At 39.5% G+C, this 72,089-nt stretch overlaps 5 protein-coding genes, 2 long non-coding RNA genes and 1 pseudogene across 9 annotated transcripts in view; 5 read left to right on the forward strand and 3 right to left on the reverse strand.

Moving 5' to 3' along the window:
* The first annotated feature begins 2,497 nt into the window (after positions 1-2,497).
* Positions 2,498-12,007, forward strand: LOC113568050 (endonuclease domain-containing 1 protein-like). Of its 2 annotated transcripts, XM_035531160.1 has the most exons (5): positions 2,498-2,574; positions 3,256-3,382; positions 4,308-4,596; positions 8,329-8,709; positions 10,461-12,007. In XM_035531160.1, exons 3-5 carry the CDS (start codon positions 4,528-4,530, stop codon positions 11,112-11,114), a joined length of 1,104 nt encoding a protein of 367 aa, XP_035387053.1. In that variant the 5' UTR covers positions 2,498-2,574; positions 3,256-3,382; positions 4,308-4,527; the 3' UTR covers positions 11,115-12,007. The 2 variants fall into 2 exon arrangements, with proteins under 2 accessions (XP_035387053.1, XP_026852020.2); XM_026996219.2 differs by lacking the exons at positions 2,498-2,574; positions 3,256-3,382; positions 4,308-4,596 and adding an exon at positions 7,557-7,989.
* Positions 5,009-6,077, reverse strand: LOC118242180 (annotated as a pseudogene).
* Positions 12,008-14,929: 2,922 nt separating the features above from the next.
* On the forward strand, positions 14,930-20,213 carry LOC113568053. 2 transcript variants are annotated; one of them, XR_004776624.1, is made up of 3 exons: positions 14,930-14,946; positions 19,717-19,782; positions 19,891-20,213. It is a non-coding gene; the product is annotated as an uncharacterized LOC113568053 (long non-coding RNA). The 2 variants fall into 2 exon arrangements; XR_004776625.1 differs by lacking the exon at positions 14,930-14,946 and adding an exon at positions 19,469-19,549.
* Positions 20,214-28,281: 8,068 nt separating this feature from the next.
* Positions 28,282-33,021, forward strand: LOC113568048 (C1q-related factor-like). The gene is made up of 2 exons (XM_035530905.1): positions 28,282-29,378; positions 31,708-33,021. The coding sequence occupies exons 1-2, from the start codon at positions 28,617-28,619 to the stop codon at positions 31,885-31,887; spliced, it is 942 nt and encodes a 313-aa protein (XP_035386798.1). The 5' UTR covers positions 28,282-28,616; the 3' UTR covers positions 31,888-33,021.
* A 7,365-nt stretch (positions 33,022-40,386) lies between these two features.
* On the reverse strand, positions 40,387-47,596 carry dcakd (dephospho-CoA kinase domain containing). The gene is made up of 5 exons (XM_035530813.1): positions 47,505-47,596; positions 46,859-46,971; positions 46,211-46,414; positions 42,516-42,603; positions 40,387-42,133 (listed from the first exon to the last, which is right to left on the reverse strand). The coding sequence occupies exons 2-5, from the start codon at positions 46,968-46,970 to the stop codon at positions 41,848-41,850; spliced, it is 690 nt and encodes a 229-aa protein (XP_035386706.1). The 5' UTR covers position 46,971; positions 47,505-47,596; the 3' UTR covers positions 40,387-41,847.
* Positions 47,117-59,257, forward strand: LOC113583391. The gene is made up of 5 exons (XR_003411279.2): positions 47,117-47,204; positions 47,533-47,649; positions 57,517-57,672; positions 57,930-58,010; positions 59,175-59,257. It is a non-coding gene; the product is annotated as an uncharacterized LOC113583391 (long non-coding RNA).
* On the reverse strand, positions 49,188-61,045 carry LOC113583390 (protein FAM171A2). Its single transcript, XM_027019708.2, has 8 exons — positions 60,827-61,045; positions 59,173-59,400; positions 57,941-58,033; positions 54,732-54,884; positions 54,381-54,560; positions 53,864-53,977; positions 53,307-53,433; positions 49,188-53,168 (listed from the first exon to the last, which is right to left on the reverse strand). The coding sequence occupies exons 1-8, from the start codon at positions 60,921-60,923 to the stop codon at positions 51,611-51,613; spliced, it is 2,550 nt and encodes an 849-aa protein (XP_026875509.1). The 5' UTR covers positions 60,924-61,045; the 3' UTR covers positions 49,188-51,610.
* An 8,205-nt stretch (positions 61,046-69,250) lies between these two features.
* The window catches only part of LOC113583367 (corticotropin-releasing factor receptor 1-like), a gene marked incomplete at its 5' end in the record, with an annotated part of 13,656 nt that continues 10,817 nt past the window's right edge, over positions 69,251-72,089 (forward strand). Inside the window, 3 exons of the mRNA XM_027019671.2 lie at positions 69,251-69,359; positions 69,751-69,795; positions 69,908-70,027. Of these exons, the coding sequence (XP_026875472.2) occupies positions 69,251-69,359; positions 69,751-69,795; positions 69,908-70,027 (274 nt within the window). The remainder of the gene's footprint in view (positions 69,360-69,750; positions 69,796-69,907; positions 70,028-72,089) is intronic.

A 72,089-nucleotide genomic window follows, 5' to 3' on the forward strand; every position in this document is an offset into this window, starting at 1 on the left:
AAAATTACTGAAAACCAGTCATAGATGTGGTCTGCTTATCAACAAATGTTTAAATTCAGTTAAATGCATTTTGATTATAACTAAGATGATTTTATTCCATGCTCAGAGTTACTCCTATTATTTAATTATGTTGTTTTTATTTCAATTAAAATTTCATTTGCAGTTGGGTCTAAAATGAAACCTCACTATGTCTTTTTCAGAAGGAATTCCCTTACACAATGATTCTCTAACTCTGAATGGAAATAACACTGCTATCAAAGGTTAAAGTTAAAATAATCTTAACATGTGGCAGATAGCAAAAAGGTTGTTTGGGGTGTGTGTGGTGGGGGGTAGAAATTGAAATAACATTTTTTGTGCATAGATCTGACTGAGAACAACACAGCTCAACTTCACAGATCTTTTCATTTTAGTCCAAATAAAACAATTGTAGGTAAGCAATTTTAAAATGTTTATGAACGTTTCACTAACTTTTTTTTTCTATTTACCAATGCACTCTCTTTAAGACCAATAGTGTTCAGTTATATTTATGTGCTTTAGTAAAACCTTTGGACAGTATAAAAGCTTTCAGTTCAAGGATATGTATGTCTACATCAGGTAAACTATGTTGCAAATACAGCCAGTGTTATACATTGTCCTTACATTTTATTGGATCAAATGAGCTATCCATTTTATTGGATCCACAGGTGAGCTAAAATAGGGTACCGAGTTAATTCCACATGTGCCATTTACATTTTGACTCTGTTGCTGCTATCTTCAAGCATGAGAACTAAAGAGGTCTTCGAGCACTGAATGTGTCAGAACTGATTGTTTGGTGCCTTGCTAGTAATAAGCATACCCTGTTGAGCTTAGCAAAAACAAACAGCTTTGGTCTTCTGTACCAAAGTAATGGGAAAAGCAGACAGTGTGAATGAAAAAAGGGAACTAATTATGGACTGAAGCAGATGGTGTCATCTGGGGAACATGGCTGCATGTATGTATCCTTGTCTTCCTAGCTATATTGATGAAGTAACAGCCAACAACAGCAGTAAGATGAATCATTCTAAAGTTAAGACTGCTTAGATCCAACCAAATTCTTTTAGACTTATTGGACTCCATATTGTGGTAGAGAAATTTTATCATTCCGCCAAATATTTAAGGTACAAAAGATAGAATGAGAACTAGGGATAGGGGGAGATTAATATGAATTGTTTTTATTAATGGTTTTTTTTTTGTTTGTTTGTTTTTTTTAACCATTTTTCAGAAGAGACTAACCAGAATGTGACTTATGAAGATTAAGGTAGGACTGTGTTTGTGTGTGTGTGTACATTGAGGTTAGTGATAACTTTTAAACAGGCTTTTAAATATTGTTTGCTTGGTTTTAAAGTATAAAATATTTGTGTGTGTAGTGTATGTACATTGAGTTTAGTGATGATGCTGCAAAATGTGTGTATGTGGTTGTACAGATTTATTCTTACTACTACTTGCTATGTAGGTCTTAAACTTTTTTTCTCTCCTAGAGAGTTTCCAGGATCAAGAGCAAAATCATCACTATAAGAGTTGCAATGTATTGCTACTGGTGAAGGCTATCAAGCCATTCTGCTGGAGTAAATTTAATAAGTCCATGGTGGAACTGGGATGGCAGAAGTGGTATATATATATATAATTGTTTTTTGGTTTTTTACTTTTTCCTCCTTCTGGAACCTGCTAGATTAACACTGGAAGTTATACATCAATCAGTGTTTGTCATCATTCTTGTAATTGTTTTCTCTTTTTCTTAGAGTAAATTATAGCTATATAGCTTTAAACCAGCTGGATCTGGATTGATTTGCTACACATGACAAGCGTTTGGAGATTTGTGAAGTTTAATTTTTACTAGTTGTTTACTACATTTTTACTAAAACACTCCAAAAATAGTGAAAATATAAGTGTGCTTTAATGTAAATGAATTATTATAAATAATAGTAGAAATACTTGTGTGACAAGCACTAATTGCTTACATTTTTCCTGTCAAAGGAAAAATTCGTTTGAATTATTCCATTAGATTTGAATCAACTTCCATTTGAATTTATTTAAAAATAACTACAGGCACATTTCCTCTCAAATTGTAATTGTAAAAATAAAAACTTGGTAATGGTAAGTCTAAACTCTACCACTAAAACACATAGCTTTATTCTTTGAGCACTTGCTTTCTTCAGCCTAATGTTTTAAATCCCACAGCAGTTCATTGCCAGTCCCATCGCAAGCCTCGTCATATTCCCGTAAAGGAAGGGCTAAAATTTAAAATGTGTTCCTTATCACTAATTATATTTACTCAGGGAACTAGTGGCCTATTCTGATTTTTGGACAGGAATTTCCATCTTTTTGTAGATAAGAGATATGCTCTGATGGTTTGTGTGTGTGTGTGCGCACATTTCCTCTTCCTCCTTCTGTCTTTCAGTCACTATAATATTCTGACAATGTGTATGGAGAACGGTTGTGGGATAGCAGGCTGCTACTACCCGAACGCCATAGTACAGAAGATGTTTCTAAATGTCCATGAACAATACTTCAGCTCCTGTGCCCTGGAGGAGGAGCCTCTTCGTGATCCCCCACCAGGTGTGCTAGTCACCCTCACCCTGCTGCCTATTAGCGTCATCCCCATTCTGGTCTATGTGGTCATCTGGAAGAGTAGCATTAGAGACTGAGCCACACACAAATAAAATTCAGACATACATAAGAGAACTCTAGATTACTGCCTGTAACATGAACATGTACTTATATGTAAGCTGAAATATACAAAATACTACTAAATCTTGTAAGTCTTGCAAGTAAATACATGACTACTGGATGATTTATTTCATCAATAGACATGTTCTGTATAGATGATGTCAGAAACAAAGTAAGTCACGCTTGTACAAGAATAAAATAAATAAAGAAATAAGATATATATACTGCAACTTATTGAGATCTTATTCAGTTTCAAAAGGAGTTATGTGTCATTTCATTTCACATAATATTTCTAAAAACTACACCACACTACAATTTTTACTACTTCTTCATCTTTAACTATAGTACACTGCAGTTACTTCCTGGAATCTTATATATATATATATTTGAAGACGATTCTATTTTTAAAACTTAAAGTGATTAAGCAATTAAACTTAAAACTTAAAATAAATAGTATAATGGGTAAATGGGTAAATAATGGGTGCCTAAGTCCTTTACACAATACTATATATACAAAACAATTCCTTGTAGTGGGTGATTTTTTTTCCTAACACTTGAGCCTTTTACCAGAGGCCTGGGAGTTTGAGGGAGTGGACTGCCACATCAATTACCACTGCTGCTGCTACATTTGATATTTATCTACCATCTGGATTTCTAGTTGGCTCGCCACTACTTGTTCATCTGTCTGGATTTGGAGGTCAGGATCTTATCCTTGTCGTTCTCGACTATATATTTCCTCCCCTTTAGACTTGGGGGTGTAGAGCTCTTGTATTCTTCAGTTTTATATTTATATATATATATATATATATATATATATATATATATATATATATATATATATATATATATATATATATATACTTTTTCCTCCTTCTGGAACCTGCTAGATTAACACTGAAAGTTATACCTCAGTCAGTGTTTGTCATCATTCTTGTAATTGTTTTCTCTTTTTCTTAGAGTAAATTATAGCTATATAGCTTTAAACCAGCTGGATCTGGATTGATTTGCTACACATGACAAGCGTTTGGAGATTTGTGAAGTTTAATTTTTACTAGTTGTTTACTACATTTTTACTAAAACACTCCAAAAATAGTGAAAATATAAGTGTGCTTTAATGTAAATGAATTATTATAAATAATAGTAGAAATACTTGTGTGACAAGCACTAATTGCTTACATTTTTCCTGTCAAAGGAAAAATTCGTTTGAATTATTCCATTAGATTTGAATCAACTTCCATTTGAATTTATTTAAAAATAACTACAGGCACATTTCCTCTCAAATTGTAATTGTAAAAATAAAAACTTGGTAATGGTAAGTCTAAACTCTACCACTAAAACACATAGCTTTATTCTTTGAGCACTTGCTTTCTTCAGCCTAATGTTTTAAATCCCACAGCAGTTCATTGCCAGTCCCATCGCAAGCCTTGTCACATTCCCGTAAAGAAAGGGCTGAAATTTAAAATGTGTTCCTTATCACTAATTATATTTACTCAGGGAACTAGTGGCCTTTTCTGATTTTTGGACAGGAATTTCTGTCTTTTTGTAGATAAGAGATATGCTCTGATGGTTTGTGTGTGTGTGTGAGTGTGCGTGCGCACATTTCCTCTTCCTCCTTCCTCCAGTGTTCCAAGGTTTGGGAGGTTTGACACTGAATACCCTACCACCACATCAGCACGAGAAGCCTTGTACTTGAAGTCCTGAGTGTGCAAACTGAGGTGTAGGGATAAAGGAGATAGGGTGTACGGATGAAGAGGCTAGGGTGTTGGGGTATTTGTAAACATTTAATTTTGTGAGTCAGTCACAGAATTAAATAATGAACTATATGAAGACAAAACAGTGACAATGACATTCCATGAAACTGGTCAACTGATGCAGCATTCAGCAGGAACATATGGTATTCAGCATAAGAAAGTAAGTGTACATATGGAAATTTAATATATCATAGGCTTTTGTTGTGTATATAAAAATTCATGTATATAACAAAATATACTGTTGCCTCTCGTTGTATTTAAACACCTTCAATAGCAGTTTATTACAGCATTCATTTCAGATAGTCTTTTATGTAGTTCTTATTGTAGGGCACTGTTTATCTTGTTTAACAAACTCTAGCACTTATTGTTTATAGCACTTATCACTGTTTAAGATAGACCTTATGTATTTTGCACTTCTAGGTATCAGCATTCATTCCTGTATTCTACAGTATTCTAGTTCATTGGTATGTTAATTCTAACCTACTGTACTGTACTTGGATATATTCTATGAGTAAATGACAAAGCACTTTTCTAAGTCCCTCTGGATAAGAGCGTCTGCTGAATACCGTAAATGTAAATGTAAATGTAAATGTAGTTCTCATCATTCCAATTTAGATTTTTGTTGCCTGCATAATAAATTGATTATTAATACTAGAGCAGCCATTAGTGTTAGTATTAAAGCCGAGAGAAAGCTTACAACATCCAGAGAGTGGTAAGAGTACCAGGGCATCTTATAGGACTTGGTGTGCAGCCCCTTTATAACTTTATAACTTTATCCTGTTGAGAGGATGCATGGGCCTGTCCTGGTGCAGTCTAGATAGTCTTTGCATATTGTCTCTGTATGATGGCTGCTGTAGGACAATTTGTACTGCTTTCAGGAAGTCCTAGCTTTTCAATTTAACGACATCAAGAACAACAGCAGCTCCTCATACCTGAAGATGTAGTAAGTTCTCAAACTGGTCAAATGGTAATGGGAGACCTAGCACTGGAACACCATGGTAGATAGACTCAAACTCCATTAGTCCCACCATGGCTGACAAACACTCGGGTTCTGGGGTGACCCAGCAAGTCATTCTGGGGAAGCCATTTAATCAGCAGGGTGTTGTTGCCTGGATTATTGGGGCGCTTACCCAGATGTCCCCAGATCACCCTCTGGGGTAACTGAGCAAATGCAGCAGCAATCACGTACCTAATGACATAATGATGATACCGTACTCTCCAGACCCATCCACAAACTCCTGCAGCTCCACTGATAATTGCATTGCAGTTTTGCACTGGAACCCCCAATGTAGATGATATTGGGCATGGTGAGCCAAGGGAATTCAAAGATAAAGTCCAACCTCATCAGCCAGATGCCAACGCCCTGAAGGAAATGATAAAAACTGGTGTCGGGTCCAAAGTAACATGTCATCAGTGCAGCATAGTGAGAACTCACAATGAAGCGGTCAATGCACACGTTCAGAGCATAATGAAATGCGTTCTTCTGCCTTTCACTGAATGTCATGTGTTCTGAGAAGACACAGCCTGACTTTGGGATAATGAGCAACAAAGTGCCCCTCTCCACTGGTGAGCCACTGTACATTAAACACAATCGGTAGTGTAAGATTGGCTCGAACCCAGGTCAGCTAAGTGATGACACCAACAGCCTACTGGGTGAGCAACCACACTCTAACAATGGTGGGCCCATGTGCAAAACAGTTAGCTCTTGGATCAGGTAAAACAAAATGAAAAAAACTAAACACCACACCGAGTGTGGAAAAAGGGAGAACAAAGAATGCCACGGGAAGAAATTGTTTTTCCAAAACAAAACCAGAAAACAGGGAGGAACTTGAATGGCTAAGGGAAGCCTCAGGAGATAGACAGACTCGAGAGGGAAAACTGGAGAGAGGAGGGGACATGTAAAAACACAGACACCCTCACAGACAAGAAGTGAGGTGTAGCACGAAGGCACATAGACCTCAATACCTGAGGCGCTTGACCCAGAACTTTGGCAAAAACCCAGCACTGAATGACTGGGTCACTGGGCTTATATAAGGTCTAGCCCATCCTGTGTTAAGCCTGATTAGTGGCGTGCCTGACTCGATGCCTCCCTCTGGTGGCCGGAGGGGGTCTCGGCCTGGCACCAACCCTTACAGGTAAACCCAGTCTGTGGGCCACGAGCGCCCCCACAGGAATTCCAGGGTCAATCAGAACAACATCATAGTATGCAGATTTTTTCTGCTCCATCAGGGTCTTGTTTTCAAACATCTCCACTACCATTTGACTCGCCTGTCAGTGAATTTCTGACAGTGTGGTTAACATCTGCCAGTAGAATTTCATGAATGCCAGAGGAGAGCCCCCTCCTCACTGAATTTCCAGCATCTTGCTAAGGAAGGAGACAAAAAAGTCTTGGTGCTCGATGATTACGCCCTCGTGAAGGGAAACCGTAATAGACGTAATCCATAGTGCATTCACTTCGATAATTCATTGTTCCAAAACACATCACAACACAACACCCTGAAGTTTGAGTTTTACACACTAGACACACATGACCATGCACTGAAGCATTCTTCCAGGATATGAAAACACCACATTTCATTTCATGCATATTCTTGTTAGCTTTAGTTTATACAACAGACAATTTCACAAATGCAGAAACAGTTTGGAAAGGGTTTATATTCTGTAACTTATATCAGAACAAAGGAAAATAATGTTTTGTTATTTTACCCTGCATCTCAGTCCCACTGTGCTGTGCAGTGAACTATGTGTAGCCCCACCCCTCTGTTTTTTCTCTCTACTGGTAGTTTCCAGAGAGCGGCACAGACCCCAAGTCCTGCAATTACCACGATATTTGGGAGAGAGAGACTGAGAATGGACAAATACGAACTTTTTATAATGGCTGCAAATATATTTGTGTGTGTATGTATTTGTCAGTGTAAGACACAGGAAAAATAAATTCCTTGACCCAACTGAGTTTAGTTCATAGGTAATCTAACAACAACAACAACAATAATAATAATAATGATAATAATAATAATAATAATAATAATAATAATAATAATAATAATAATAATAATAATAATAATAATAATAATACATTTTATTTATAAGCGCCTTTCAGGATACTCAATGACACTTCACAATAGCAAATGAAAACATGATAAGAATTATAAGAAAAAATAACAGGGTAAAACACAAGAATAAAAAAAAATGACAACCCAATAGATAAATGAAAATTAAAATAGAGATTAAGACATGGTAAAAGTTACAGTAATGAGTGACTGGACAAAAACACCACTATGATAAAATAACAAAGCTGTGAGGCAATAGAAATAAAAAGGATTTACAGATCAGGAAAGGCAGTCTGAAAGAGAAAAGTTTTAAATGCTTTTTGAGGGCGGATAGTGTTGAGCAGAGGTGGCGGTGCAAGGGGACGGAGTTCCAGAGCTTTGGGACTGCAACGCTAAAAGGACTATCACCATACGTGTGTAGTTTGGCAGGAGGAACAGCCCACTTGAGCATCGGCAGACCAGAGCCACCGTGAGGGATTGTGTCTGGACAACAGAGCAGAGAGGTCATTTTTGTACATGCAGCCTGCCTGTGCTTCTTATTAATTGCAATGACGATGTTAGAGATTCAAATTGCTTGATAATATAGAGAAAATATCATATACATGAAAATTTTAATTTTATCACTTATCATTGAAGCACATGTCCAAGTTACAATGATCACAAATGTGCCCAGTGATGACAAATGTCGATCACAGAGCTGTTTGTTTTACGTTTAGTTAATATCCCCGATATTACGCTAAAACCAATGACAGCAGTTTCACACTTGACCTACAGTCATGGATCTTTGCGTAATTACCCGTCAACGTCCGAAATGAAAGTAAATATTTGCTTTCCTTTCCCAGTTCGATAATGGAGGAGGAGGCTGCACGGATGAACATTTAACGAGTCAAGGCCGTACAACCGCACTTCTTGTCCGGTACAAGAACTCGTTACTCTCGAGTGTTAAAAAAATGCGCTCTTTTACGTTTATTTTGCCGCTCCTAAGCGAATTATTAAGTATTTGTGGCGGGGATGTTGGCGATTTCTCGCCCTGTTTAAATTATTTCTACCGAGCTTGCCCTCCTCGAGGTATCTCAGGAATTCCGATCTGTCAACGCTATGAGAACCGATATCACTTCGCGACACTGTACAGTCATGAGCGTCGCACGCCATGGTTTTCGGCGTACGTCTACTCGCCGCCAAAGGACAAGAGACCCAAGAGCGTCTGGAAATATGAACCACAGGTGAGTATAACACCTGGACCATCTATTGGGCAGGGATGACACTTATTTGCCGTATTACCGGTTGTTAATAAAGAAAAGTATTACGTGCTAGTAAATTGGACTGGTAGTCCACGTGAAACTAACGACAGAAAAAGCTTAAAAACAACGTCCTACTTTCTATCGCAAATAAAAAATAATGAGTAAACTCAATTACAGGCATGCGCAGCCACGTTAGTTAATATTGTCAGCCCTTTATAGTCAGTAGTGTGACAACACAGCTAAACCATGGATAATATACAATATAACTTTTTAACGTTCTTTATTATACAGTAGATCAGGAGCACAATTGGAGCAGGGAAAGAGAAAATTATAGTACAATTTTTGCAGTTGACATATGTTCAGTCTTTGGGGAGGGGGTGGTATTTTAAAATTTCTGTACCTCAGTAATGTCCCATTTCATTTTCACACGTTTGAAAACAGGATTCATGCTCTAACCAACCACTTAAGCAACAAGTACTTTGAAATGTCTCTTCGGTAAGAAGGAAATGAGCCGAGTCGTACTTGAGAACCGTACCTTTTATCGAACGTTATCATTAGTTTCATTAAAGGCATAATGAGTAGGACTTGTGAATAGGTCTCGGAAAGAAACTGAGCAATACGTTTGTGACTTCTCTCTCTCTCTCTCTCTCTCTCTCTCTCTCTCTCTCTCTCTCTCTCTCTCTCTCTCTCTCTCTCTCTCGCTCTCTCTCATATGTATATATAATATAAAATCTGGTGGATTTCACAAGCTCATGACACCCCTTGAATGGGCATGCCATCCCTGGTGAGATCTCTAGACAGAAACCTTGAAAGTAACCAAGACGGAAAGAGGGGAAACACATTGGATGGAAATCCATCTGAATCTTACCAGAAAGGATGTCACAGCTACTAAGGGGTTGTCCATGGACTATACCTTGTTAATGACATTGAAAGTGATATTAACTGACATTGTATCGGGTTATCTTTGACTGATCAAGCAACCTAACCACACTCATTCATTGTCTTGAAAGTTTTAATGACAGTTGGTGTATCTTTTTTTGGGGGAGAATCTGCTTTGAGATGGGCACATATGGACAAAAGTATCATCATGTGATTAGGCCAAATTACAGGAATGCCTGAAGGCACCAAAGCCATAGTGATCATTCATCTGGAATGCTTATCAACTTCAGATTAGACAATACTGTGAAGGCAACAGTACTGTGGTGACAATTTACAAATGGTATATTTTGCATCCCTTTTGACTTTTTGTGTTGATATTGCAGGGAATACTCCTTTAATAAATGCATACATGCAGACAAATCACCACCACATGTGACAATATTACTCACACAGTTGTGCACCAACACAGACTACATAATAGTCAGCAGTTTTAATGAGATTAAGCAAGCATCAAACGGCACGCAAAATGGAGAAGAAGCAGCTCTGAGAGAGAAGTAGAACTCTGCTGTGGTTTGACACAGAGAGGAATAATGCTGTGTTAATGTACTTGTTCGCTCACTCTCTGTATGGTTCCCATCAGAGACAAGACTTCCTCCATTCCTCCATAACTCAACCAGAATTTGCATACCTGTAGCCCCAGGGTATTCGCTCTCTCTCTCTCTCTCTCTCGCTCTCTCTCTCTTTCTCTCTCTCTCTCTCTCTCTCTCTCTCTCTCTCTCTCGCACATAAAGATTGCTTGCAAAAATATCATAAACAATCCTATAAGGTTATGTCCACCTCTCTTGCCCCTCCAGTTGGCTAACTCTCATTCGGACGGCAACATGGTCCCGTTCCCACCACCGCCGGAAAAAGTGGACCAGAATGTAGTGGAGAGCCAAGCCGTGCAGCAGGACTACATCAACTCCACCTACACACGCGGGCACCTGAGCCCGAGCCTGCACCACAGGGATAGTGAGAGTCGGAATGCCACCTTCACCCTCACCAACATTGTGCCGCAGCGGGCCGGCTCCAACAATGGTCCCTGGGCCAGGCTAGAGGCCAAAGTCAGCAAGAGCCTGGCAGCGCACTGTCTGGGCGACGCCCATGTGGTGACAGGGGTGATCCCATACATGAGCGAGCGTTGGCTGAAGGATGAGAACAGGGTGGCTGTACCTGAGTACCTGTGGTCAGCATACTGCTGCTGGAACTATACGCAGGACCTCCCTAAGAGCCTGGCGAACATGTACCCAGCGTTCGCTGCCATCGGGAGGAATGACCCTGACAGCTCAGAGGAGATCGTGCCGGTTGACCGATGCCGGAAGAAGGCCGAGCTCGGCTATGACGTGCGGACCATGGCCCTGTCCGCCCTGGAAATGTACCTGACGCAGAGGTATGGAGTGCCGGTTGGCGTCTTCCACAAGCAATGCACCAGATCAGAACCTTCTGGCAGAAGCTGGGAACCTGTCTAAAGGACCGATGAGGATCTTTAATATTTCAGGAATGTTTGAAATAGCAATAGCAGGTGTAAACAAGGTGCTATTTTATTGAAAATGAGCCAAAATGATCAATGTTACACTTTAATCAAAGTTCCATCTTAAATCAAATATGCATTTTTAAAATTAACCATTTTTTCTTCCTCCAGCATGGGAATTTTAGAATAGTTTTTAAAATGTTTTACATACAGAGTATCTAGTTAGAGAGAAGACTTGATTTAACTAGAAAATCACTAGGATAGTAAATGTTGATGTTGGGGAAAAAAACTGAAATTGTGATCAAGATCGAAATAACATTTTATAGATAAACTTAACCATGTGATTTAATCTTAAAGCTACAACACTGATCTAATAGGTTACTGTGCAACACCACGCAGAGTTTCATTACAGTACTAGTCAAACGCTGACATAATGTACAAGAATTTTAGGCATTAAATTAACTAGTGAACATAAAATTACATGTTTGTTAGAGGTCTGAGCTAACATTTAAAAGCCTTCTGAAAATACTAAAAAATGAAGTTACTTGTCAAGATTATACGCATATATGTAGAACTGTATTAGCTAAATAATGGTGGTTCTATGGTATCAGCATTAGGTGGCAGTATTTGTTTAAAAAATTAAGCCCAAATTTTATAATAATTATGTTTATGGAAGTATAGCAAGTAGAACAACTTGTCACATTCACGTATAAGTTGTAGCGTCATAAGTTTACATATTGTTGTTCAGGATGAGGCTTTTAATTTTGAATAGTCCAATAGTCCCATACTGTTAACATTCCTATACCTAGTAATTTTGTTTCTCTCCATTTCATTTGTGGTATTGCTTACATGACTCATGACATATATTAATAAACAAACTCCTTGAATTCACTTGACTCTGGAATTTAAATTAATTTAGGACTAATATAGACTAATATAGTCTTTTAGGCAGGACTCATCTCTGGAAGTTTGGATGTTTGGTAATATAGCTTTCTTTGTTTGTTCGTTCATATCCCCATTTATTTTGGATTACTTTGGGCAACATAAAGAAATCAATTACTGGTCTTTTTTTAAATTTCCAGGTCATTGCTAGTGCTGCATATATCAACATAAAGTGATCAAGAAAAGCCAATCATAATCCAGCCTTAAACAGCCTTGAGTACAAAACATGATACGATACCACACAATATACATCAAGCAAGAACCACTGCTACAACGCATATTTGTTTATAAATCACTCATACAAATATTTTTGCCAGTTTAACTGTACTTACGATTTTCTCTTGGGTAAGAGCGAAATGTATCCATGGATGGATTAATGGATTGAATCAGATTAAAAAGCACTTGTTTTTAAATACATTTATTCATAGAAATTATAAATATAGTACATGCGCCTCCAATTTTAACAGTGATACTGTAACCTCAATACAATGTATTGGAAAGAAAAGAGTTCATGACATGTGTTGTCACATCTGTATTTCACTTGAATCGGTCCTATTTTGGTCATACACAGCCTTGCTTAAGATAGATGTCTGCTTTACTTGTTTTGTTTTTTGTCTGTGTCTTCGTCGTGGTGTGGCTCTTATGTTCTAAGACCTACAACACAAGTAACTTTCCCATTCCAGCCTTTTCAACTTTTTCACACAGCTCCCCCTGGTGACTGACCTGAACAGAGATAAAGAGTTGTTACGTGTCAGCAGAGATGCTACAGTCTCTATGTGTATGCTCATCTGACATGTGTGTCTGACAGAGGGGTCACTCAGTGTAGGTGTATGGTGTGTAGCCAGCTTTTAGCATTTCAGCAAGAGTGCTGATTTGTTAAAGTGTGGGTCAAATTAAAGGCAGATTTCCGCATTTGATAGCAACACCAGCATGTCTGTCCTAGTACTGCACATTTCAGAAATAGAGTTCTGAAGGTTTGCACTGTGCAAAATCAACTCTGACAAATCTTTCATCTCTACACATTATTTATACTTCAGAGAAAGCAACCTGCGATTAAGAGCCATAGGTTTTATGAAAAACTACAACCCAGAAGAAGGAGCTTCCTCTTTATTGCCAAAGCATTTTCCTTTGGATATGCCATAACAATAAAAGTACTTTTCTTTTATAAGTACACCAGAAATGTCCCTCTTCCAGTCTAGATGACCCAGCATTCAGGAACAAATGGAAGTCAACTCCAAACAAGTGTTCCCTGGATCTTACACTGAGATACATTCTGAGAATGCAGAGACATACTTTATTATTACCTCTTATTACTCATCGTACCCCTACTATGCAGGAAAATAAGACCTGCCAGCGACCTAAGCAGTATGTTACAGATAACTTGGCTTGTTTGTTATTGCTTAAATGTTGCTTTTTGATAAAAACTTTAGACATTGGACACTCTGGCATGTTCCTCTTTTCCAATGGCAGCAGCATTCAGTTACTAATATATTGTGTTTGCACCTTTTACACAAGCAGAATGTGTGTTATGCATCAGTCCCTGTCCCTTTATTCTGACTTCTTTACAGATTATGTGATTACTTTTGCAATATTGTTGCAATGAAATGTTAGTGGCAGAAAATAATATTAACTCAAGTTGTACTCAGTCATAATTATAAGTCGCTTTGGATAAAAGCATCAGCTAAATGCCATAAATGTACATGTAAATGTAAACTTGTGTTCTGTTACTACAGTTAATGGGGGTGGGGGCGTATTCCTAATCCTGGGCCCCTCATGTCTTTTTCTTCGTTATTTCTTGGTGCTGTCACACTCAATTCAAGCTATCAGCTAATTGGCAGAAATTTTAGCAATGGAATCATATATGAAAACAGACACCGTGCAGTTGGGGGGGTTGTCAACATGTGACTGTTGAGATTGTAGGTCCAAATCATTGTATTTATAAATAAATGTTGGAGAATTTATTAAAATTGATTGTTTAAATAAACCAATCAACAATAATATGGTATTGTTTATATTTTATGAAATAAGACATTGCCACAATAGAAAAAAAAAACAACAACATTCTACTGACATCTTAAACCAACAATAATATAAGAGCCAGAACCTACATTTTACATTCAGTTTATAATCCATATATGTAGGAGGAATTTGTTTTGGTGAAATTGGCATTTACATGATTGTCACGGACGCCGCCTCCTCCCAGGTGTCTCCCCGTGTGTGTGTGCGTGTGTGTGTGTGTGTGTGTGTGTGTGTGTGTGTGTGTTTGTCCATGTTGCCATGCCCCCCATGTGTCACACCTGTTTGTAATTGCGTTTCATTAACGTGTGTATATGAACCCCTATGGGTCTGTTGTCTGTGTTTGACATTACGCTAGCTCAATGGCTACATAATCCTTGGTGTAAATAAACATGTGTTTTTGTTTTCTGTAACTCGTCCCTGCATCTTACTTAGCCCCCTATTGTTACAATAATAAGATAGAGTAAGTGGGTAAACCAATCAAATTTAAAAATACATAAATAAATGGAAATAAAATGCAACAAAAGTCTTTTGGAAACATTTTAGGAATTACATTGGAAAACTCATTGTTGAATTCACATTAATGCTAAAATATGTGTGTGTGTGGGGGGGGGGGGTAGATTGATGTCTGTTTGTTTTTGGCTTTGCACCAAGTATTGGTGGTGTAATTTAATAATTCAATAATGTAAACTGTGGTGCAGGCAAGTAGAGGAGGAGTCAGTTGTTTTGCACCCGTTCCTAAAATGTTTCCCACAGCCTTAGTCTACATTAATGTAAAAATAGTTCACCTTTTTCTTAGGAGAACATATTTGTTCACCAAACATCCAGGACAGAAAAGATCACTGTTAGTGATTTCTGTGATTGCAACAGCAGTAAGACAATATTAAATGTTACTTTTGAAGTTCTGAACCTGTGGTTCTAGCTGTTTCTAGTGAAGAAGCATACATTGTTTCACAGTATAACAACGTCTGTGAACTGTTTTGCCATTGTCACATGCAGTGAATGGTAATAAATTATTGGTGACCACGTTATCAAAAATATTCCATCCCATTACTCTTCCATTGTCTTAGCATTATGTGGTTCTTTTGAAATACCTCTGGTCATCTTAAAATTAGTTTTCCTTGTCCTGCTAATATTAATGCCACTTGACTAATAAAATATAAATTAAAATTAATTCAAAATTGGCAGTAGTCATGCTTCTTAAAGGTGCATGGGCTTAATTCATGGTAGGGATTGTGAGGACAAGCAAAAACTCACAGTGTATATTTTGAAATGTCATTTTTCTCTGGAACTTTTGTATACTTCACTACAATTTTGAATATCTCTATTGTAGTGTGAGGAGCATGGCTTTTTGTCACTGTTTAATTGCAGAATGACTGGTGTGAGGGAGGAGCACGCAGGGCCATGCTGTGGGGGCCCTCAAGGTGAGTGGGCCCCCATGAGACAATCGCAAGCAGCCAATGTGTGAAGCTGAATATGACCCATCACATACAATATATGCTGAGGCCATAGCAATAAGAGGTGAGAATGTCATAGAACAGCTTGCCATGCGCCATTAACAAAGAGTAATAACCAGGATAACATTTGCTTACATGTGAATACCTCCCATCATCTACTGTTGCACATGTCATAAAACCATATTATCTGCTGTTGCATATGTGTGGTAAATCGTTATCATCTGCTATAGAAGCTATTAGGGTGATATGGAACCCTTATGCAACCAAAATCACAAACATGCTATCTGTAACGGTGAGTGGTAAGGAGGCGGACGCATGTGCGCAGAAGAGTGAGATTTATAAGGAGCAAATGCAGTCATAGTCGTTATAACGGTCCAGGGTCATTGAACCAATACGTAGAGTACAGAGATACAAGAGGAACCAAAAACAAAAGTACACGAAGGCAAACAGGGGAAGTAGGCTATTACAAAGAAGCTAGGGGAAAAAACACACGGAAATAAGGAAAAACAAACGGCTAGAATCACAAAACAGGCTAACAAACGAAGGCTTCAAAATACAGACAGGCTTTCAGAAAGTCAAACATTCAACGAACAGCCAAGACAAAAGGCCCAAGACAGGGTTTAAATACATGAACTTAACAAAACTAGAAATGAGGAACACGTGAAAGTAATGACAGGCGTGGAAAACAAACGAGAGGTGGAGAAAACAAAACAAAGGAATGGAACCAAAACACACAAGACAGGGAAACCATGGAAGCAAGGAGGGACCATCCGTGACTCTATCACACGCCGTCAATACCTTACACACTCAAATAAGCAGCCTGTGTGATTAGATTTTAATTTTGACAGTCCACAAGGCAGAGAGCTTCTTTCTTTCTTTGAACATTGCCATTACTGAATTATTTGTTTGGTATTGTGTTTGTTTACATTTTTTGGGGGTTCTTTGTCTTATACAGTATATAAATACTTCATACACAATGAAGTGTTAGGCATAAAATGGCTCAAGACTTTCAAAGTGGGAACTAAGATTGTTCTTGTAATATTTCCTTGAAATCCTCTTTCCTCAAAAAAATCTGAAACCTTTGCTGTCCTCAGAGTATTTGTTTACATATAGGAAGGATGGTGCTGGCGAGGACATCATCTTCTGGGCGTCAGAAGGATATGTGGGAATCAGAGGCTTTTCATGTCTAAGCACAGGTACATGGTTTGTTTGAGGGGGTATTTTTAGACTGAACCTCGACATGTATGGTAGCTATGACTTTATGGACCATGGACTTATCTCCTATGCTCCAGTTGAGCTAGCATAATTCAGTGACTGCTGGAAGTTAGCCATGTGGCTAATGGCGTCACTCAGGGCCTAAGATGAGAATAATTTTGTCCTTTCCACAGGACTGGGAACAGAGTTTCTGACTATTGGCCACATCCATAAAATAACACTGCTACATATTTGGAGAGGCCATCCCTAGTGAATCCACTCTCTGAACCAACCCAAGAGTCACACAACCCACACAAGTAGGGATTTCGTTTACCCAAGAGGGGTTTATCCAGAAGCTCAAGGGAAAAATGGAAAGCTAGGGAGTTCAAGGGTAATGTCATAGTTGTTGACATTAGATTTGGCTAGTGTCCATTATGATCTATAATTTGTGACAGCCTGGATTCGCTGCCACATACCATAGTTCTCATTGCTCTGGTAATGGGTCTCGAATTTCCTTCAGTATGCTATTTTAGCATCTTTTATGGTCCTTGATTTTGTTGGTGATTTCCATTTTGAATCATGGCTTTTGGCCTGGAAACATCTGTAGGCTTTGAGTATGCACACAAATAGAGGTGCTCTGACTCATATGGCAATCATTTCAGTACCATCATGAATGATAGATAGGCTTCTGTCCTGTAGTATAGCCAGTGCTGGCCTCTAGCTTACCTAATTTAATGAATAGTAGCCATTTCTTTTCACTCAAAGTGGCAAAGTAAAAATGTAAAAATATATAATGACATCCATGTTCAAATAACCTTACTGATTTCAAACATAACTAACTGTATGCAATTGGCAATATGACAAAAAATATGAAGCAATATAACAAAAAACCTCATACATCATAATACTTGAAGACATTTTAACAAAGCCCACTCTTGGAGTACTATATTAGGAAATCCTACCTTGTCCCTACTGTCACTTTCTACTGCCTACTAACTTTCACACCTGCTGCTATACATATGACATAGAAAAGTTTGTGTCTGAGAGAAACAGATAATTACCTGCAGTTTTAGAGTAATGATCTTTATAGCCCACAATGCTGCCATTTTCCATGGTTAACTTGTACTCCCCCCTCTGAGACAGTATCTCATTTTTTATAATTACCTTGATGTCAGATTCTAATAATATAACAAGAAGATACAATGCAAACTGTTTGTAAATTATATGGGACAAACAGATCGGCAGATTGCCATATATGTATCTATGATATCTTGGTCATGCTTGCTAGAATATACATTTCTGTATTACTTATTATTTGGGCACAGTATCCAAGGAAAACATTTATATTTTCCATTTCCAAAATAGACAAAGAAGCTTTGTACTTAGCTTTAATAGATATTCACCCTATTACTCACGATTTTAAATGAGACATTACCACTGTGAGGTTCATCTATTTTTATTCCTTTTTAGCTTTTTATGTTAATGCATATTGAAGTTATTTTATCCTTGTATGCTCTATAAGCACATATTCTTGTATGTAAAGCACCTTTAAATACACTGAAATATCAAATGTGCTATACAAATCAATAGAAATAAACTTTCCTTCCCACTAACATGTATTGACAAAATGGCAAAGTATTAGATCTTTCCATCAGTTGTAGTGCTCAAAAATCTATATAGTATTACGTTGAGTGGTGGCTCCTTTCGAAGCAAACAGTTAAACCGGTTAACGCAAAGCTAATTCAAACCGGAGTAATGTGGGAAAAACCTATCCTGTAACTATCAACCGTGCACACGGTTTGAGAGCACATGCTCTTGTTCACTATACGGCGCTGACGTAAGTGGATCACACAAAGTGCCGTCTGCAATAGGAAATAAGATTACAGGGTAGTGTGGAATCTAAGATAAGAAATAAATAAAATACACAGTACAATAGTGTGTAAGTAAAAGAAACAGAACCGAAAAAAATAAGTAATAATGAAAAATGAAATTCAATGAGAAGTTGCAGTAGGTAATAATTACCACAGATTTGAAACTTTTGAAATTATATCATGAAATGTTGGATTTGATAGTAATTTCATTTCATTTCAGAGTTAGCACTGCTTCAGAGAACCTTTCTTTATAGCCAAGCCCATTACAGTACGTCAACAATCAAATCCGTCATGTCACAGTGCTCAGCGGCGGTGCTACACGCGGACTTGTCTTTATGTTGTTCCTGTGCTGATTCTCACTAATTTGTGTTAATCCACGTCAAGTGGTGTGTGTCGTCCATTAGTGGTCAGTCACACCACTTGGAGGTTATTATCCCATTATGTTACGCTTTCTTTAATCTTGATTTGTATTCATGACTGTTGTTGTCAATGTTACGTTTTTTTTGTTTTTTTTTAATTATCATTCATTTTTGCCGTGGTTAGCACGCTTTTATGTTTGGTGTCGTTTTCGTTACTTTCATGAAACATTCTAGTTGGAGACTCGCGTTTGCTTTATTTTGTCTGCACGTTACTTCTGTTGAAGGTAATTCAAAAAGATGCAGTAAATACAAATTCCAAGATTTGTGTGTGAGAGGCGTTAGAGTTGGTCCTTGTTTTAGGCTTTGCACTCAGTATTGGCGGTGTAATTTTGTAATTCAATAATGTAAACCGTGTGCAGGCAAATAGAGGTGGAGTCAGTGGTTTTGCACTCGTTGCCAAATTTCTCCACACCCTTATAAATTAACCACATGCAGAAATAGTTTATATTTATCTTTCACTCGAGAGAACCGATTCCTCCACAACTGAAAAGACCAACTGGGGGAAAAAAATGGATTCCTGTGACTGTAACAGCAGTAAGATGATATCAAATGTTGCATTTGTTTTTTAAATCTCATGTTTATTGTAGTCTCTGATTAGGTATGTTATGGGATAAATCTGTGATTAATCCTATTTCTTTTAATCAAACTGAAATAATGATTCATTAATCATTCTATTAAACATATTTTCCATAACATTTCAGCTGGAACTTGCAGGTGTGGTGTCAACTGCAAATGCAAAAATTGCAAGTGTCCAACTTGCCAGAAAAGTATGTTCAGTTCATCTATATGTGCTCACAATATCTTCATTTGGAGTACAAGCATAAGCCTTGACCATAAGTACCTTCTCACCAATACTGCTGTTTTCTCATTCATAGGCTGCTGCTGTTGCTGTCCACCTGGGTGCAGCAAGTGTGCTTCTGGATGTGTGTGCAAGGATGAGGCCTGTGATTCTAGCTGTTGCAAGTGAACATCCACGTTTGTTTCACACACAGTGCAGCTATGTGTGTGAGAGAACCACTGTCCCATGCAGTGAGGCTTGTCGGGAGTAACAAATGGCTGGCAAACCTTTTGTCAAAACTGTCATTTACTTCTGGTTATCTTCACTCTAGTTTTCCTAGTTCTGTTAAACATAACCTTTGCAATTAATGTTGCATGACTAAACCTGTGTGGAAATGCCAATAAAACATCTGAGTATTTCCAGTGTTGCTGCATTCTGTAGTTTTCGTTTACTTCTTTCAAAAGACCTCTGATCTTAAACTCTACTTCTCCTCATGCTGTTGAATTGATGGAAAGTGTTAATTTAAATGTAAGATTGGTGATGGGCATGCACTTTACAGATGTGTCATCCTGGGGCTTTTTATCAGACCAAGTATTGCCTTAGGGGCCGGAGGCTGAGGAGGGCCAGTGATGATTATTCCATCAGAAACTCCACTGTCCACATCCACCACCTGAGATCTCTCAGACTGAATATCCTAAATCCTGTTACTTGTAGACTTGGTGGGCATAACTGTATTAAAGACAGAGCAGTAGTGTAGGACAAGAAGCTATGTAGATATTCCATTTATGTGAGAAGTCAAGGGACCAATGAACAGCCATAGCCCTGTTGGGGTGATCTAGTCCAGTTGCAAAGAGGCTGAGGGAGTTATTCACACAACAGCTTGCTATTGTTCAGTGCCACTGGTCTGTAGTTACTGATGTACAGGACTGGAATGATTGAATGTCTAATGTAGCATGGTGTCTGGATGTATTCCTGCCAGTTGTACAGTACAAGTTTTATTACTCTTTTGTGCTCCAAGAGATGCTTTGCAGCAGGGAGCCCTGCAACCACCAGAATAGGCTTGCCAGGGAGTTTAAGGGTAAAGTCATATATTTGGCATCAAAAAAGAACTTAATGTGTCGGATGACGGTGGTTGTGATCCTAATATTTGTGGTGGTCTTAATTCCCTGCCATATACTGTGGTTGTCACTGCTCTGGGTTTCAGTTTCCTTTTCTGTGAGGAAGCACAGTGCTGCTCTCTACTGTGACTTGTAACCAACTGTCACTGCCCACTGTTTTGATGTGTGCCAAGGCATGGTTTTTGGTTTGGAAATCCTTGAATGGTTGTGAACGCACTCATAGAGAGGTATATCACCCAATATAGCAACTTATGGTTTCAGTATATTCATAAATGTCAGTGGTGGCTTCCCTGTACAAAACCTCAAAACAGTGCTATAGTTTAGCCAGTGTTGGGCTATGAATGTTCTTTTTAGGGGAAGGAGATATAACAATGATATTTAGGCAACTGTGTCTCTACAGCAATTAAAATCACCAAAATAAATACTTAGCCAGACCTCCCTTATATATGGACAATACTCATCCAAAGATTTTGCACATAGTACCAATCCTGATGAGTCATTTTACAGATAATTGAGGTGGGCCCAGTAGCATCTGTAAACATGTTTAATAAATTGATGCTTTTTTACATATACTGTAATAAAGAGGCTAGATACAGGTGTGACATCTTTTAGTAGGGTTCACAGTTAAGACAAAACCAAAGCACTACACACACAGGAACAAACTGAGCAAAAGAGTTTAGGGAACAAATAGGTTAACATGCCAAACGCAGTCAGTGCTGGCCATCAAACACAGGGAACCAAGGGAGCATAAAAACAGATAAAGGAAATGGGGAAAGATTAAACAGCAAAGGTGTAGTACATAAAACATGGCACATGGATTGGTTTTCCAGTAAAGTAACACCGTTGTGTTTGATTAAAACCCAGGATGCTTGAAATAACCCTGTTCCTTGTTTGCTGTTTTACTGTATTGTTTACCTAAAATTATCAGCTCTGTGGGTGATTCTCAATATCATATAAAGATAGAGGAATATTCACAGGCAAGATGTTTAGTTCCAACCCAGCACACCTGGCTCTGACATTAAGATGCTGCTGAAGGACTTGTTTAACTGGATCAGGTGCATTAGATTACATTGGATTAAGGTTGGATATTTAGTTCCAGCCCTAATCCAAACCTAATCCATCCTAATCTAATGCACCTGATCCAATTATGCATCCTAATGTTAAAGCCAGGTGTACTGGTTTGGACCTAAACATCCAGCCTTTGATTATCGTCTAGCTTTACACGACATGATATTGGGAATCACCCATTATATATATAAATATATATATATATATATATGCACATTTTCTTCATGATTGCATATTTACTCTGCTAGCTTTTGGCTGCACGCTCATCTTCCTAATGAGGTCTTGTCACACAATCATATCCATTTAATTCCACTTCATCTCATTATTGGCTTGCGTATAGCCACATACTGTGAGAAACAAACCATCAAAGAGAGGCTGATATTGAAACAAAATTACTATTATAAAGTACTATTGTAATATGTTTGTACTAGAGGCCTACATTTTTCAAAAACCAATAGATACAATTTAATTTTAGAGTCTCTGCAGTTTTCTTTGATAATATATTTAAAAACAAACAGGGATATCATCAAGATTTACTGTCTTATCCAGTTGTGAACACTTACATGGTCAACCACATGAAAGCAAGTTTGTTTTATGCCAAAACTGGTAGAACTGGCCTACAGCTTCTACTGTCTATGACAAGCTTGTGAATCATCAGACAATGGTAGCACTACTGTTGTCAACCCACAGAACTCGCCAAAGGTTTTTATTGATTCAAACAAATATTAAAATCGAAATTGGTGTGCTAACCTATCAATCTAGTCTTAAAAGTATTTTTATCACTTCACCTATTTTACTAGTACGGTAGTTCAAAGGTGTTTAACCTTCAGGTCTTTAAATCAGAGTGAGCCTGGCAGCAGAGACATGGTGTCCAAATGGAGAAAGTAGGGAATAGTAGTCATTCTTCCCAAGAGTGTCGCCCTCTCAAAATCTCTCGAAGAGCAAGGCAAAAAATAATCTGCGACATGGCAAAGAACTCAAGAACAAGATCTAAAGAACTGCATGCTTCTCTTGCCTCAGCTCAGGGCTGTGTTCATGACTCAACCATCCAAGAAACACTGTGCAAGAATGGGATCCATAGCAGAATAGTATGGCAGAAATCTTTGCTAACCAAGAATATAAATGATCAATCTCAAGTTCCCGAAGAAACAGCTAGGTGATTCTCTTGAACAATGTGTTCTTGAATAATCTGTTAATGACATTTTAGTCTAAAAGGAAGTCTTTTGTCAAACATGGGCCCCATTATATCTGGTGAAATACTGCTTTTCAAATTGAGAGCCTCATACCACCTTTGAAATATGGCGATGGTAATGTGATGGATTGGGGATACTTCATTGCATCTGGACCTGGATGCCTTTCTATCACTGAGAATGCTCTAGGTCAAAGCCTCTTCCTTTCCAATTTGTCCAAAAGTATTGGCGATCAAATTATTGACTAAAAACAATATTGATTACAGCATTAGTTTCACCAAACAGTGTTACACACATGCACTACACTTTATCTGATTACAATGCACAAGCAATGTTTTTGCTGTGCGCATGGTTGTAGCAGATTAAATGGGTAAACAAATAAGGCAATTGAGGAGTCCACATTTTCATCTAAGCATCCTCTATTTGTTGAAATAGCTTGTGAAGCTATTGATAGCCCCTCTTCCCCCTCGATATCTTGGTCTTTGTTATGTGTGAATGCCCGTCATTCAAAGAAAATAGCTCTTTATGGCCCAACAGCAATGATGGACTCTAAATGAGGAGGGTGTTAGGGGTCTATCCAGGAACACTTCTATGTGAGTAACATGCATTTTGTGGATTGTTGTGGAAATTTACCAAAAAAAACACAATGTATTCTGGTGAACGGTTGCATGTAGATGGCTGAAAATTGGTAAGCAGGTACATATATTAACCCTAAGAAATTTTATGTTGATAGTACTGTATTTTAAGAATATTTAATGGTATCAAGTGATTTATTTGAGCATGCCAGATCAGGCCCACCCAAGGCCCGCTAGAGGGCATAGGTGCAGTAACCAGTTTTAAGAGGCAAGGGTTCCCAACTGCCCAGTGCTAGATTTGGAGCAAGAACACAAGTGTAAAAAACAGCAATACTCCAAGATCAATAACGCTGTTATCCATATTCGTTTTTGGCATCCCTCTTGAGTTTGTTGCGATAACCCCTTCCCATTTCATTAAATTTTAACCATAACAAAAGTCTGAAGCAGTTGCTATAATGACACTACCAATCTGCACCTCTCATAGCTAGCTAGCCATCAAGTTCAACACAAACATGCATTTGTTCCTACAAGATACCAAACTTGCTTTCAGTCTAGCACTAGAAACAACTCATGACTGGCCATCTCTAGTTACCTTTGGGTGAGCTTTGTTTTGCAGCCAATTATCAGTTAACTAGCTAATAACTGTATGAATTAAAAAATGAATTATTGAGCAAATTGACACATATGTGTATCCCCAAAAGAAACAAACTTGAGCACTGGTTTGGTCTGACTTTGTGAACAATTGGGCAAAGAAAGTTCAGCTCTATGTCAAAAACCAGTAGGTTGAGCTCATTAGGTTTATTTTCCTATATAGCGGCGCTTTTAACACAATTGGAGGAACATGAAAGCAGCATAAAAATGCTGTTTTAGAGCACTTAAAACAGTGTTGTAGTTTTTTTAGTTTTAAACGGACAAAATATATGTTTATTTTTAATTACGCCATAAAATATGCCACAAAAGCCACCCGAAACGTTCTATTTTATGGCGTAATAAAAAGTATCGTATTTTGCGGCGTAAAACCGTCCGCCGTTTTACAAATAAAACGCCTTTCCTTTGAGGAGAATTTTGACAACTTTGGTTTTCCATATTTATCTCGCTACGACCTCTCGCTCCTTCCCGCAAGCACATGCAAATGGTTAATTACGCAATAGGACAATTCTATAGTAGATGGTTAAATACCATATTAATGTTCATGCCCACCAATCAGCGAATAAAAATGCCTCTTTTAGATCGGCTATTGTCCGTCAAAAAAAGAAAATGAAATTGCATTTGGGAAAATGCAAAAACGGTGACGCCCTCCTGCGTTAGCTTCAAGGAAACTTCGATTTTACTGAACACTGTCTAAACTCTTTTACATCCTGACATCTATCACTAAATAAATTCAGAGAGCTAAATGGGTGATTGCCCTAGGTTCTGTAATCTGCTAAAAATTATATGGTTGTGTTAATCAGTCAGAAACTTCAGAAACATGTTTACGAAGATGAGGTCCTCTTCGCCTGTCCAATTTGTAGGCCGTAAAAGAGTAGGTTAAGACTTAGCTAAGTTATGGAGGGAGGCGTTTTGGGAAAAGGTTTGGAGGGAGGGCACGGGTTACAAAGTACGGGGCGGACGCCTTTGGTGATGAAATCTGGCGAAAGTTAGCAAGAACTGATATCTATTACCGCATCTTAAAGTCATCTCTGCTGTTTTGGAGGGTTTTTTAGGTTTGTTCGCTTGTTTGTAGATGCATAAATGCTTGTGGGTGTTTCTGTGCCGCTTTAGCTAAACTAGGCACAGGGCTTTACTGTTATTTTTGTTGCATGTAGCTTGAAGTTCGCTGTGAAGTGCATAAGCGGCTTAAAGTGCAGTTTGTGCAAAAGTGCGGGAGCGAGAAGCTGGAGCAAGCGTGTCTGTGATGCCTTAAGTGACCGCTCTGGATGTCAGCGCGGTGCTGTGATACTGAGAGGTGAGCACAGCTATTTGTTTTGATGTTACCAGTTATGCTCTGCTGTTCCCCCAGTTCTAGCAAACACACATACACACACTCAACCTCACTGATAACAGGCTATGGCAACTCACTCATGGCACACACTGTCACATGCATTTGATCAGACTCGTTAGTTCTTTCTCCTTTCTGTTACACACACGCAAGAAAACAATCTCCCACTTCTTAGATTACAATCTTGATTAGTCAGTACACTGTGAATGTAGTGGCTATACAGACGAGCATCCATCTTGTCCTCTCCCTGAAAATGCCCTGGGTCTGATCAGTTTATCATGTCTGCCTTCAACTAAAATCAGTACACTGTGAATGTAGTGGCTATACAGACGAGCATCCATCTTATCCTCTCCCTGAAAATGCCCTGGGTCTGATCAGTTTATCATGTCTGCCTTCAACTAAAATCAAGCTGCGTGTTGGTAACTAATTCACACTTCCGGGTTTGTTTCCCAGCGCGCGGAGGTGAGCGGGGTGCGTGTCCTTCTCTGAACTCTCCGACTCCGGCTTGGGGCGCTTGTTCTCTCCTCGTGCAGACGGAGGGGGTAGACGATGGAACAAGAGCAACTATGGGAGGGGCAGAAGAAAATTCCACCGTGCGCGCTGTCACATCTTCAAGGCCCTGGTCAAGGGCAAGGCCGCTTTTGCTTTGAGGTCTAAACCAGCGCTAGTCCCTCAAACTCCTCAGTGTGGCAGGAGCCAGGGATGAACGTTCTCTCTCCGCTAGCAACCAGTGGCTACGCTCGGCAACCGCTATGACCTCTCAGTGTCCTGTCACAAGCCCATGCAAGGGGGGCAAAGAAACAACTACACAACTGGGTAGTGAAATGACCAACAGCAGAGACGGATGCAGACAGTTCTGTACTTCCACACGGAATGACATAATGGTCACGTACAATTAAAATGACAAATCACAACACGTATAATAATAATTACACTAGAACAATACAAAGAGGGGAAATATTAACAGATTAATGGAAAGGGATGACATTTCTTGGGCAGGTTGGAACTTGACGGCGTGAATATAAGGTACAGTTAAATTGTCCTACTAGGTACCAAGTAATAATTTTGCTATAAAAATACACTGGAAACTTACCTAACAAAAGTTTGGATCAAAAACGTTATGTAGTCTGTACAATATATTTAACCAAGGGAGAGCTAGTGCAATAGCCAACATTTATAAACTAGGTAATTAAAATAACCTAGCTAGCCTATTATTGTTGCTTTGCTGGGTATGATCCAAAGCATGTTAACACACAATTCTCTATTAATGAACAAGAGAGGTCATTTGTAACAGAGGTGTTTGCTTTTCTCCCTCCTAATGAACAAGTTAGGCGTTTGCTAGCCAGGTCTGGTGCTTGGAACTCACTTCTCCAGCAATATTGTCTTCGATCCAGACATCACTGACAGTTTGAATCAGCTGGAAACAAGTTAACACACCGTGACATGATTATCAGGATTATGCAATGGTGCATAATGTGTGTGTGTGTGTGTGTGTGTGTGTGTGTGAGTATGTAGAGAAAGAGAAACAGCTATAGACTGCTGCCTTTTTATAGATGGATCCAGAAGTATGTTTTCATTTTCTTTGTAGACTTCTAAGAAAGCTAATAAATAAAGTTTAAAACCTAAGTCAAACCACTCAGCTAAGAAATGAATCATTTTTAAGTGAAAACAAAATAGAAAAAGGATGAGGCAAAAAGCCACACATAGTAGCTGGTTCCAGTGTGGTGGTCATCATCATCATCATCATCATAATCTTCTTCTTCTCCTTCTTGCTGAGGGTTGTGCTATTTGCTGGCTGAGAAGATCAGCCCAGATGATCTACAAAGAAAAAGCAGCAGTGAGTTGGTCCCAGCTATCCCCTACTGTTGGAGCCATCCTGGCCAACTGCACTCCACAAAACCTTAATTGTTTTGTATTGTATTCCATTAAATTCAGCAGTGATATGCATTCTCACAAAGCAGCATTACAGAGCTTAAAGTCTGCTCCTAGCAAGTCAAAGACCACACTGGTAAAGAATAAATCTTTAAGATGGCACAAGGAGATAACAAAAAGGGGAATCTATCCATCTTTCCTTCACACTCTAACCTTTCTGATTGACGTGAGTTGAAATCTCAGTCTTTAAGACTGCAAAAACACAACACACAGAACCCGCGTGATTTGACAGTCTCCTTTCTTCTTCCTGTGTCATTCAAGCAGCTTCTAACTCTATTTTCTGGATCTTCCAGTTCAACAAGTGGAAAGCTAAATCATATTTCAAAACGAACAATTAACCCACACTGAAATTATTTTGTTATTTATTTTTGGTGTTGGCTTTGTTGTTCTTATTCTCTCTCCTTCCCCCTTCTTTCTCTCCCTCTATCTCCTTCTCCCTCTCTTCCTCCCTCCATTCCTCTCTGCTCTCACACTCTCCTTCTTTTCTCCTCCCACTCCCCCACCTTCTCTGAATCATGTCATGAGAAACAGTGTAGGACCATCATCATCATCTTCTTCCCTCCCTATCTCTCTCCTCTTTCCTCCTCGACAGACACACACACATACACACACACACACACACCCAGACTTCTCTGCTCAACCTTCTAAGCACATGCCTTGCATATCTCTCCTGTCTTTATTCGTCCTCTTTCTCTCTTTGTCTGTCTCTCTCTCTCTCTCTCTCTCTCTCTCACACACACACACACACACACAAACGTGCTCACACACTTTCGAGGACCATCCAGCCAGTGCCCCTCTGTCCTGTGCCTCTACGTCTGTGTTGACAAGTGGAGGGAGCAGCTTGCCTCTCTCCTCTGGCACTCATCATTCCGGCACGTGGTGAAAGCTCTGCGCTGGCGGCCCAGCCTCTTTCCCGGTTCAGCCTGGGACGAAAGACGCTGCTGGGAGCTGCCACCGCTGTCATGTTGCTCCTTATCCTCGTGGTCCTCATCCCCATCCTGGTCAGCTCTGTCAGCACCGGAGCCGATGACGCCGGCCACTACGAGATGCTGGGAACTTGCCGCATGGTTTGCGATCCATACCTGGACAAAGGCATAAGCACGGGTACTGGCACAGGTACGGGTACGGGTACTGGCACTGGCACGGGTACGGGTACGGGTACGGGCACTGGAACAGGAATGGGTACGGGTACTGGCACTGGCACAGGTACGGGTACGGGTACGGGCACTGGTATGGGCACAGGCACGGAGGCAACGCTTACCCAAGCAGAGGCACTGAGTGACCACAGCATGGGCCCCCAAATGCCCACACATGTGCAGAGGCCACAGGGCAGGCCTGGACGGCCAGGGAAGCCTGGGCCACCTGGACCCCCAGGACCGCCCGGAGAGCCAGGTCCCCCAGGACCCGTAGGGCCACCTGGGGAAAAGAGTGATCTGGAGCAGACAGGAATCTTCACTCTGGGAGGGAGAGTCGTGACACGCAAAAGCGCAGCCACCTACGGAACGGTTCCTCGTGTGGCATTCTATGCGGGGCTGCGGAACCCACAGGAGGGCTACGAAATCCTGAGGTTTGATGATGTGGTGACCAACATTGGCAACAATTATGACAGCTCATCAGGGAAGTTTGTGTGTAAGACTCCTGGGACATACTTCTTCACCTACAACGTATTGATGAGGGGTGGGGATGGAACCAGTATGTGGGCGGATCTTCTGAAAAACGGACAGGTAAAAGTTCTTTATTACATGACCATTACTCTATTACTTGGGTGGTTTGTTTTTATGTTAATATATCAGATTGCAGTAATGTGGAGACACTCTCACACTCTCATTCAAGTAAAATAAATTGTTGCAGTTTTGCATCAAGTATACTCATACAGAAAAATAGTCCTGAGTTACATGGTAGACTGACAGGCAGACAGACTAGCAGAGTAACTGAGGGGAAGTGTACAAGGGTAAGAGTCATATGTAGTCTTATTACATCTGTCTGAGTAGAAGTTATTGAGTTTACTATTTTTGTGATTAAATGCTCAGGTTTGGGAATTTGAAGATATTTTGCTGTGTACACATATACAGTAAGGCAGTAAAATCCAGTAAAAACACTAATGAAATGTATTATCTTTGTTATCTCAAATTATCTTTGGCAGAGATATGAAAGCAGAGAAATGGCAACACTTGTGTCTTACTGAGAGGAGCTTTGAGATTTCATGTAACAGAAAGCATTCCGTGCAGGGCAAATCAAGAACAGTATGTTTGCTTATTTGTGTGTGTGTGTGTGTGTGTCTTTCTGTGTGTGTGTGTGTGTGTGTGTGTGTGTGTGTGTGTGTGTGTGTGTGTGTTTGCATGCTCCTACTCTTACAGCTTGACTTATTGATCCTGAATCAATATTTAAACACAACAGTAATTCTCACTTTGAGGCAAATTCTAATCATAACCCTCGTCCAGTGCACAAGCCCCTAACCTAAATCTAAACATAACCTCAATCATAAATCAAGACACAAAAAGACTTATATTGGCAATTCTTTGTGCAATTTTACTCATATTGCTTTTGTGAAGATATGTGGTCCTCTGAAGTACAGAAAGGCACACACACATACACAAACACACAGAAACGCACGCACACACAGAACCCTGTTACCACTAAAATCACACAGATTGCGTTGTAAATGCAAAAAGCATTTTCAGGATTTTTTCACCCAATAAACAAAATAAATGTTAGAAAACAGTTTAAAATTATTCTAATGGAAAATTACATTATAAAAATGTATAGGAATTATGAATCATTATTGTGTTCATTAAATGGGGATATGTGTACGGTTCTCTTTGAACTGGGAAAATAGCTGTGGTACTGTCCTGTCTGCAGACTGTCCTTTTTCTTTTTCTTGTATCTTATTTTTGACCTTTCTTGAAAATTCTACCTGAGTTAAGGGAAAGTAAAACATTAGGACATTTTCTGCTTGAACAGAATCTCCTTTCCCTTTTTTGAAACAGAAAGAAACAATGACATCGATCAGAACAGACACAAACATTGAAGCGCATGAATAACCCAAAGCACAAACAGCACAGGAATAACATCACCAGCACAAAATTGATCCTACTCTGCTTAGGTCATTTAGACATCCCTTCTCATAATAACAAAAAATAATACAAATCATTTGTGACATCATTTGGTTAACCTCATTCAAATTTTTGTGTCAAGGTTGTAAAATGTTGAACAATAGTTACTGAAATACAAAGCAGTATAATGTAATGATTATTCACATTGCTACAATAAAAAAATATTTTTTTCCAGAATAAATATACAAAATATTGTGGAATTATAGGAAAATATTTATGTATTAGTAATGTATTATTATGAAAATAACAGATGTGTCAAATAAAAATGGCAAAAATAGTAAAACGAAGTGTAGTAAAATATTTAATATGTAATTTGAATTAAGTTTTTGTTTTATCTCATCATAACATAAACAATATATGTTCCAAGACACATATATACATAAATATATATATTCTATGCGTCTGTACTAAATTTGACTGTACAGTCATAAATGCCAAGACATATGCAGCAAATCACAGATAAACAATTTGATTGTGTTCGCCTGTGTTTGGCTTCTCAAATATTCTTTCATTAATTATTTAGGCACTAATCCACACTGATCCATTTCATCACACACATACACAATTATGGGCATGCACGGTTTTGTCACACACACACACACACACACACACACACACACAGAGACAGACAGACAGAATCAGTTGGTGCTGGTTGACTCATCATTGTTTCTGCCTGGAGGGACTGTTTTCCCTCATCTACCTAATAGTCTGATGTTTCTCAGTCTTTCCTCTCCATCATCCAGAGAAATGTTGAAAATCTCCATATTCAGTCCATTCATCAAACAGCCCTTATTCTGGCCATTACCCGAATAACAAAACTGTTCCTCAGCTCATTTTCCCTTCCACGCTCTCTCTTCCTCCCCATCTCATTTTCCCTCCTCCTCTCCCTCCCACGCTGTCTCTCTCACACCCTGTCTTTTGCTCCCCCACATCTCCATAGGTGAGGGCCAGTGCTATAGCGCAGGACCAGGACCAGAGCTACGATTATGCCTCGAACACTGTGATCCTGCATCTGGACCCTGGAGATGAGATCTTCATCAAGCTGGATGGGGGCAAAGCTCATGGTGGGAATAGCAACAAGTACAGCACCTTCTCTGGCTTCATCCTCTACTCTGATTAGAGAGTCAAGGATCAAATGGTACAGAGGACAAGGCAATCAGAAGATCAAGCTTTATGAGTTCCCAAAGCAGGAAATTTAGAATCTTGTCCTCCATAGTGGGAAAGACAGATGGGACTTCACTGATTTGCCTAAAGAAGGAAGAGCTAAATTAGGACTATTCTTAATTTAGCTAATGGGGTTGACCAAAAGACTCATTAATTAGAAGATACGATGCTTTTTTCCCTCTTACAAACTGACATATTGTCAGTGTTTTAATTATGATGTCTCTTTAAAGACATATTTAGACAGTCACATGTGGTTGTTTGGTCGACTCACTGATTTGTTTGCTTCTACTCATGTGAATATCTACAGTATATTAAATCTACACTACCTATTTTGATTTCCAAATGTTCATCCACTCCTAGCTGTTCCACTTACAGGTTGGAAAAACAGACATGAATAATGATCCTGATTATCCAGTCCTGCTGCCTAAATGTAGTCCCAGAGATCAGTAGATCAGTAGCAAAGCTCTGTTTGACTCTCTCCTTCACTCCTGGGAGTTACAATTTAGCTGTGGGGTGAGGTGGTGAGCGTTGCTTCTGAACAGTAGCCATCAGATGAGAACCAAGCCATGTTACAAATAGCCATTTAATAAATGCATAGTCTGTGTGTCTCTTTTCATGTCTTAGAATCTGCAATGCTATGCGTCATGTGTAATAACTGACCTTCTGAGAAACTATACCCAGTTATGGGATTGGTATGTGCCCTGGTCCCAACACTCTATCCAGATAGTATTAATATTTGTCTCCATTGATACAAATTATGTGGAAATAGATATGCTTGCACTTTCTTAAATATGTCTTACTATGTTTAACCAAAACTATGGAATTGGGCAGGGCAGGGGGTGTACTGCGGAATGGCATGTACTTATTGCATGGTGTGCTGCCGATAGTCCTGAGAAGGAAGAGACCGAAGCACCATTCAGAAATATCCCTAAAGGCCATTCTTCTGAAATAAAAAGCTTGAAAGATGCAGCAAGTCCTGCCCAGCATTTGTAAAGAATCAGTAATTGGCTGTATGTATCTGGATGTATCTGTTGTATGTGAAATGCAAACTATAGCTATACTTTTGCTAGTAAATGGAGATTTTGTTACAGTCTGTGTCACTCTTGTGTGTCTAATGAGGATATAAAAGACACTTGGAATTTCACACATAAGAGCACTGGTGCACGCACGCTCACTGTCTGCAGTTACACAAAGCAAAATATAAACAGCAAGGCATGATGATTAATTAGCCAAATGTTCATATGCTGTTAATATGCTGATTAATTAGCAAAATGTTAATGTCACCAGTATCCCAGCAATATTGTAACACTACATGCAGCAGTCTTTGTGCATCGCTGAGAGAATAAGCAGAAAGAGAGTGAGAGAGTAAGAGAGACCCTTCAAAGCTTTAGATCGATTATGCAGATACTGAACCAGAGATATAAGCGAGGGGAGCAACACACAAAAGCTAAATATAAAGGGCGTGAAATACCAAATGACTGCAAGGGTAGCGACCTCTCACAATCAACCAAGGTCAGCATCTGCTTCATAGCAGTGAGGAAGCGCTAACGAGAGTGAGCAAAAACGAGAGAGAGTGTGTGAGTGAGGGAGTGAGTTCTGGACCAGCAGGGCAGATACGCTGAAGTGGAAAACCATAGCAATGAACTCTATTGACCAAGCAGCGGATTTCTGAGATAGAAGCTCCCGCTGAAACAGGTAATGGTTCATTTGCAGCCTCTAGATGCCCACTGATGGCAAAGCCCTTAGTCCTCCAAAACTTAGTCATAAACTTAAATCTATAGTTAAGCTCCATCTTCCCCATATAGAAACGTCATATCTAGACTGCAAACTGAATAATGAAACCCAAAATGTATTTATTTATTTTTTGCTCACTTCTAAAAACATAATCATATGCAGTGAGGTAAATAGCAGGGTTAATGAGTTACTGCGGGTTTTCATCCAGTTTCCTCCTCTTTAAAGCGAAACCTTTACAGAACAGAGAATAGAGGTTTGCAAAGTAAATCTATCATGGCCCTGGCCAACACACAGTCAAAACATTACACCACTCTCCAATCACAAACTCCGATCACTTCCCCACTCTCAATCACCAGATTACTGATCATTACACACACCTGTTCCTTCCATTATTTTCACCCTATATAAACCCCACAGACACTGAAATCCAGCACTCTCTGTTTTATGTCTCCTAATAAACAGTTTTTGTATACTACACATGCCTCCCTCCTGCTTGCAATGTAGCAAAATCTAGCTGTTTCAATTCTGTGGCTCAAGTATATTGAGACTAGCTCTCCGGGACTTGAGACAGATCAGTAGGTGTAACAATGCAAAAAAGAATGAGTGGGGTCACACTTTACTCACAGAACTGACACAACACCTCTACCAGAAACAGTTAACAAGATTAGATGTGTTCCTGGAAACACACACACATTCTTAACAAAAAGAAGTTGGTCTAGCCTCTCAGGGTATGAGGTTGTTTCCTCAAATTAATGATTTCACTTCACATCCCCGATACATATATCAGGACGTCAGCACTGACAGGCAAAATCAACCCATCAATCCAATGACTGACAGGAGAAACAATGAACCCATTACAACCCCAATGGCCTTCTGAAACTTGCAGAGAGATTGACATGCAATGAGTTCCAAAAGAATCCCAGTAGTGAGAGTGTGTGATATGTTCCCACACTTTGGATTACCAATGACATAATGCCTGTGGAAATCAGATTGATGACTTCATTAGCAAGATAGAATTTTATTGGAAACCTATTGAGTTTTACTGTAGATTCTGAGATAAACTGAGGCAGCAAAAAAGTTTGGAACTCTTTAAAAGTTATACATTAGACAGACTCTCCTATCCAGTCTGACAGTATATGAGCTCCCTGGGAATCAAACCCATGACCCTGATGTTGAACAGAGTCAGCTTGTATATGGTTGATTGGTAGTTCCCACATATAGACAGTAGCAGCTTGTACATGACTGGTTCATAGTTCCCGCATATAGACAATTGCAGCTTGTACATGGTTGGCTGGCAGTACCCACATATGGACAGTAGCAGCTTATACAAAGCTACCCACACTGGTTCATGGTTCCCACGTCATAATAGTGGCAGCTTGTGGACTGGTTGGTGAAGCTGCAGAGTGGAAAAGTCTGCAATTCTACCTGTAAATGTTGCTTTTGAAAAGAAAAACCTTATGAACAATGAGGAAATCATGTTTAATGCATCACTACTCAGTGAGGATGAAACAATAACTTACTTCCAACAGGGACTCTTTATTGGCTCATCAAAAATAGGATGCTTTTATCCAGCCTTAGCTTTTTCAGAATGGAGGACATGGATGACATTTTACTTTGACAGGGAGGAAGCCTCAGTTTCCTAACCCTCCTGCACAACATCTTCAGCTCTTCAGACATACCTGGTATACACACACAAACTAGCCATGTAACAAAATCTAATACTAACTGTATTCTCCAGGTATCCATTATCCAAGGTTTCAGTTAATATCAAGGTCACTATAAGTTCAAAGAACATTAGAAGGTTGTAGATGAGTGCTTTGCTACCAAGGGAACATTCAAATCTGAGCTGATATATGTTTGTTTAAAAATAGTTTTTGTAAGTAATCTGCTAACTCAGCACAGCGAGGTGTGGCACCTCAACCATAATGCCATGACCCTCATTTGGTTCACAAAAGACAAAGAACCATGAGCGACATGTCAAAATCCTTGCCTGCACAGACAAGGTGCATGAGGAAGACTGATGACTTGTATGTTTGCAGAAGATGTTTGGTCTGTATTGTGGACCGGTGCTGAACATTAAAACTTGGGCTATTTCAGAAGAAAATACAAAATTCACTCTTCATAAAATCAAGCCATGAAGCAAAAAATGACAGTAAAAGTTAGGGTGTGTTTTTTAATGTTTCTCTTTGAGCCTCCATCTAAAACCCACAAGTCTAGTCATTTTTCATGGAAAAGGCTGTTTAAGATTAGGGCCCTTCCCTGCTGGTTAAACCTTGTCTACATTACCGGACCATGTCTCTAGCTTCACATGAAGACAATGTGTGGTGATAGAGAGCTCAGTGAATAATGAGATCAGTGGTGACATTTGCAGGCTGTTGTGATAAGGCCAGTGTCTTATCTGTCAATGACAGACCCAGAAGTAGAGCCGGTCACCTGCTAGGGTAAACAGGCCAATCAGCACTGCGTTACGGGACTCCCACTTATCAAGGCAAACTATCTCCACCTACTGCTAAAAGCCACTATCAGAAAAACTAGCCTGATGTCGAAGAGTGTATGCAGAGTGTGTGCGGATTATTGCACAACCTTGACTGATTGAAATAGAATTGTTGCTTGCATGTCTGCTTTGTACATTTGAACCCCAATTGTCCTTTGTGAACTGCATGATGCCAATGTGAGCAATGAGGAGGAGGCTAGCTCGCTGCTAGATATTTAGAGCCAGCTGGAGCCTGAATACTGTTAGCTAATTTAAAGGGAAACTGATGGCATTCTAGCTAGTTGGTCACTGAGGTATTGAGGAAAACGCTCCAGTATTACCTGTCTATGTGTTTCAGACAAAGGTTCTTCATCAGTGGCACATTTGTAACATGGGTACATAGGCTCCATTTAAACTGGAGGAGTGGCTCCAACAGATCCCAGGAATTACAACATCAATTTCAGTCCAAAGGAGCGCAATCCTAGGAATAGCAGATATACTGCACCACACACATTATGGATGTGTAAAATGTCCAATCACGATATCTATTTGGTTCTCCACTACTTGTTTATCTGACTGGATTTGGAGGTCCTACAGGATCTTAGCCTTGTTGTTCTCCACCATTCTCTACCATTCCTCCCATTTTGACTTGAGGGTTGTCCAGCTCATACGCCTTGCATGTGTTCCTAATGGATGTTTCCATTATCCAAGGAGTGTGCTTCATCTTGCATCCTACTACTAGGTGCTGGATTGTCTAAGAGGCTTCTTTGCACAGTTTGCATCTTGGGTCTACTGTGGGGTGATGCACTCCTGCTTCAACGAACCTAGTAGTAGCTTGATGTTGTGCTGTCCTTCAGTCCTGCCTTTTCCAGTCATTGGCAGGACTGTCATATGTCAGCCACTCCTGCTATCTGTCATTGGTAAATTCCACCAAGGGGCCTATCATGTCATGGCAACTCCCCTGTTTCTATGGTGACTGAGGTACTCCCTCACCAGCTCATCCTCAGGGGCCATGGCTTGGATGTATTTGTGGATGTTTCATGTCTCACCCTGCACAGTGGATTTTATACTTTGTAAGTCCCTTCCCACATCCTTAGGGCTGGCATACAGCTTTTTGATACTGGGCATTGGCTGGAGGGCCTCATGCACTGTGAGGAATTTTCTGATCTGATCAGCAGCTTCTGGTTCTTCTCTTGGTCAGCATATTATACACACACACTGCATTGAGTGCAGTTGTTAACACAGATATAAACATGGATTAGCCCAAAAGTGTCAAGATGAAAAAGCATGTTGATGAACTCTTGTGCAATAAGTGTATTTGAGCTTTCAGAAATGTAATGCACATGTAATGCAGGTCTGTAACTCTGGCTAGATTTTGTATTGTGAATGGTCTTGGACTGCCTGGTTCAGAAAGTACACACGCACAGCTAGTTTTATACTGAATAACCCTCTCACAGTGGTTGCTGTCACAAGGGGAGTTCACCACCTCAGATTAGTGAAATGCCACATCATTCTGTTATCAAAGTGGGCTTTATCTTTACACACATAGACACATGCATGTACACACACAAGCATACAAACTGCAAAAACGCAATCCATTTTTCACATGAGCAAAACATCTCGCCCACTGAAAGAAATGCCTTTGCTTCTGAGTCTTTGGTCATCTTCACTGTTCAAAAAATAGATTCCTTTCTTGTTCTCTCTCTCATTCACACACACACACACACACACACACACACACACACACACACACACACACACATACACACAGAGAGAGAAAGAGAAAACAGTATGACTTATCTGAGGTTCAGTTAAAAGATTCTGGATTTTGAGACTGTGAGTATGTGAGCACCCACATCCACATATATACACATTCCCATGCATGCACACACACACACACACACACACACACACACACACACACACACACACACACACACACACACACACACACACACACACACACACACACACAATCCCATGCACACACAGCAGCCAGTGGCACAGCATCAATGAAGAGGCTACACACATGTGCACACACACACATACACGCACACACACATACTTTGTCCTATAAACCTTTTGTTTCATTTGTATAAAATCTCACCATTTTTTAGTCCAACATACTTTTCTAATGCATGTTTATTCACAGAGATAAAAAAAGAGAGCAACTGAGAAAGAGAGACAGATGGTGAACCATGGAGTCAGGAACACTGGAACACCTACAGGGCTTCCTTTGTCTCCCCCTCTGGACTGAGGAATGCTGGAACCCCTGGAGGGATTCTCTGTCTCCTATTCTAGACTGAGAAATGCTGGAACACCTAAAGGGCTTCCTCTGTCTTCCCCACTGGACCGAGGAACACTGGGATGCCTGGAATGCTTTCTATCTCCCCCTCTAAAGTAAAAGCGGCAGATTGTCTTCCCCTTTTCAACACAGACGACCTCTGAGTCCCATTCTTACTTTGCCTCTTGCTCACAAATGGACCAGCGCCCGTGTGTGCCCGTGGACATATATGCACACACACAGGTGGTGGTCTGTTTTTCCTTTCTCTTTCTCTCTCTCTCATATATATATAAGGTTCTCCCAGTGGCACATTTGTAACATGGATACATGGGCTCCCAGATCCCAGGAATTACAACATCAGTTTCAGTCCAAAGGAGCACAATCCTAGGAACAGCAGATATACTGCACCACACACATTATGGATGTGTAAAATGTCCAATCACGATATCTATTTGGTTCTCCACTACTTGTTTATCTGACTGGATTTGGAGGTCCTACAGGATCTTAGCCTTGTTGTTCTCCACCATTCTCTACCATTCCTCCCATTTTGACTTGAGGGTTGTCCAGCTCATACGCCTTGCATGTGTTCCTGTATATGATCCCTGCCACTTTGTTATGTTTCTCAGTGTGTGCTTCATCTTGCATCCTACTACTAGGTGCTGGATTGTCTAAGAGGCTTCTTTGCACAGTTTGCATCTTGGGTCTACTGTGGGGTGATGCACTCCTGCTTCAACCAACCTAGTGCTTGATGTTGTGCTGTCCAAAAGTGTCAAGATGAAAAAGAGTGTTGATGAACTCTTGTTCACTAAGTGTATTTGAGCTTTCAGAAATGTAGTATGCAATGCAGGCCTGTAACTCTGGCTAGATACATGGAAATGCAACACAGTTGCTTTTGTACTGTGAATGTTTGGTCTGGGGCTGCCAGGTTCAGAGTACACACTCACAGCTAATTTTATACTGAATAGCCCTGTCACAGTGTTAGCTGTCACAAGGGGAGTTCACCACCTCAGATTAGTGAAATGCCACATCATTCTGTTTATCTTTACACACATAGACACATGCACGTACACAAACAAACATACAAACTGCAAAACGCAATCCGTTTTTCACATGAGCAAAACATCTCTCCCACTGAAAGAAATGCCTTTGCTTATGAGTCTTTGGTCATCTTCACTGTTTAAAAAATAGATTCCTCTCTTGTTCTTTCTGTCTCTCTATGTGTCACTCTGTCATTCACATTCACACACACACAAACACAAACACACACACACACACACAGAAAACAGTATGATTTATCTGAGGTTCAGTTCAAAGATTCTGGATTTTGAGACTGTATGTGAGCACCCATATCCACATATATACACACACACACACACAATCCCATGCACACGTGTATGCGCATACATGCACACACACAGCAGCCATCAGTTCCCATTTAAAGAATACTTTCCAGCAGAGTTGGCATGACGACAGTCGATGACTGGATTAGTGCCAGTGTGGTATGATGTGGCCATTGCCCCCAGTAACACAGCATCAGTGAAGAAGCTACACACACACTTTGTCCTATAAACCTTTTGTTTCATTTGTATAAAATCTCACCGTTTTTTAGTCCCACACACATTTCTAATGCATGTTTATTCACAGAGATAAAAAAAAAGGAGTGACTGAGAAAGGTAGATGGAGAACCATGGATTCAGGAATGCTGGAACACCTGGAGGGCTTCCTTTGTCTACCCCTCTGGACTGAGGAATGCTGGAAGCCCTGGAGGGATTCTCTGTCGGCAGATTGTCTCACTTCCCCTCTCCAACACAGATGACCTCTGAGTCCCATTCTTCCTTTGCCTCTTGCTGACAAACAGACCAGTGCCCATGTGTGCATACACGCCCGAATGCCCGCACACAAACAGACACACACACTCAGCCAGAGGTCTTGCTTGGGTAGCTACTAGCACTCGTCACTCTGCATTAGCGTAAGAGCTGTTTATTAGAGAACGAGAGATGGACAGAGAAAGAAGCTGCCAGCTGTTATACATCTCAACAGCCTATCAAGCATAAATATTAGCTATAATACATCCATCCATCCATACATATTCAAATTCAAATTCAAGATTTATACAGCACTTATATTTATATATATCACATATACACGCATTAAAGTTCATGATGATACAACTACACTGATTAATGCCACATACTGAATGAGTAAAAACAGCTCTCAGGGACAATGCAACATTTCTGAAATGCAAAATGGTCAAATACACAGCAGATCAAATGAACTCTGACAGCATTGAGCCATGCTCTGTTGGACCAGTGGTCAACTGAGTTTCACTGTCAAATCAGCATGGACATTGTTGCTGTATGAAGTGTCTTTAAACTCCATGATAATTCCTAATGGTAATTCTGCACTTGAGCAAACAAGGATAAAATTGGTGTCTTTCAGATTAGAAACCCCTTTATAATTCTCTTTTCTAACCAGGTTGGCCTCTTCTGACTGCAGATTTTTCTAAATCAGTGTGGAAAAACACAACCCGGTAGGAGCTGTAGGAGAACACAACACAGAGGAACTAATGAAGAACATAAACCAATGGGAACACACCAACCGCTAAGAAAACGTGGGAGTTAAAAGACAACCCTATTACACAAGAACTGCATTAAGTCATGGTGATCATCTCCTTTTCTGCCTCTACTCTTTATTAGAATAAATGTCTAACAGTGAGTCTATAGACCAAAATATTGGTTGGACCTTGAGCTTTGAAACAGCATGCAATGTTTTTTGGGGAGTTACTCAGATAACCATATACATTTGCCCATCTATCCTGGAAGCAAACATCCTCTTTAAATGGTGTAGCAAGTATTACATGGAACTCTCTCTCTCTCATTTAAGACGATCTTAACACTACAATGATTTTAGGAAATGGGGCCCTGATGAAGGAGTTAAGAGTAAAGCAGTACCTGGACATCTTTCTGAAATGTCATGGAAAAGCAGCTTTCCAGCTAGCCATCACAGCCAGCTAAAACCCCTAACTAATGAATGCTAAGTAGGCTGACAGATTTAATTCGTAACGCCAAAAAGTAATTCAGTTGATACAGTGACCGGCAGGTGTCGGCACACCTAACAAAACCTAAAATATAATCATGGTCGAGAATGGGAAAATTACTTTCATCACTTTCATGCAGAGGTCTACGTACATGTGTTCAACAACCTGTGCTCGAGGTTGTCTGGTTGTGAGATATAAAATGGAGTTTAAGTTTAATAGTCTACAAAACTTATGCATACATTAAAAAATTAAAGTCCTTGAAAATCCCATTTTAAATGTTTACCACATTCGTATTCATGTTCCTCTGATCATTATTTCGCATGGAAGCCCTTGACTCCATCGTGGAGGGCACATCTGAGCTCATTAAAAAATAGTTCCACCCGCGCAGCTAGAGCACCAGCCATCGAACCGCATATAGGAAGAGGCCTCCCAGGCCGGCAACAGCTGCCACGGCAAAGGCCCGGACGAACAGGAACTCCATGGAGTCCTCAAGCCTGGTGTGCAGCCGGAGGACCTGGCGGTGAGTGTCTTCGCGCGAGCCCGAGTTCTCAATCACGTGACTGGCCATGCCGCGCTTCTCATTCAGCGGCATCTGGGCAGCGATGCGTTGCTCAGCCTCCTGTTGGCTAAGGCTGTCTCTATGCATGAGACGGGCCAGCTGCGTGGCCGGATCGCTGATTAGAGGACAGGGGTTGAGGGAGAAGGAGAGAGAGGAAGGAGTCAGAGAAGGAAAGGAGAGACAGAGAGAGACAGACAGAGAGAGAGAGAGAGAGAAATTAGGTGGAGGAGAAGGAAAAATATGAAGAGTGAAAAGGAGAGGACATGGAGAGAAAAATTGAGAAAGAGGAGAGAGGGAGAGTCAGAGTGAGTGAAGGAAAGAGATGTTGAGTAGGCAGTCCAATAGGCAGTCCAATAAATGGATAGGGGGGAGAGAGGAAGAAAAATACCAAGAAATGAAAGAGGTGGAAAGACACCAACAGAAGACAAGGATAGTTAAAGAACAATACGTGGGAAAAGTGGGAAAAGCACTGCTGAAGTCACAAACAGAGCTCTTACCAGTAGACGACCACTGTGTGGGTTAGGAAACGGGTGAGCTGACGCGTCTCGAATAGCAACGGCACATCCAAAATCACGTACCGATAACCTTATGAAGACACACCCAAACACAAATATATGGACATCAGATAAGTGATTATACAGTGAGGTGCAGACCTACAATGTCTTTTTTCTTTTTTGCTTCAGTCTATTAAGTAGATAATTTCAGAAACATAATCTGTACTTGCTGAGTACCAAATGGACAAGCAATTTCTCTTGATGCAGGTGTCAAACAGAATTAGAACTAAAATATATAATATATAAAGAGCTATATTAAATAAACTAATATACAATCTGCAAGTGCTTGAATGAAAAAAGAATGAAAGTCATGTCCAGTTAAAATCAAGTGTCTGTGGCTAGACACTTGTAATGAATATATACATACAGAGTTCCAAGAACAGCTGTGCAAGCAAATGGCTTCTGAGGTTCAGTTTAAATCATGATATTCATTCCATGTGTTTCTAAAGTTCAGAGAGTGTAGATTTTCCTAATTTTCCTCACATCATGCATGCCATAGCATCAACTGGCAGTGCAAACAGATTCACCATAAATGCATCATCCATTATTATTAAATTCCCTTGTAGATGGATGCAGATAGATATTATATATATATATATATATATATATATATATATATATATATATATATATATATATATATATATACGTGTAATATATGTAAAAAAAAACAAAAACAAAAACAAAAAAAAAAACAGTTAATGTGCAGGCATGCACAATCCCTACAGGAGCAGGAACTGAGATTTTATAAAGCAGGATTATATCATGGCATGCACAGTAAATATGGTTGTTTTGTCCATAGTATACACCGTAAATACAATTTTGCTACGTACATTGCAATGTGTGCCACAAAGTGCATGTGTGTAGGCAAAGCTGAGGGATGTGGGAATTGTCCTTGTTTAAGAGGGTTACAGCTTGGAGATAGAAGCTGTAGAGACGATGGCTGGTCCATTTCTTTAGGACTCTGGCTCCTGGTCTCCGGTGAGATGTCAGGTGCTGGAAGAGTGCGTGACCAGAGTGTATGGGCTCAGATGCGATTACGCCCACCTTCCTCCTCATCGTAGATGAGTAAAGGTTTTCAAGGGCGTCGAGCTGGCTACCGATGATTTTCTCTGCACACTGCACAACTTGCTGCAGCTCACGCTTGGTGTATGAAAATGCAGAGCCAAGCCAGACAGATATGAAGAAAGGATGATGGATTCTATTACTGTAGGCAGCAGTGCCCGAGACAGCCCAAATGTCTTCGGCTGTGGCAGGAAATGGCACGTTCTTCATAACCCCAGTGCCATGACGTCACATTTAAGATCCTGCTGCCTGGTGAGGCCCAAAAACTAAGACTCTAATCTGCTGACTGAAGCTGGGAAGTTCTCCTGGCACCAGGGGGTCGGGCCTCCTTCTGAAATCAATGGTCATCTCCACAACTTTTTGAGTGTTCAACTCCGGGTTGTTAGGTCCACACTGACACCAGGCATGTGGACTCATTGTTTTTACTTAACCTTTACTTAATGGGTTTAAGAGTCACAGTTAGAAGTACATTCATCAATTTCCAACTTTAGCTGAACAGTTAGTGAACAATCCTCTAACGACCATCGCAAGCACATCTTTTGGGTGGAAATCAAAGGAGGTATAGGAACTCTCATTATTACACAACTAGGCAAATGACAGGTAACATCCAAACACTTCTTTGCAAAATAGTGAAGGAAAAGAAAGGCAGCTGTATGAACTTTTATGCTACACCTTATTTTAAAATTATAGAAAAAATATCAACAAATGTTTCAAAATGCTGGAAAAAAAAATCAGACTTGGCAATGTGTCATGGTAAGTAGGCCCAGACCACAGCCATCTATGAAAATGAGCCCAAGAGTGCCACAATGCCTTACGGTTCAGATCTCGTACCAAGCCATGTGGCTAAATGCATGATACTTAATTGCAACTAACTCCTGAGTACAGGAGGCATTGCCACTCCACCAAAAAAAACACCAAAATAAAAGTCTTACCATGCAGGTAAAAAAGAAAAGCATTAAAATGGTTTGGCTTTGCAACATGTGTACCGAACACAATATGCATATGCTGGAGCTTATCAGTCAGAATCTAACCAATCAACGCTAATTGCAGAATTAATTAAGTAATTAAGTAATCCTGTACAGACAATTAATGTTCATATGAAATGATAATACAGGAGAACTATCCTCAGTCAGTGAATGTACAAAACAGAATTACAACTGTGACCATATGCACACATATACACTTAACAATGTAGAGACATGCTAATGAGGCATCCAGAGTAAAGTCAGATATTTTGTGGTGATTAAGTCGAAGATTCTTTGTGTTGCTGGGTTGGTTTTTTTTTATATAATGGACCTGTCAGATAAGAAGGGAAGTTTCCAAAGGTTGCCTAAACCAGCCTTAGGCTACTTAAGTCAATCTGATTGTGACAGCTATACAGAGATGTATTTAGACAAAGATAAAAGCAAGTGGTCACTGATATGCCACTGATATGCTATACCTATGCTATAGCTTTATGAGAAAAACGTGGTCTTCTGGCTCAGTTTGCCCCATGTAAGGGGTAAGATGATCCAGATTCGAAGTTGAGCCATCAGAGAAAACAATTACTAACTACTGTATTACCTGATTTTAAAGTATAATTCCAAATATTGTTATTTGTAATTAAATCCACCATTGTACTAATAGTATTGGTGTTCATGAAATAAACATAAATTACTAATTTGTCTAGTTCTGAAAGATGATAATGGTTTGCCAAGTCTTTAGGATTAAGGAATAGACAAGGCAGTTTTAAATTGAATGAAACTTTTTTTGAGGAACATCCAGATTATTGGTTCTTCACTTTCAAGGTAGATATATATATATATATATATATATATATATATATATATATATATATATATATATATATATATATATATATATATATATATATATAAAATCTGAGCACTAGGGACTGAGTCCTAAACTTGGAGAATGGCTCCAGCAGATCCCAGGAAGAACATCCGAGAACTGCAGTGTTGGGAACAGATACTCTCTCTCTCTCTCTCTATATATATATATATATATATATATATATATATATATATATATATATATATATAAACATTTTTAAAGATCTCTACAACCCACACACCTGCTCTTCCACATCGACTCTCTCTTAATTAAAGATGTTCCAACTTCCCAGCTGACTCGCATAACTGTGCTATTTAAAACGAGTGCTTGTGCACTCTGCAGACACAATGAGTTCGCTGTACAGAGTGGCAGCTAAGCCCCCGGCAAGCCTACCACTGATGCTGAGCAATTACAGGGCTCAAAGAGGAGCTGCTCCCTCCAGATGGTAATAAGCCAGGGCCATGGGACAATGGCTCTGTCGAAAAGGCCTGAGCCTAGTGTGTCCTATATCTCCCACCCCTTCTTTCAGCAGTATTAAACATTTGTTTGGCTTGTCAGGTGGCAGGTGTTTTTTGGCAGGCAGCAGGGTTTGTCTGAACATGGTTCAGTAGGTCTCTGTGTGTGTAGGGAGGGTGTTTTCCAAACACAGCATTATCTGTTATGAACATTTAACTCTGTGTGGATGAGACAGTCACTGGAGGATGAAGTGTGTGTGTGTGTGTGTGTGTGTGTCTTCGCACCTTGGAGGAAGTAGAGCAATATCTGTTTAAGCATGACCCTGTGGATCTCAGGGTGTGTGATGGAGTTGAGCAGTCTGCGTTTCTCTGGGCTGGAGAAGATGATTTGGCCCAGCCTCTGCCTGTCAATCTCACCATTCTCCAGGAGCACTTCCCGCCCAAAGTGCTGCACAATCAGCCTGTACACTGGTGTGTTTGGCTCCACCACTGTGTTACACACATGTGCACATATATATTAGCAGGCACATGCATTCACACATGCACACGCGCGCACACACACACACACACATACATGTGTATAGCAAACTTTATTTGTATAGCCACTTTTCATATGCAAAAGAATTAAATAATAAATCTAATTACATCTTGAGATCTATCACCTCAGGAAGTCTTTTGCTAAATAAAAGAAAAAGGGTTACATAAAACAATTTATTTAAATAGAAAATACCTAAATAATTAAATATTAAAATGAATTATACACCACTGCAAATTTACAAATGCAGTCATATATTTAATTTAGACTTTTGTTAGCCAATTCTTGTATTGTTCATACTATAACCTTCTGATTATACTTTTTATTTCAACATTTTTAGCACACCTAAAAAGCCAAGTCAATTCAACTCATGGACAAGTTAAACGTTAGTCCTTTACCTTTCCTGGCTACAACATCTGCGTCGATGACAGGACAACCAAGCTCTCTCAGCTGAGAGGATACCGTGGTCTTTCCCGAGGCTATCCCTCCGGTTAATCCGACTAGAAACATGCTGAAATGGCGATACACAAGCATGTAATTTACAACTGGAAGACTACACAATATCCATTACATGCCCGACTGTCACACATGAAACACAGCTGCCTAGCGACACCTAGCGGCCGTTACAAAACAATGCGGCAACTAACTAGGCGTAATGTCCTCTGGGGAGCTTGGGGCCATGTCCACACACGTTTTTAGTATTTCCTCTGCTGTGTTTGCTTCATTTATTCACTAACAGTGCAGGTAACAATTGCTTATTTTGGTCAGTAAATCGAAACGTATTATGTTCCTAATGACAGAATACGAAAACGTTCATGTTTATATTTTGTCATGCGATGTCGAGATAATGTATGACACTTGCCATTCACTTTACTTATTGCTCGTTTATTCGTATTCTGGCTTAAGGCAGTATTAAATTCTTTATGGTTTGATATACCCACATGAAGGCCTGACACAGTTTGTGGTTGGTGGTGCTGTGTTGACAAGCAGGCACACAAGGATTTTAATTTATTGATAAGATTAATTTTGAAATAGCCAACTTACTAAACGACGTTATTGTTGACCTTTTCAGCCTGCTCAAGGATAAAAACGTGCGTCCTTCTCCTTCACGTGGTAGACACTTTGCACGAATAATCACGAATATAGACAACTATACACCAATCAACACGAAACCACACTCGTGAAAGAGGTGAGAAACCAACACATAGTGCTACATAGGTGCATACTCCACCACACAGTAAGCCATAAGTGCACTTAATAAAATTATAATAAAGTTTGACCGATGAACGGCAGTACAGTGGCCCGTTTGAGCCAAGTCACTAGATTATCGATGTTGCATTGCTGCCACCTACCGGGCTGGAATGTAATAATATTCTATTGTAAGAAAAATCAATAAAACCTAAATTATGTTTTTGGCATACTTACTGATGGTATGTGCCTGTACGAGGGCACAAGGACACCGAACGGATGTAAAGGCATCACCACTATTATTTACCGCCCGTAGCCGATTTTAAACAACATCTGTCTATTAATTAGAAGGTTCCGTTTTCCATCGACCTCTTGAGCAAAACAGCCTGTTTCAAAAAATGGCAATTAACATGTCTTTAACCTTTCAAAGTCTTTAACCTTTAACCCTTAAAACGTAATTAACATATAGAATATTTCCTTCCACTTTGTTTGACTGCATACATATTAAGAATATTGTTGCTTCATATTATTTGCAAAGGACGCGACTCTTCTGTGCAATCTCTTAATTTTCCTCAAAGTATGCATTTTTATTATGCTATCCAGTTATCTTAGAATAGGCAATACAACCATACAGGACTGTAAAATCAATATGTAAACAAGTTTATTTTCATTTGGCAGAATGTACACAATCAAATTTAATTTTTGTGCAAACAGTTCAATAGGGTTTAATAATGAAACTGTCAACACAGACTGTTTTGACTGTGGACTTCTTTGTTACTAAGACAGTTTGCAAGAATAAAAATTAAAAACACCAACTGCCTTAAATGGTCTGACTTTACTCCACCAAAACTAGATTGATCTAATTAAAGACTGAACGAGTCCATAGATCTGGAATGTGCATTTGTTGAAATACTACACCAGTTGAATTGACTCCAGAATAAACAGATAAATATTTACACATTAGAGAACATAATGGTTTGTTAGAGCACTTGCAACCACGTCACATTATTAATATACACTTATAAAGGCTTAATATTTCCCATGACAATTATTTATGGATAGTTAGTACTGATGAGATGGAGAGAAAGAGAGAGAGAGAGAGAGAGAGAGAGAGAGAGAGAGAGAGAGAGTGATGGCTTTGATTTAAATAGAGCACCTTTGCTCATGCAGTAGTTCACAGAGTCCATACTCAGGGAGAGGAAGAGAGTATGTAAACATTCCAGTTTAACAGCCTACCCTACACTGGAGAAACCCAGGACCACCTCAACTTAAGGTCCTGAATTGCTGGAGACTGTAGGAAATCTTGAACCTGTTAACTGAGCCTGGCTATTCGATCCCATCTCTTGTCTACCAAATCAGTTAAGACATGCTGAGAGAATGGCTTCAGTAAACAGTGAGCTCTTTTTATCTTCTTTATGTCTGGAATACAAGCAGTTGTTTTCCTATTTATTTCTTTAAAAAAAAAATAAAAATATATATATATATATATATATATATATATATATATATATATATATATATATATAAACAAATTGACAGTCTGACACTTAACAGGTGTTGCTGCAAACTCACAGCCTTATATGGTAACACTACAGGCACTGCTATGGACGCCCGAGTAGCGACTGGTCCAGCTAGGGCTCTATATGTCCAACATTGGCACTTCCATGTTACTGTGAAAAGCTGCAGGCAATGATCACAGCTTGACTGCTGTTCACGTTTCTAAGTGGCACTGATAGGTGTCCAATGACCCCTGTGCTTTGACATAAAAAGAGGCCACATTCTTTTAAAAGCTAACAAAAAAAATATGTGTTCATTCTCCGCAGTGACAAGTGTTCTGCAACAAACGAGGATGGTTATTAAATGACTGGCATAATGCAATAAACTGTAATTAAACAAGTGATAAGGTAGTGATTTCACTGACAAGGTGAACAAATGTGTGATGTCATATCATAAAGATATTAAAACACAATAGACACAAATGAAAGATTCTGAGCACCATTCTGATCATATTTAGTGTGAGAGCTAAAGAGAAAGCGAGAGAGAGATAAAAAGAGAGAAAGACAGAGAGTCAAAGACATCCTCATAAAATGGGACATCCTCATAAAATGGAGTCTTGGTAGCAACCACCTACCAGTAAACTAGAGAGTAGCTAACAGCACCAAGCATTGCCCGCCTGCCAATCAAGGAGTGAGCAGACTGTGCTTCCTGCCACTGGCACAGAGCGAGTTTATTTTCCAGCATATAGCTTCTTTTTTTTTTTGGCAAGTCCACCCAATGTTTGCATCATCATCAGATGCTTTTGTCATCTTGGTTGGTCTCCTCAAAATTAACATGACATTCTTTAGAATGTCAAGTGTGTCACTTTCCAGGAAGATGATGTCATGCTTTTACATATTTATGGTAAAGTGGGCCATATTTTATCTTTAGTCATAAAAAACATTTTTCTAGTCTACAAGTCTCATGCACATATGCTATCATACATATACACAGAATCCTGGCAAATTATTATAATAATAGAAAACTTTACATCAAGACTTGTGGTAATGGAAGATCTGGGGATGTATATTGTATTAACAAAGAATCACATCAGTGTAAATGACTTCACATTCATTTCCACTGCTGAATGTAGATAATGCAAAGACATCCGTCAGGCTCTAAGAAAATGTCACTGATAGAGAGTCAGAATATTATTTTCCTACCCAAATCCTATTTTCAACACCATGAAGGAAAGCACAAAACTGGTTTCAGATCAGTAAACATATCTTGTCAGAATTGTCACAATTTTGTAAGAAAGTGCAAAGAAGCACTTGGGTTAGTTAAATGGGATTTCTACATTTATATCTGTAGTGGCATACAATATGCTTGTACACTCAATGATTGTATGATCGTACACTCATTAAGCAAACTATTAAATAATGTATGTCCTGTGCAGTGCATAAGCCAAACCATTATCTGAAGTGCCTAGTATTCTGTAAAATATTTGGAATGTGAGAAATGGAATGTTTGGATTTACATTCCTATGCCATATTCACTGTTCATGTTGCAACTCATCTTTTTTGTGTTTAGGAATTTCCACCAAAATTTCCAGCACAGTTAATACTGAAAAAAAAAAGAGAAAAGGGGGGGGAAAGTCACTACTGAGATGCATATAAACGTGTATATAAAAAGTGGTTATCCATGACAAGAAAAGGGATGACAAATCTTTGGGGGACAGGAATACAGGAATACAGCAGTAGACCATCAGATAATTAATTTATGAAAACCGAAACATCCAGTTCCTTTATAGAAACTCTTCACTTATCTCCGTTTATATCAATGTTTGATGTTCTTTTCCAAAAGAGATCAACATAATAACATACCATATTGAACAGTATGTCAAAGCCAGTTTGGTCAGGATCATGGAGAAACTGATGTCCAAAGAAAACCTGCAGACTCCTCAAATGAGGAGTTGTTTGATTTGTTTGAATATGTTCCATGCTTGATTATGAGTAGATGATTCTTGAAACATCCCCCTGCTCTCTACAAATATATTTTGTGCTTATTTTCTTAATATGATGCATTTTTAAAACTTTTTTCCTGGTACCTTTCATTACTGTAGTGGATTGTAGTGGATGGTTGGTGTCATTCAGCTGTGAAATCCATACTTTAAGACTTTGAGAATAAGCCTCACTGCACCTGACTACTCCCAGATTTGTATTCAAATTGAGTGATCAGTCTTGTCTTCCTCCAAGTCTTGTCTTCAAATTAGAGCTATAGATGCTTTTGGCATGTGATTTAAAATGCTGTTTTATAAACTCAATACAAAACAATCCTGACACTTCATTCAGATTGGGGAAACAAAATGAGTTGTACCTGTTTGCTGATAGGAGTAAACGTCTGGTAACAATGATCAATTTGAACACATATCTCATATGTCTTCGGTAGATAATTGCAAAGGTTAGTTCTATGTCGGGCCTGATTTTCTACTTCTTGGCATGGAACACCATGAGAGGGCGCTCCTCAATACGTTGCCATGGGCTTTTCTTGTTCTCGTCTTTGTCATCAGGGTCATTTTCATCCTCTGGACTTGTGACAGAATCGCGCTGGGTCTCACTGTTACTGCTGCGTGAGCTGTTCCCACGACTGCGACCCCTCCGTGGTATAGTTGAACCACGCGGCTCCTCGGGACCGTCGTCTAAGAGGGGGGTCAGTGGGTTTTCTAGTGGTGACCCCGCTCCCATGCGGCCAACACCACCACTGAGATCCAGGGGGTCATGATAAGCCAGCTTGGAGTACTGCTTTCCACTGCTGGAGCCATTTGCACTGTGCCCCTTACGCCCGCCACCATATCGATCCTCCTTGCTCTTCCTCCCAGAGGACTGCTTGCGCTCCTGTGGTGTATCTTGGAGGCTCGTGTCCAGGCTGCAATCCTTACTGGTGCCAGCGGGGGCACTAAGCGTGCTCTGCGCACTGTGGTTGCTGCTGTTTGCACCACTATGACCAAGCTCAGAGCCCACATCGATGTAGGAGTGGCGCACATGAGCATTGGCACGTCCGTCGAGCGATATGAACCAGGCACGTGGGTGCTGCTTCACGCCCAGCTCACGCAGCTTCTTTTCTGTGAGGGCTTGGAGCTCTCCATTCATCTGTGCCATGGTGGAGTCATTGAACAGCACAGGAATGTGGACCGGTGCTGATGGACCTCCAGATGCCCACACGTTGTCGTCAGAGCCAGCTGGGGAACCGACACCCGGCTGGGGTTGCATTTGGCCCCCACCCTGGCTCTGGCCCTGGTTTGGGATCCCACTGCTGACACCATTCCCTCCTTGGCCTTCCCTGTCTCGCTCTGCCTGGCTCTGACCATCCTTTCCACCTTCCGAGCCTTTGAACTCAGATGACAAGCGCATGTAGTGTGCCGGGATGACCAGGGTAGGCACCATGCTGCGGTACATGTTCTCTGTCATCTGGTCCAGAGAACTGCAGAAGATGATCTGGCCAGGCTGGGTGTTCAATGATGTTGGACGGGCAAGGTGCTCCTGTCCCTGGGAGACCTGTGAATACTCTGGGGGCTTGTCCGGGATGGACGGTGAAGGTGGGTCAGCCGTGTACCCGCGGTTGTCATTGACAACGTGCCTGCGGCGGTAGTCATGATCCTTGTCATCAGGGCTGTAGTTGCGTCCGTAGTCGTCTTGGAGCAAGGTGTTGTCAAGGTTGTTTGTCTCTGTGGAGCGGTGCACCTTCATGGGGAAGCTCTCTCCACCGCGTGGGGCTCCTTTTGGCTGTTTACTCTTGGATGCATGTCGGAGCTTGTGTGCTGGCACGTGCTTGGAAAACTCATCCCGCGCACTCTTGTATTCTCGGGACGGGGAGACATCAGGCTTGGCAGCATCCAGGTCACTGCTGGAGGCCGCAGCTTCAGCATGGCCACCGCAGATGAGGTTGAGACGAGAGGTGGAGGTGCCTTGGTCTCTTTTGGAGCTGCACAGTGTAGAAGAGGCCTGAGCCTGCTTGTGGTGCCGGCGAGGTTTCAGACACCTCCGTCTGATAGAGAGGAAGAGAGAACAGATATATGTTTGGGTCATTGTAAATGCTTTGCCTCTTGTGGTACATTGTCGAATAATCCTGTATACAAAGAACAGGGACGTTACAAACATACAAAAGCAGGTAAAGCACACAGACCTGCAGTAGTAGAGGAGTACGCAGAGTAGTACCAGTACAAGCAGAGCAAGTGATCCCAGAATAGAGAGCAGGAATAGGGTGTGGTAGGCTGTAATGTCCCTCAGGCTTGGATGAGACAATCCTGTGCCTAAGGTACCATACCAGCCACGATCAGAGACCTTCCTCATAGGCAATTTGTCATAGTGTAATGTTACTATACTGAGACATAAGACAACTTAAGACAACTTAAGAAATCTAGGAACTCACTACCTACACACAGAGCAGTGATTAATGATTAATGATGTATTTACACCTAAATTAAAACATGTGCTTATCTAATGACCTGTCAAGCATGAACATAAAATACATAATACATGAACACATTTACTAATACATAACAGATGCGATATTAATAATATTGTTATCAATATATGTTAGAATATGAATAATTTTCAATACTAAATTGATAATACCAGATTTCAATGTAATTTCTTTTTGTTCAAATATTTTAAAACACTATGTACCTATCGGTTTAAAAAACAACCACAAAATTGTTGTGTGTGTGTCTGTGTGTTAACCTGATGTAGAGGGGAATGCTGCTATCCAGTAGCCAAGTCGTGAGGCCATAAAGTCACATGTAAGATGAGACCCATCCCTCTTAATGTAGCCAGTGCCATTCCTTACCCACAACCCTGTCAAGAGAAAAATCAAAGATGCTTAACTGTGCTAGCCAAGACAAAAGGCTTGTGCTCTTGGTTAACTTTTGATGAAAACATTAAGGTTTGTGTATAAACACCTGTTCTAATCTAAACATAGAGTGTTTCTATGTCATTGTTTGATTTCATGTACAAAAGCAATTTAGTAAAATATTTGACAATGAGGGTGCACATATTCTACCCTTTAGTAGTTTCTGAGTTTTTGAAAAGAGGTGTGCATGTGTGTATGTGTGTGTGTGTGCGTGTGTGTGCATATGAATGGGGGGAGGGTTTGTGTGCATCTGTTATTGTATATCCATATATATACACCAAGAGCAAACTATACACAAAACTGTGATGTGTTTGAGCTGTGTGCACGTGTGTGTGTGTGTGTGTGTACCTATCTTAGTATCATACACCCACACAGGCACACTGGTGGGGGAGCGGACACGGGTGTCAGAGGGCAGAGGGACAGAGACATGGATGGGCTCCGTCACCTGGACCACATGACCTTCGCGGTCAAACAGTTGAGCGCTGACTGCAGCTACCGCTGTCAAATCAGTCCAGCCACTCTCTCCTCCTAAACCAAGGCACGCACATTCAGAAACATGAATTATCAGTACTTACAGGAGAAACATTACCAGTGTTATTATTTCCATGTTTTTTTTATCTGTCACTGTCTATTAAATTAAATTTAAAAACTGTGAAAAATGCCAAGCCAAACTATCTATCTTTTGCCCTCTCTCTCGACCTGTGCTGTTGGTCTCCAGGGCCAGGAGGTATGGGAAGGCACTGATCTCACTTAAATCTCTGGCAGTGGTCAAAACTGCAGTCAGCTCAGAGAATGAGGAGTTTAACTGCAAGCTCCGTCTTGGAATGTGCAGCCATGGTTGGCTCCGCCCTCCTGTAGGTTAAATCAGGGAGCAAAGAAAGGTTACTATAAATTGTACACTCTGAACAGTAACAAACATAATGCAGTGTACTGTGCTTTAGAACAATTCTGCACTGTACTGACCAAGTAGATCTACAGCATCAATGACTGAAATCTTTGAAATCTTTAGAAAAGGTAGGCAATGCATCAATTTGATCTATCAGACCAATTTGATCCAGACCCCATTCAGGTTGTGCAGGTAATCCGGCTCCTCCAGAATGGCAAAGCCATCACAAGATGGATTGTTGTGTCTCCCAGCACAGTCTCAAGAGCATGGATATAATACCAGGACACAGGCATAGTCTCAAGAGCATGGAGGAGATACCAGGACATAGGCACAGTCTCAAGAGCATGGAGGAGATACCAGGACACAGGCATAGTCTCAAGAGCATGGAGGAGATACCAGGACACAGGCATAGTCTCAAGAGCATGGAGGAGATACCAGGACACAGGCACAGTCTCAAGAGCATGGAGGAGATACCAGGACACAGGCCATTATATGAGGAGTACTGAAGGACATCAAAACAGCAGAAGGACAGGTATCTACTCCTTTGTGTGAAGAGGAACAGGAGGAGCACTGCCACAGCCCTACAAAATGACCTACAGTGGGCTACTGGTGTGCATGTTTCTGTCCAAACTGTCAGAAACAGACTCCATGAGGGTGGCATGAGGGCCCGGTGTACTATAGTGGCACTATGCAGTTTGATTGGCACCAGAGAACCAGAATTGGCATCATGCTCTCTGATGAGAGCAGTTTTACACAGAACTGTGTGACAGATATAGAGACACCATGGTGAAATTATGCTGCCTGCAACATCATCAAGCATGCCGGTTTGATGGTGGGTCAGTGATGGTCTGGGGAGTGATCCCCTTGGAGTGATTCCCTTGGAGGGTCGCATAAAACTCTGCATGATATCCAACAGTACCCTGACTGGTGTATGGTACCAGGATGAAATCCTCAGAGCCATTGTCAGACCTTAAGATGGTACAGTGGGCCCTGGTTTCCTCCTGATGCAAGACAATGCCTGGCCTCATGTGGCCAGAGTGTGTAGGCAGTTCCTGGATGATGAAGATACCGATGCCACTGACTGGCCCTCATGTTCCCCAGTCCTGAATCCAATTGATGACCTCTGGGATGTTATGTATCAGTGCATCTGATGCCAACTAGTAGCACCACAGACTGTCCAGGAGCTCAATGACTCCCTGACTTCATCTGGTGTGTCATCAGGAGCATGCCCAGATGTTGGCAGGAGTGCATACAGACATGTGGGGGCCATACACACTACTGAGACACATTATGAGTTGCTGTGATGAAATCCATGTAAACTCGATCAGCCTCTGATTTCAGTTTTTTGCTGTGATTTCCTGTGTGATTTTGAATCCAGCCCTCAGTGGGTTGATAATTTTGGTTTCCATTAACCAGTTACGTCATTTTGTTCTCTGCGAAGTACACAATTCATATCAGTAAAGATTTTCAAATTGAATCTTTTTTCACTGAGATTCAATGTGTGATTTTATGTGTTCCCTTAATTTTTGAGAAGTGTAAATTAGCTAGCTAGCTAGCTAGTCCCATGTTTTGCTATTGGTGGTATATTAATTCCACAATTGTTTCTTCTGGGTTCCATCCAGTTCAGGACAATTACAACTAATCTTCACTTTGATACATTGATCTTGACAAAAATTAAGAGCAATAAGTAAATCAGTATGGTGTTGTGCCATAACTACATCCAGTAAATTACCTTGAAATGTGATTTATGTGATGTTAAATTACCTTAAAGAAGTAATAAGTAGTTTTTCCAAATGGTTCTTGTTCACATTACAAAACAGCCATGGTACTGACACACAGTGGCCTGAATGTTTCAGAGATTCAGTAGCATTATTTTAAACATGGCCATGTGGGAGACCCACTCTATGGAGCAAAAACTGGTTCATTTGAGGACTACAAAGCAATTTGTTTCTCCATCGCATATGAGCTGCACTTTATATAAAAAGTTAAAATAATAACACTTTCATGAATATTGTTTATGTTTCAAAAATATTGTTTATTGCTCCTTTTTGGTGGTAAAAATGACATATTGCTCCTTTAAAGTAGGTAAAATGGGGAGAGGGTTCATCCATTGGCGGTGGCAAAAACAAGTTTTATTATAATTCATTTGAAGTAAAATTGCATTTTAGACACGTGATTTGGTGTTTCTGTGCTGCATAAATCACACTGTGATTTTGCTGATCTATTTAGATTTTTGATATTAAATGAGATCCAGTGGTCACTCACTACTTGAGATGTCTTTTTCTACATATTTTTGTACTTTTTATGTAAGTAATAATTTATCTACTACTATGACTACTTTTACTTGAGTAATACTATGTGAGAAATTATTATTTTAAAGTAATATTTTTACTTGAGAAGTTTCTGGTTATTCTATCCACCTCTGATTTAGAGCTAGCTGTCCCTTAGATAGAAGATTTCAGTCATCCTTTCATAAAAAAGGTATTAACTTTATGTGAATCAGCTATAAACACAAAGATATCAAAACCTAGGATAAGAATGTCTCTTCACTGCAGCTAAACATCTATAGGTTGAAACCTATTATGTGCTATGTTTCAGGTCTGTGCTAGAAGTGTTTGGCCAAAAATTGTTGATGACAGCTCTACCACTGATGTTGCTATGGAAACACCGGCAGGAAATACTGATGCACAGCTTAAGGCTACAGTGCTGTTTGCATGGGTGCATGTGTGGGGAGAGGTCTGCTGAACATGGCAGGTAAGCTACAGTTGAGAAATAACTGCTTCTTTAACTTTTTGGGTCAATATATAATGCCTTACACCAGAAAATACCAATATCTAAGGCCAGATAAGTCCTTATCAAAAGTCTTTCTTAATTCCTCACCAAAATTTCAACCTGCACTTAAATATAGCAACAATAACAACTTTATTATTAATAATAATACTAATAACAATAATAATAATAATAATAATAATCTTCATCATCGGCATTGCAATCATTGTCATTATTATCAGCAATTTCTCACCTGGAGAGCCGTGGAACACCTGGATGACATCATCATACAGGATGAGTGTTCCTGGTCTTTGGGCCAACAGGTACAGACTGACAGAGGCATATACTGTCACACAAAGAGAGTCTTGATGTAAGTCAGGTCATGTGTAGCAAACATTCTGCCACTCTCGGTGAGCAGAGGTGTGACGGGGGGTGCATCTGTGAGAATTGTGGTAGACACAGTCAGGAGATTTGACGGGGATGTGCCTGTGAGAACTGTGGTAGAGACGGTTAGGAGGTTTCAAGGCAGGGCCATTTATGCTTCATAATTAATGCTTTACAGATCACGTAAACAGAGCAAGTACTTACGTCCAATTTGCACAACTGAATTTTGTGAAAATGCATTTTAAATAAAATATGGTTCTTTAGAAAAGTAAACCCAATTTAAATGTGCTCAATATGTCTAATCTGCTCTTCTTTTTATTTCAACACAAATGTCCAAAATCTGGCCCTTATTTCTATCAATTAAACATTTCACAAGACCTAGGCCTACCACCTAAAATAATACAGTCAGCAGTAATCCAGATTTAATCCACATTTAATCCAAAATTAATCCAGACAAACAGGGCAGATTACAGCATCTCTACGACAGTTTATGACCACCATCAGAAAAGAAGAAACAGATTTCAGAGTGATAATGTCTCACCAGTCTCCCTTAAATTAGACTTCGCTTCTTTTGTAAAACAACTCATATTTATTCCAGATTTTGTAACCATTTTGGTAAATGCAATTATTAATACTCAGAAAATGAGTATTTGCTTTCATTTATGTCTTACCACTTACTAAGACACTTCCACTGATGTTTAATTTTTGCCTAAGTATTTAGGGCTAGTATTTATTTATGGTATTTAAAGTTTCCTGAATCTGATGGATAAAGAACATGGACTTCCACTAAGAAGCAAATCAAACCTTCATGCTACATTACAGAATACATTCTTATAATGTAATCTGTCCACTACATATTATACTAATTATAATATAGGTTTTATACATATTAAACTTATCAACTGTTACACACACAGAATGCTTGTCTATCTGACCAGGACCCAGTTTTAATACTAAAGATACTGATCATACATTTAACCATTATATAGTATATGGGCATTTCTCTTCCATCTAAACAACACAATTCGTCAATACAGATGAGCAATTTAACTACAGATAACTACAGATTAACTAGTATTAACTATGTCATTGTTTACTCACAGGGCACTCTGCTGGCATGCCACGGTACAGAGCTGGTGACATAATCTTTCTGAGATGCTGTGATGATTACCCATGAGCCCATGCGGTACAGGAAGTTCATGACCACTGCATCTTCATTCTTGGCCTGACCGGACACCAGCACGCTCCGGTTGCCATGGACAACAACAGCAGCATTGGGCAGGGGTGACAGGTCACCTCCATCAAACACCTGAACCCTCACTTGCACCTCTGAAAGAGAAAATATGATCTTTACAAAAGTGTTTATTGGATGTTTTCACTGATTCCCTTAAACTTCCCGTTCAAGATCTGTGTCTTTTCCTCAACATCCCATCAGAGGTCTGTTGAATGTTTTCAGTTATCCATGTCAGTAAATTGCCTAGTAGTAGGAAGTCAGTCTCCCATCACTTAGTTGAACTGATTCAGCACCTTAGATGAACGTTAAAATGGCATCAAAACTATACAAGTTGCTACGCAGATTAATTCACGGTTTTTAGCAATTTTCTGCTATCCCGACTATTTTTTTTTTTACCAAAACAAATTGCAAAGTGAATTATTCTTCCTGAGGCCTGTAAGACCACTGGCCAAATTCTCAGCTCTTTAAATTGCAGTTCTGTAATGTCCAAAATGCAGTAAACCTTCCTTTTGCAAGGAGTGTTGTTTTTTATGTAAAATAATTTTCACATGCAAGAGATTATTTCTCAATGAATCACTGAATTACTTTACCACCAAATATAGGAATATGCACCTTCCTCTGAAACTCTTCACACATATGGCTTATTATGAATCATACTCTGACATTGACTGCATTTGCATCCAATGACAGTCAGGGTGTTGGGGGTGGCAGATGGGACATGTTGCAGCCTTAAGGTGAAAAACCAGTTTGTTGATCATGTCGAGTATAGGGTTACTATTTGTTGTAGCAGATAGCTATATAGCAGCATTTCAAGTCACCAGTGTTGAACAAACTCTTAGTGTTTATATTTGTTCAGTAGGACATTACAGGTGTTAATACAACATGTCTGGTACTCACATGAACACTCTGGGAGATAATTCAACAAAGGGGATTTTTTTTTTTTTTTAACTCTGCATATGACACATACAGCAAACAAAGGCACTGCGACCAACAGCAATGTGCTCTTAGCCAATATCAATCCCATGAGTTAGTATTGCTTGGATTGATGTAAGGCAAGGGTGTATTTCGCATGCATCACCCATAATGTGCCATCAGCTCGACGGTGATGTTTGCGTAATTGACAGGCGCGCGAGGCCACAAGGCATAATTAGAATTCGTGTCAGTGCTGCATTTGATCGCTTCGCCTTGCCAATGCACTGCAACCCATGGTGACTAAAGACAGGTCGATGCAAATCATTTCCAGAGTAGTTCTCGACAATATTTTGTTCTTTTACCCATATGTTTACTCCGAAACACTGTCAGCAGTACAGTAGATTCTGGCAATTGTAGTCGACTTCAGCCAAATTGTACCATTCGAAATATGATTTATAAAGCAAATGACGAGTGTCATGGACTGTTTATCGAAAAAAACAATTTCGATATTGCTTTGCTACAGCGTTTGATATGCTATTCCATCGAAATAAATCGTCCAACCACTCCCACACCTTAGCGAGGGGGCTGCATCTTTTCTCCTCAACTCACCGAGCGCTCCATTCTCCACGATGGATTTTGCGACTATCCGTTCAGCGCTGGAGATAAAGAGACACAAAAGGAAATTGGAAATATACAGAGGTGGCATCCTCAAAGCTACATCGTCTTCCCCACTTCGTCAGCCATATTCATCGATGTTTTTTAGAGGCGGTTGCTAAGGGCGTCTTGCCTATCAGATGCATCCTCCTCAGGATGCAGTTCTGCCTGCTGCCTCATATCACCCCTTCATTGTTCAGAGTAACGGAAAGCCCCTCTCTTGCGACATCTAGCGGTGGGAAAACATATTTAACCGTAAATATTTGGGTGGTGTTTGGGAGATGCAGTAGCCTGCTCTTTAGCGCATTTGTCACAGGTCCTTTGCTTTAGACTAAGCAACGGCAAACAACGCTGGAGGGCGCTATTCACCTCAGCGGAAGTCACGCTGAGCGTCAGCGGACCACGCAACAACCTTAGCAATACAATGCATCCTGCGCACATTTTAACCACAAAGCCCAACCAACATGAACTCCTAACCACTGCCATCTTAACCACTAGCCTGTCCTACCTCCTGTGCGTTCCACAGGAACAAATTAACAAATGGGCCTTATGTGAATGAGGGAACTGGACTTCAGGCACACACACACACACACACACACACACACACACACACACACACACACGCGCGCGCACGCGCGCGCACGCACACACACAAAAAAAACAAAAAACAAAAACAAAAAACAACTGGCTAGCTGGTAATGTCTCACCATGTAAGCCAATTGCATTGAAGAAAGATGTTTTGTGTCACAGATGATGTTTAAAAGGTCAATGCTAAGATGAGAAATTCAGAACCAGTACACTAACATCCTGTGGGATGTATCTTAAGTTTTTCTGTCAGCCTTCTGTTCTCCTATATGACATCTAATAGGAAGTCAGTCTGTGTTCTGTTCCATTCAATAGGAAGTGGGTCTTGTATACTTTGACATCCAATAGGAAGTCAATCTTGTGTTCTATCAACGTATATCTACACACAACTTCCCACTGGACGTCAGTCTTTTGTGCAGTGGCTGCCCAGGACCTGCCCATAACAAAGCATTCTCTGCCACCTCACTTGAAACAGGTAACACTGAGGATGCTATAGACATAAACTGTCTTTAAACTTAAGCATTATGCCAATTAATTTTTGAGTGATTTAGCAATCACAAAATAATTAATTCTAAGACAAACACACACATATACACATACAATATGTGTGTATGTCTCTCTCTCTCTCTCTCTCTCTCTCTCGCTCTCTTTCTGAAATGCATAACTAGGACAGTCTCTGCCCTAAAGCAAAGTATTGATTAAGTCTTTATTCCTTTTAATTAAAGGTTGTTTGTGATTAACCTGTCATAATGCGTTTAGACACAGAAAAACAAGCATTACTGTTTGTTTATGTTTTCTCAATTGGGTTTAGCAAAGTTATGGAAATATGGTCATGTAGTCACCAATATATTAGTTGCACAATGCGTTATGGGTCACTTATCTAGAATGATACATAAGGAGACTATCCCTATGCATCATACTAGAAGCATTTTTTGTACTACTGAACAAATTAACAAACATTAAATACAAGTATCCAGACTGCTATCATAAAATCATCATGTCAATATGTTCCAAAATAAATGTCTGAACATAAATATATGTACATTTAGTTTTATCATTTGCATTAAGAAACCTGTAGCTGAGTTACTATGTAGCCTGTGTGGCATCGTCCAATGACACATTACCTAAAATACAGGCATACTACGTGTATATGTTCTGTGTCAGGTTTATGTAATTTGTCATTGCAAATTAAGTGAATGAAAATCTATGCTTTTCATTACCTTGGTGGTAAAAGCCTTGTATTAAAGGAGAACTCCACTGTTTTTGCAAAATTGTATTGATCATTCAATGGTTTAGATGTAAACAAAGTAGTGAAATGTGCCTTTTCAGATAAATTTACCTAATTCAATTGTTCACATTTATAGTGCTGAATGAAAAATCAGTTTAAATTTTACATATATAATTAATAAATATGATTGTTATATGTAAATTATAGATGTTAATATAAATGCTAACCATAACTTAAATAAAATGTAAATTGTAAAGCTGTTTCTTGCTACCATTTGCTTCTGGTAGTTTCACATGTGAAATGTTTCAGTATTACCACCCACTTCTATGCTCAGATATAATTATAGGCGTGTATGTAGATTTGAATGTTTTCTAAATATGCAGATTTCAAATATTACATTTACATTTAACATTCACATTTATATTTAATATTCACATTTAACAAATACATTTAGCATTTATAGTTAGATGAAATCTTAATATAGTTAACATTTAACATTTACATATATTACTTTTAAAACATTTTGTTTGTAAAACTCTTCAGTGGATTTTAATAGTTTTTTAAAATAGTTTTTTTCTGTCTAAATGTATGGAAATTGAGCTAATAGTTGAAAAAATATCTGCAAAAATGAGTAACAAGCTTTTTAGATTTGGCACCACATAACTACTGTGAACAATTCTGACACACCAAGTTTCTCTAGAATGGTGAATTTCACACTAACACACTCTTAATGACTTTGTTTATGTATAATCTTAATCATTTGAATGAATGAATAATTTTGCAAAATCGGTGGAGTTCCCCTTTAAATATTGTTAAGAATATAACTGTTTAGCTCAGGTTTCTCTAAAGAAGAAAACAAGACAGATGCATCATTCTGGGAACAAAGAACATAAGGTCTGTACAGTACTTTTTACATGCAGTTTTAGGACAGTGACAGAATATATGTGTTTAGAATAATCATAGTGTTTACAGTTTAGTTTCTATTCAACATTCTCAACTACTCAGGTGTGTATGTGTGCAAAAATGAACTAAATTAGTAGAGAACATTGGTGACTTAATTCTTTCTGTTTCTATGTTGTTAATATCTGTATATTTACACATATTTAACTTTATAAGTAGGAGAAATGGCGTGTCCATTAAATATGAGGATGCATAAGAGTAGAGGGGAGCAAAGGTAGTTGGATATTAAGACTGTAGTCAAGGAAACAATGCTGAAAGAGGAAAGACCAATTCCAGCAAGGTGAGAGGGGATATTTTGATATGCTCCAATGGATCTGCATCTTAGAAACTAATTCTATATAATTCTAATTCTAGGTTTTCTTTAAAAGCTATGCTGCATTTAGAATTTGGATTTTTTTTCTGTTTTAATGTTCATTTAATCTATCTCTTTCTGGATTATACAGTTCTTTGTAAATCATCTGGAAAACCAATTCTCTCATTATGAGATACTACGGACCTCACACACACACACACACACACACACACACACACACACACACACACACACACAGTTTTATTTATGTAAATGTATACCATTACATGGAGTGATCATCTATGTAAATGATAATCAAATAATGATTATAGGATATTTAATTTTGGTGTTATTAAACTTGTCAAATATATTAAACATGCCTCATGATTGATAATTGTAGCTTTGTATCCAAAGAACACAGCTGCCCACTACTGTATCCTGTTCCAATGGCCAATTTAGACAAAATGATCCCAAATATTACCTAACATTTCCAACAAATGTTTATTTGTTAAATTCTATTAGATAATAAGAATAAGAAAACAGCTCAGTAATATATGTTTTTATATGATATTCAAATAAGGTCTTTGTTTATTACCTTTAATATGACATTTTATGTGAATCGTTGTAAAAAAAATTGTTATTGTAAAAAGCTTATATTTTTATTTTATTACATAATTACTTAATAAACTGTATATGTATACATAATTTCTCATCTAATAAGAGGCTAAGTTTTCATATAAGTTTGAGACACAATCTCAAAAGCTCCAGCTGCCATTAGTTTTGGATACCTGGGACCAAAAATATTGGTAGTATGGTATAGTATTATTACTCTAGATCTGAGTGGATTTGAGTGGATCCATTTTAATTATCTACAGTCATTGTTAGGTAACAGCCAGCTGGCAAAACAGAAAATAATTACACAATTTACTTAAGAAAAGATTTAGGTAGCTGATGCCAATTTTATCTGGCGAGGCAAGCTTGAGCTACCTATGCAACAATGATTTGTAATAGCTTTGAATGCAATGACTGATGCAGCATTAAATAATTTCTGTAGCAAGTTAAAACACCATAAAGCAAAAGCAAGAATTGACAATGTACTTGCATTTTTGTGAAAATGGGCCCACAACTGGCCCAGTGAAACCATTTAGTATTATTGACCTCCTACCTACACACATACATACACACACACACACACACACACACACACACACACACACACACACACACACTCACACACTCACACACACACACACACACACACACACACACACACACACACACACACACACAACAAACAAACAAACAAAAAGCTTTTCCTGGCACCCTGTCATTTTCATTTTCATTTATTTAGGAAACAGTCAGATGAACAGTTTTATCAGCTTCTTCTTGTCCTTCACGGGAATGTACAGTTTTATCAGAAGTCAACATGCCATCTGTATCTACCTAAAGAGTTCAAAGTTCCACATTTTCTTCTCTCTCTCCTCTCCCCCTCTCTGTCTGTGCGCACGTGTGCGTGTGTGTGTGTGTGTGTGTGTGTGTGTGTGTGTGTGTGTGTGTGAAGGGTTACCTAACACATTCCGACATGTTGCAGGTGTACAATTCAGATATTACGTCCAAAGATGTGTGATCCACAATTTGTCATTTCTAAGAGCAAATGTTTGACTAAGTTGTTCAACTCAGAACAGTTAACACTTACACATAAATACTTTAATAAACACAAACACAACAATCTTGATTTCATGTCCATATTAGTCAAAACGGTTGTAAGACAGATTCTTATCACATAGGCCTTTGTAACTTTGTGAATTCTATAAATCTTTTATTCTTTCAAGAGTGTGAAACCGATTAAAACTGTCGTTTCGATTTATTATTATTATTATTATTATTGCTGTTTTTGTGAAGAACTCTGCTCTCGCAGATAATTATTAAAAGGATTGCAAACATTCTGACATGAGAGCGCTGAAGAGCCCGTCCCAGCACCTGGGTCCACCCCCTTCAGACGAGGCGACCGGGAATAGGCAAGAAAGGATCACAATACACCAATAGCTCTGGCCACGGCGAACGCTTTTTGTTTTCCCACGGACACTTGTAAGGGGGAAACGCGGTATCTATGCAAAATAAAGACGGGATGCCCGGTCGAAAGGCACTAGCGACTGATATATTTTTTGCTAATTAAATTATGAGTCGGAACGACTGGCAAATGCAGAGACCTGCGCGCTAGTGACTGGTATAAGCGAGTATTTAACGGACAATCACGCGTATCAGCGTATCAACTTTTCCTCAAAGGTTTCCGACCGAGGTTATAATTGTAACGGAAGGTCAGTTTAATTTTCAGTTTAACCGATCTTCGATTAGTTACTGAACTAAACTTGCGATGGAGGTGGTGTGGCACTAGAGCTGTTAAGTCACACAACCCGACAGTAGGTTAGAATGTTATGAGCGTAAAATGCTGTGGCATGGTTCTGTGATGGCCCTGGATACACTTTACACTGAGCCGAAATGTTTTGTTGAGTGATAACTGTCACATAGGGAAAGAAGAGAGCTCACCGAAAGAAATTAAGCCCTGCCCGAAGAAGAAGAGGACTATTTGAAATAGCTTGTCACCTGCACTAATTTACCTGCAGAGTATTACATTTTTCTAGCAGGTAGAAAGATTTTGGATGTTTCGCATTGAATTTTAATCTTCTATGCTAAAATACTTGGTTATTGTAAAAAAAAATTATTATTTTTTTCCATATCACACATCTTTACCTTATCACATTGGATTTTTGCCTCTATGAAAATTACAGGTTCCCTTCACAGTATAATACAAATTATAAACTATAAAATATTAGATCTAGATTATAATGGACCATTATTTACATATAAACCATGTAACGGCGAAAATGTTTTAAGGATCTGAGTTTTCTTCAGAAAGGTCTGCTCTAGAATGGATCAGAATGCAATGATGGAGATGTGCATCACCATCTTTGCTAAACTGAAAAAGAGAAACTAAAAAGGTCTGTTCAACCAACTAAAGACATTACTGCAGCAGCTTAACTAATGAACATATCTGCTGGGTCAATAGAGAAGAAAATGCATGTCTACTTGTTAAAGGTAAGTCTTGATTAGCTATCTTAATGGGTGAGTAGTCTACAGGTACTGACAGTTAATTAGGTGGGCTATAGCTTATTCGAGCCGAATCGAGATTGGTCTGGAGACCAAATATGAATTGTCTTGTCATGTCCTCTGGTTATTCTTTACGAACTGTCTTGGTTTGGGGCATTCAGTGGAGACCACAGATTTATCTACTATTAAGGTTTTTAAAAATTCCACCGGAATTTGTCGGAGAAATAACATGAAATGGGTAGATGCTAGATGCATTGTTGCTTTTGTGTTTGATGATATTTATTTCTTAGTTGTGAAGGTTAAAAGCAAAATTTGGATTCAGTTGATCAATGCTGTGTGCCATGATTTCACACATTTTTTGTAGGCTTAATTTGAATTCATATAGGCCTATATGGTTTTATAGTGAATGTTTTCTGGTTTCAGAACCAGTATTTACCAGTATATTTATCAGAACCAGTATAGTATTTACTCGCAATACAGGCCAACTACAGCTTGTGTTTTGGACTTCCCCGTCGCTGTTGGTCTGGTATCTTCACATAAATATTAATTACAATCTTTATTAAATAACATTTCCTGGAGCTGTCTCTTAATGAATCAGATTTGGTAAGTTCCTTTAAGCTTTAACCTTTACCAGTTTGGGCCAGTAAAGATATGTTTGCTACTGAACAGTAGTTTCAGTGCAGCAACTGGCGTTTGCTGTCATTATCTTCTTATTCACATTAATCCTACTAACATTTAACATGGGTGTGTGTGTGTGTGTGTGTGTGTGTGTGTGTGTGTGTTGGGGTTGATATCATACTTAATGCACCAATCTTAATGGAAGGCTATGGAAATCCTTACATTTTAGTCACAATCTGGAATCACATTATCCTCACAAAAGTACTGGAGTAGTAGACTAGAAAACAAGGCTACATACATTTAAATTTCAACTCCAAGCCACACTTTAAGCACACCTTGTACTGTTATGATTTGGATTACTATAGCCTGTTGGTTTATCTGTTAATTTAAACCTTGTGCAATGCCTGCACTCTCATGATGGTTTGTATTTCCCAGAATAATCTCTGTGTTATCTGTTTATACTTACTATGTATTAGGTTGGGCTAACAGACAGACAACAATGAAGTTATATATTGAGGAATTCATATAGTTTATTGATGTAACAGGCACTTAACATATTCTTGGCCAAATCTGTTGAACGAGTGATGTGTTGTTTAGTACTTCATTTTGATTAATGGAATGAATATTTAAAAAGAAATACATGTCAAATGTGAAAATGAAATACATATCAAACTTTAAAATACCAAATTTAGATTGTGTTGGCTGAGAGTGTGTGGGACCCTGGAGTATATTTTAATCATAAGCATGCTTATCTTGGGTGTGCTATTGAAATACATGCACAGACACAAAAGCACCTAGTCAGCTGCCGCGAGCATCAGTGCATGAAGCAGATAAATCTGGAACTCTGCTGTTCAGGACGGTTGGATTCGATCAGAGTTTGCCTGAACACTGGTGCAGAGTTCTTGCTCATCTATGTGCCTATACATGTCCCACCCCCCCACCCCCATTTCATAAAACAGTTAAACACACATCTCTTTCAGCTTGTCTTTACAGTGATGTATTTAATGCATCTTAGAGATGCCATGACTTATTTATTTACAAATACTGATTAATTTGTTTTTTTGTTTGTTTATCATACTGTACATTCTTATATTGTACTTTCTTTACTTCTGTGTCTTTTATAAATGGGTGCAGCAGAAATTACATTGTATAAATGTCTCCCCATCTGAAGTTTCCTTATTTCTGTCTCCGACCTTCAGATTAGGGGGAATTAAGAGTCCATCTGGAACCGGGTTTTGCTGTGTTGGGCTCGCTAATCTGAGATTGAGGGTGGGAATAGCCAGGTTTACAAGAAACTATTCCAGATAATGGTCAAATCTCTGGACTGAAAGACAAATCTAGGTCTATAGTCTGGTTTGCATTTGATAAATATGCATTTGTGAGTCTATTATAAAAGACCACGTAGATCACGTAGTAAAATTGAGCCAGTACTTGATATCATTCAGGATTGCAGTTTTCTACATATTGTAATATTCCACCAATTTTACAGTAGCCTTTTCAATAGATAGTCAGCTGAGCAATGTGCCGAGCAAACTTTTAATTTGGCCTTTTCTTTGCTCTCTCTCTATCTCTCTTGTCCTCTCTTTCTCATCCTGTTCCTCAGGTGCTGCCTGTCTTGTGTGTTGTGGTTGCCACGGTGTCAGCATCTGATCTTGCCTGCGACACAGTGCTCTTGCTGACTGCAAGAAACCACACCTGTATGTTTGTGTGTGTGTGTGTGTGTGTGTGTGTGCGCGCACATGGATTTATAAAATGCTTTAGGTCCAGATGTGATCAGATACATAGCCATCCTTGCTAAGTCACACACCTTTTTTGCTCCTCTGTCATCTGAAACATCTTTTGTTTCCTATGTTATCTCACTCTGTGGGAGCTATTTTTAGGTTTTTTAAAAGATATCAGGAGGATGATAACTCAAATAATTTGAAAGAAAATATTATATTAATTCTATAAGTTAATAGTTTCAGGGCAAAGAGAAGTTACATCACTGACATCCATACTGATTACAGACCGGTTATTAGATCATAAGTATTCATTTATAACAGCTATTTGTGCATTTGTGTTTGTTTGTTTATACCTCTATGCCTGCAGCACACTCTCTGGAGCCCTCTAATCACTCAGACAGTAATAGCTCAGGTGAGTGCCATGACCAAATTTAATAGGTGTTCCCTCAGCCAATCCGTTTCCATCCATGACTGCATGTCCTTAATCTCCCTGTGGCATGCGCGTGAGTGTTTGTTTGCATCAGGTGTATTTTGCAGAACGTCCATTGATGGCATTGGAACGTGCTGGCCGAGGAGTACGGCAGGGGACGTGGTGTCGCATCCCTGCCCGGAGTTCCTCTACGGCGTCCGATACAACACGACCAGTAAGAAAGTCACCCATTACACTTCACACACCACTAGTGCCATTGCACAGACCAATCAGAACGCAATGTGACACAGGGTCAATTTTCTTAGAACAACACTAAGCTTAAGCCTATACTAATTAATAAATTCAAGACTAGGTCAAGACTAGGCTTAATCTAAGTCCAGAAATCTGGCCCACAGTGCTCAGCAGGGCCAGTATAAATTAAGGCCACCACTTATAGTGCTACATAAGCACTCAATTGCTGGAAGAAGGTAACCTTGCAACTCTACCAGGGTACCAGAGCCATGGCTCTGATCAGCTGAAATCTGCAGAGGTTCCCCAGGACAATAACATGTTCATGTTCACGTTCTGTGTTGATAGTTTACCATGTGCCTGAACTGGCCTCTCAGCTACCCTTGGTCACCATATCATGACCTCACCCACTCTGGTAGCAACACCCCTTTTCACTCTCATTACTCTCAGTCTCTCTCTCTCTCTCTCTCTCTCTCTGTCTCTCTCTCTCACTCACACACCTACACACACACACACACTCACACACACACACACAAGGCTCTAGGTCACATATTCATACCATATTCATCTGTTTAATCTCTCCCTCTTTCTCTCTCTCATGTTGTATCTGATTTCAGGGTCACATTTGGCATCAGAGTCAAATGAAGTGTCTGCTTTGGATTAACTAAATCCTTAAAATCTTATGAAATCTCTTTTTGGTCTGTTTGTCATTTGGCAGGGAAGTAAAATTTAGGACAGGGCTGATTAATAACGTGTTTTATTCATTTTTAATGTGGTGTTTGTCTTTGACAGATCTGTGCATCTTTGAGTGTGTTGTTTACTAGTTGTTAGGTTTGTGTTTATAATTTTGGATTATGGAATATAATTAGATAAAGCATGGTGAAGCAAATGGAAAGAATACTAACAGAGACAAGAACAAGAAGTACCTGTGCCTTAGATCATTTTGATTTTATTACTTTAATCAGATCAACATTCAGTATATTACTAGCTTGGCACATCCATGTTAGACAATGTGTAGTATGTGATCAAGCAGAAAAGTATTCTTCACTGCTTTATTTAGCATTATTATTCATCAGTGTCACATAGTAATCATTCAATGAACTTAAATACACACAGAAACACAGAAATAAATATTAAAATAGAATAGAGGTACTATCCTTTGCACACTCACACTCACATGCACTTGCGCACACACATACAACTGCATACACACCCACAAACAACCAGCAGTCATTATCATAAATAAAGTCATCATAAATAAGCACTGTGTTATTAACAAACTATCATTTTGGTTAAAGATAAGATTACACAATCAATTTCATAGATTATAAAAAAGCATGTGAGCCTTTAGAAAAATGATATATCTAGTGGGCACTAACCACAGACGAAAGGTACTGCTGAACTAAATACATTTACATTTAAGGCATTTAGCAGACACTCTTAGCCAGAGTGACATACAAAAGTGATTTGTTATTTACTCATAGAAAAAATCCTAGTACAGTAGGTTTGATTCTAACATACCAATGAACTAGAATAATGTAGAATACAGGGATGAATGCTGATACCTAGAAGTGCTAGAGTTTGTTAAACAACAAACAATACCCTACAATAAGTATTAAATTAGTCAGTCAATATGGGAGCAGTGTTAGTTGTCCTTTAAATATTCTGAAAATAGATGGGTTTTCAGTCTGCGTTTGAAGACTGCAAGGCACTCAGCTGTCCGGACAGCAAGTGAGAGTTCATGCCACCATCTTGGAGCCAGGACAGAAAATAGTCTTTATGCTTGTTGTCCATGAGACCTGAAGCAAGGTATTTCAAGCCGAGCCATACTTGAGGTTCGAAGTACTCGAGGTATGGGTCGTGCTTTGACCATTGACCTCATGTATAAAGGGGCTGGTCCATTTTTGGCTTTGTAGGCAAGCATCAAGGTTTTAAATCTGATGCATGCAGCTACAGGGAGCCAATGAAAGGAGCGCAGCAGTGGAGTAACGTGTGAACTTTGGAAGATTGAAGACCAGTCGTGCTGCTGCATTCTGGACAAGTTGTAG

The sequence above is a fragment of the Electrophorus electricus genome, chromosome 10, assembly GCF_013358815.1.
Source record: "Electrophorus electricus isolate fEleEle1 chromosome 10, fEleEle1.pri, whole genome shotgun sequence".
Lineage (NCBI taxonomy): Eukaryota > Metazoa > Chordata > Actinopteri > Gymnotiformes > Gymnotidae > Electrophorus > Electrophorus electricus.

Coding starts and splice junctions, on each gene's coding strand:
- LOC113568050 (XM_035531160.1), top strand. CDS start 4,528: ATGACATTCCATGAAACTGGTCAACTGATGCAGCATTCAGCAGGAACA. Junction 4,597..8,328: donor ATGGTATTCAGCATAAGAAA/GTAAGTGTACAT, acceptor TTCCTTTCCCAG/TTCGATAATGGAGGAGGAGG. Junction 8,710..10,460: donor TCTGGAAATATGAACCACAG/GTGAGTATAACA, acceptor TTGCCCCTCCAG/TTGGCTAACTCTCATTCGGA.
- LOC113568048 (XM_035530905.1), top strand. CDS start 28,617: ATGTTGCTCCTTATCCTCGTGGTCCTCATCCCCATCCTGGTCAGCTCT. Junction 29,379..31,707: donor ATCTTCTGAAAAACGGACAG/GTAAAAGTTCTT, acceptor ACATCTCCATAG/GTGAGGGCCAGTGCTATAGC.
- dcakd (XM_035530813.1), bottom strand. CDS start 46,970: ATGTTTCTAGTCGGATTAACCGGAGGGATAGCCTCGGGAAAGACCACG. Junction 46,415..46,858: donor AGATGTTGTAGCCAGGAAAG/GTAAAGGACTAA, acceptor TGTGTAACACAG/TGGTGGAGCCAAACACACCA. Junction 42,604..46,210: donor ATTGCTCTACTTCCTCCAAG/GTGCGAAGACAC, acceptor TGTCTTCATAAG/GTTATCGGTACGTGATTTTG.
- LOC113583390 (XM_027019708.2), bottom strand. CDS start 60,923: ATGCCACCTCTGTATATTTCCAATTTCCTTTTGTGTCTCTTTATCTCC. Junction 54,885..57,940: donor GGTGTTCCACGGCTCTCCAG/GTGAGAAATTGC, acceptor TTTAACCTACAG/GAGGGCGGAGCCAACCATGG. Junction 53,978..54,380: donor GGTGTATGATACTAAGATAG/GTACACACACAC, acceptor TTCTCTTGACAG/GGTTGTGGGTAAGGAATGGC.